Source organism: Lactuca virosa, chromosome 2 (genome assembly GCF_052849685.1).
Source record: "Lactuca virosa cultivar CGN04683 chromosome 2, Lactuca_virosa_CGN04683_v6, whole genome shotgun sequence".
Lineage (NCBI taxonomy): Eukaryota > Viridiplantae > Streptophyta > Magnoliopsida > Asterales > Asteraceae > Lactuca > Lactuca virosa.
Genome location: NC_136427.1, coordinates 220,803,436 through 220,875,524, shown reverse-complemented (window position 1 = coordinate 220,875,524; position 72,089 = coordinate 220,803,436). Strand labels below are relative to the sequence as shown.

At 36.1% G+C, this 72,089-nt stretch overlaps 3 protein-coding genes and 1 long non-coding RNA gene across 4 annotated transcripts in view; 1 reads left to right on the top strand and 3 right to left on the bottom strand.

The window, feature by feature from the left end:
* The first annotated feature begins 28,252 nt into the window (after nucleotides 1–28,252).
* Nucleotides 28,253–30,242, top strand: LOC145156830 (zinc ion binding protein). The gene is made up of 10 exons (XM_079076064.1): nucleotides 28,253–28,334; nucleotides 28,586–28,636; nucleotides 28,724–28,794; nucleotides 28,879–28,957; nucleotides 29,038–29,112; nucleotides 29,180–29,294; nucleotides 29,393–29,450; nucleotides 29,532–29,603; nucleotides 29,686–29,940; nucleotides 30,049–30,242. Exons 2-10 carry the CDS (start codon nucleotides 28,610–28,612, stop codon nucleotides 30,122–30,124), a joined length of 828 nt encoding a protein of 275 aa, XP_078932190.1. The 5' UTR covers nucleotides 28,253–28,334; nucleotides 28,586–28,609; the 3' UTR covers nucleotides 30,125–30,242.
* Nucleotides 30,243–30,407: 165 nt separating this feature from the next.
* On the bottom strand, nucleotides 30,408–31,727 carry LOC145156829 (putative xyloglucan endotransglucosylase/hydrolase protein 6). Its single transcript, XM_079076063.1, has 4 exons — nucleotides 31,506–31,727; nucleotides 31,332–31,432; nucleotides 31,060–31,256; nucleotides 30,408–30,991 (listed from the first exon to the last, which is right to left on the bottom strand). Exons 1-4 carry the CDS (start codon nucleotides 31,696–31,698, stop codon nucleotides 30,601–30,603), a joined length of 882 nt encoding a protein of 293 aa, XP_078932189.1. The 5' UTR covers nucleotides 31,699–31,727; the 3' UTR covers nucleotides 30,408–30,600.
* An 8,135-nt stretch (nucleotides 31,728–39,862) lies between these two features.
* Nucleotides 39,863–42,419, bottom strand: LOC145158234 (uncharacterized). Its single transcript, XM_079077158.1, has 6 exons — nucleotides 42,184–42,419; nucleotides 41,943–42,069; nucleotides 41,770–41,842; nucleotides 41,435–41,653; nucleotides 40,851–41,311; nucleotides 39,863–40,486 (listed from the first exon to the last, which is right to left on the bottom strand). The coding sequence occupies exons 1-6, from the start codon at nucleotides 42,417–42,419 to the stop codon at nucleotides 39,863–39,865; spliced, it is 1,740 nt and encodes a 579-aa protein (XP_078933284.1).
* Nucleotides 42,420–64,310: 21,891 nt separating this feature from the next.
* The window catches only part of LOC145156828 (uncharacterized), a 9,026-nt gene continuing 1,247 nt past the window's right edge, over nucleotides 64,311–72,089 (bottom strand). Inside the window, exons 2-3 of the long non-coding RNA XR_013736931.1 lie at nucleotides 71,984–72,065; nucleotides 64,311–64,407 (exon numbers count right to left, since the gene is read on the bottom strand). This is a non-coding gene — a long non-coding RNA (uncharacterized LOC145156828). The remainder of the gene's footprint in view (nucleotides 64,408–71,983; nucleotides 72,066–72,089) is intronic.

Here is a 72,089-nt window from a genome sequence, read left to right as displayed (position 1 = left end):
ACCAAACATACCATTGCTTCTAAAATTCTTCTCAAAACAACTCCGTAACTTACTAAACAACCCCCAACTATCAAAATTCTTCACAAATTAGTCCGGAAATTACATCTTAACTCCAAAACTAACTCCTTGCTACATTATTTCACATTTAAGCTAATATTATTTTTATAAATCTTTATCTATTTATTTATCTACTAAACGGGGTGTTACAACTCTTCCCCACTTAAATTAGATTTTGTCCTCGAAATCATTCCTTACCATTCTTTACACTCCAAACCACTCAAATAACAGGGCCACAATCCTGTGCACACCCTAGTCTTCCCCAGGGTAATCGTGACCATCCTTCGCAAGGCCCTAAATTCTACAGATGAACGAATTCCTGGCAACAAGATCACATCTACTCCGTCTAAAATCTATTGTCTTGAGATAGTCTGATTCCCTGACAGACCACTCATACATAATCATTATCGTTGAATCCGGTCCGTTTATCCCACAACTGTCTACTTAACTTCTGATTACTCGCGGTTCCCACTATAAAACAGGGTCACAGACCCAAATATCCTTGCATATCACTTATACTTGGCCAAGGCTCAGCTAATCCTATTGTGAGTGACAAATACTAACACTGCCCAAACGCAGAAACTGCCTGAACACTGAACTACCTGAAGCAGTATGCTGCCACATGGCTGCTTTCCAACATCTACCGAGACCTACCTGGTCTCAATTTTTTTTTTCGCCAATCATCTGAAATACCGGGTTCCGGGCCAACTGTGGAGCCAAAGGACTCCCACTTAGTCGCCTCACACGACTTCTGAACGAAATCCTTCTCTGGACTAGTTGCCACTAGTTATCATGCCCCTGTGGCTCTAACAACCTTCTGATCTAACCGATCGGGTCCATGCGTCGAATCCTGACATCATCAAATCCAAGACTAAAAGTGATTGCTACCTGACCAATGGTAGCCTTATCTCACACGTCCTTAAGCAGTTTATTGCTTCCCTGATCTCATAATTGTAGTGACGCTCCTACAGTCTTATCACTGGCCCAACCAGATCTAATCCATTTCGGTAAATCCGAAATCCAATCCGTGGATTTCCATATCCTCACTGCTGCACCCGAACTGGTGGGTACTACTATTCCTTCCGCGTCCTAACAACGCACTCATGCTATCTACCAACCTAGTGAATGCTATGGATACACCCGCAGTCTTACGACACTCTATCACTATTTGACCGCTAGTGAATGCTACGGCTACCCCCGCAGTCTTACAACACTTCCCATGCTAACTGACCACTAGTGAATGCTACGGCTACCCCCGTAGTCTTACAACACTTCCCATGCTAACTGACCACTAGTGAATGCTACGGCTACCCCCGTAGTCTTACAACACTTTCCATACTATCCGACTACTAGTGAATGCTACGGCTACCCCCATAGTCTTACAACACTTTCCATACTAACTGACCACTAGTGAATTCTACGGCTACCCCCGTAGTCTTACAACACTTTCCATACTATCCGACTATTAGTGAATGCTACGTCTACCCCCGTAGTCTTACAACACTTTCCAAACCGGGTCGAACACGCACTCGACCTAACACACCACTGAACTTGAGTCCTAACCAGAACTCTAACCTGGTTCCCGAAACCTGCTATCACGTGACCCCACTTATAAGTACCGCACCCATGCCCGTGATCAAAGCGTCACAGTAAACCACGAAATCATCTACACCCTCTAGCAGGGTGAGAATCGGTGCCTCGCACAACCGCTGTCTAAGAGTCTCGAAGGCTGCCTGCTGCTCCGTCCCCCAGCGAAAGGCCACCGATTTCTTGGTCAGTCGGGTCAAAGGAACCGTAATCTCGGAGAAGTCTCGTATAAATCTCCGGTAATAACCTGCTAGACCCAGGAAACTCTGAATCTCGGTTGGAGACCTCGGAATCTCCTACTGCATCACGGCCTCTATCTTGGACGGATCGACCAGAATACCCTTCTGGTTGACAAGGTACCTAAGAGATTGCACCTCGCGCAACCAGACTCACATTTGGAGAACTTTACAAAAAGTCTATCCCCTACTTAGATTCGACTAAGTCTTCACTGTACGCGAGAACTGAAGGATTCCCAATCCTTCTCGCTTTCTAGTATCCCACTGATGACAACATGTGCTTACCAATGATAACGATTAATCACCGGTTAAACCTTAAGGTCGCCCATTCTCGGAAATCTTGATGAGTACTCTTGAAATCTGGTCCAGTCTGACACCTTAATCTATTTCCTATGCGAAAATACCATTCTCTTGAACATCCGATGACCAACCACTTATACATCTAACACTCGCAGTTGACACTACCCTCTTCATGTTACCAGTTCTGTCCTAGCAACGGTAGTGCCTTGAACTCCAAAGTTTATCTATAGACAATTGTCGACCACACCTGAACAATGATAGAACCCCTGAATGCACACTTCACTGGAGAACTATCGCTCTAATCCTGACTCAATATTCTCTGAATAATACTCCAGCACAGATCCCCACAAAGATCCGGGATGAGAACGGTACACGCGAAATCCACTTTGCAATATACATCCCTCTGTAGGTTCATCAAGGACTCCCGGCATGCAGATTGGCCTATGACAATCCTTGATAACCCAGACAGTAGCAGAAACCGACCTAATATCTGACTTGTCCAAACTCACTCAAAATTCTGAAGCGGTATAGATTCCCAATATCTACTTGAAGTGGCAAAAGATGACATACCCGCGAACATCTAACGAAATCCTGATCTTGATGACAGGGACCAACTATATGATCTTCCTTCCCGAAGGATTTTAAGGGTCCACAGACCTTGGGTTCCAAATGAACCCCTAACTCCCCCCGCGACAATTCGGGCCCGAAATGCCTCGAGGCGACTACCGAGGGCTCTCAAAGTCCTTTCCCTGAGTGAACAAAAGTCCACTAATGTTCATTCCCATAATTCTGCAAGTAATCTCCGAGGAGATGAACTTTTGCGATCGCGCATCGACTGGTTCAGACTCTGCTCCTGAGCTGGAACCCGAATCTGAGTTTCGTTCTTGGGTGCTTGACACCATACCGAACTGACATTCCAAAGATCCGAATATAACCAAGAATCCTTATCACCCTTTGCTGACATGACCAAACCTGGTACCTTGTAGTAGCTTAAACCCTTGGTGCGACAAACTCCCTTGTGCACTTTCCCGTACGTGCAGCACTGACTCCGGCCCTGCTGGCCCTTCACCCGATGATCAGAAGTCATGGATCTCTACCCGGGACCCTCTACTATACGCACTTGGCACGGCCCTCTCTTCCCAGAGTGCTCCAAATCGATCTCACATCTTCAAACTCTTGGAAATCATATCCGTCAGGGTCTGACACCCTGTCACGCTCACTAGCTCACTTGCCAATGGCTAAGCTGCAACAAATAGAACATCCTCTGTCCCCAAACCGGGTCACAAACTCTTCCCTGAAGCTTCTCAGATTCTCCAAGACTCTCACCGATTCGAGTATGGATCTAGTTCTTTCAGTAGTACGGGCCCAATACTACCTTCCACACCTATCTATACTTTCCTCAGCAATCCTCCCAAATTCTCCAAGTCACTTCCTCAAACTGGCACACCCAAGTCTCACTGAACCTCACTACTAACCCACTGAAACGTATCCTAGGCTTTCCTAGGTTCCCGAACTCACCCAGTCCTCAACTGCTGAAAGATTCCCAGTAATGTCAACTAGCTACCTCATGAATATAGCTAGCTCACATTACTAAGAGTCCCACAAAGAACAAAGCATGCAACATTCAGACAATGGAAAATCTAGCCGTCATATTCCAGTCAAACCAGTCTATCCTCTACTCAGGAATCTATACATGCAAATCAAAGGCTCATACAATCAGGCATAACCTAAACAGGCTATCCTATCACTAACGGTACGGTATTATCAATCAACTCATCAAGCACGTATAGTAGGCATATAAGGCATCTTCCTAGATCCTTAGCCCTAAGCTAGCATGCAGTTCTCATAATCATATCATATCATAACATAACATGTATGGGTATCTTGGGGAAAACTTACTTGAGCTCGGCTGATTGCACGCATCACACACTTTGTTCTTTTCAAAGTTCTGTTCTCTTCTCAAATTCTTATCAAACTCCTTTTTAATAAATGATTTTTTTTTGAAAATTTTCATACCAAGTCCTTAGTTTGAGTCCAGACACACCTGAGAGTGTGCCCGAATCCCTCAAACCAAGGCTCTGATACCAACTTGTAACATCCCAAAATTCAGAGGCCAAAAATTTCATTTTTTAAATAAGTTATTATAAAACCATAAGTATAAATACGTCAGTAATAACATTCCATGTCAAAGCCAAAGTGTCAATAATCAAAGCATGTTATCATCAATTAATATCAGAGTGTAATCCCAAATATCTCATGTGCGGAAAACATAGTGTGATGCGCTGCGACCAAACCGGATCCTTTCCTTTGAAACGAAGTACCTGAAACCAAAACTGTAAACCGTAAGCACGAAGCTTAGTGAGTTTCCCCATCATACCACATACCATACAACATACGTACTGTCGGGCAATTCTGGGGTGCCCGACCTACCTATGTCAAGCCATTCTGGGGTGTTGACCTACTCATGTCAAGCCATTCTGGGGTGCTGACCAACCCTCCGGTCTATCTCAACCGGCAACGGGGACTATTTCACCCCCTACCACTACAACATAGTAATTATCGTGTACATACTACTAAGCATACATGGGTACTAGCTACCCCCTTCGGTATCTTTCAACCGGTATCCGGGGACTATTTCACCCCCCTACTACTACCACATAATAACATATCATGAACATACTGCTAGGGATGCATGGGTACTAACTACCCCTTCGGTATCTTGCAACCGGTAACCGGGGACTATTTCACCCCTACTACTACTAACACATAACGTCATATCATGCTAACACATAAACATATCAGGTAGTAACAAACTTTGATGATTACCACAAAGACAATCATCTACCAAACAACCCTACTAGTGGGCCGGCATTGTGGCCTTAGACCCACTTCTACTAGAAGGTAACTCACCTCACGCTACTGAAGTCCCGTAGACATAACCCCCAGTTGCTGGATGACAGATTCCCGAACTGTCAATATCAAAACATCACCCAATTAATAATTGGGTTCCAACACATAACCATAAATACATACTTGGGGGTAAATACTACTTTACCCCTAACTTAGCTTTATTCAAGCCCAAGGCCCAATCCAAAGGCCCAAAAGTCAACTATGAGTCAAAGCCCAACATAAGGCCCAATATTTCAAATTGGGCCCAAACCTTTACAAGGTCTTACCGTAAGGACCAACCATTTAGTCCAGTCCAACATTCAACATTCTGATGGCCCAATATCACATAATCATAATGGCCCAAACTATGGCCCAATTTTCCAAATTGGGCCCAACTCCTCATATGGGCCTTACCTCAAAGCCCATTAATTATTCTAGTCCATTTGCTTGATTTTGGATGGCCCATTAATAATCCAATCATCAAGGCCCAACAATAAACCCAAGTGAAATTAGGGTTTCTCATAAAATGACGATTAGGGTTAAGTGTTTCTCACTTAACCCATTAAGGACTTAATTCATTAAGTCCATAATTCTTCTAATTAAATCATATGGTGTGATTGGGCTTAATACACAATTCCATTCCAATGGCCCAAATGTGGGTCCCGATAAGTCCAAGCCCATAAATCCAATATCAGGGTTTTCTAAACCCTAATTAGGGTTTCCAACCCCATCTTAGCCCAATAGGCCCAATAGCAATGTCTTTTGATCAATTAAGGTTCATTAGGCCCATTAGGGTTTCACTAGGCCCATTAGTCACATGTTTAAGCTTTTAGGCCATTTAGGGCCTCATTGGGCCCACTAGGGTTTATTAGGCCCATTAAGGTTTTAGTCCCTTGTCCAAACATCCAAACGAGTTACAAACCAAACAAGGCACACCGCCACCCGACGCGGCGGCCGGTGGCGGCAGGAGGCGGTAGCCACCACCCTACGGTGGTGGTTTTGAGTTTCTTTTCATTAATCCATTTCTAATTACATTTTACAAGGCTGAATCTCAAGTAAACACACACCCACTCACAAGATAAACACACACATGGTGGCAGCCACCACCTCACGGTGGTGGAAGTGGCTTCCTTGTGATTTCCGGCTAAACAAAGCACCCACTTCAAAAGTAGAACACACTCCAGCCATCCACCTGGTGGCTCAGGGCGGCGGTAATGGCACCGAAAAAACAGCAGCAGCGGCGTTGACGGCGGCAACCACCATGGTTGGCCGCCATGGTGGCTCTTCACGGGCTTTCACTGGCCAAACAAGCCTTTACAATCGAACAGCAACCACAACCCACCCCCAACTTGCGACCCATGAGCTGAAGCACACCAAAACAACCTCTTCGTGTTGGCGGGTGACAACTGGAACGGTGGGAGAAGAACTAAGCGACGGTGGCGGCAGCAAGGCGAACGTCCGTTAGCTACAACCGGAGAATAATGGAGAAGAACAACGAGCGGGTACAGCAACGCTGAGAGTCACCGCGTCCAGCGCTATTCCGATCGTTCACAGCCCGCACAAGCCGTTCACAGCTCAAAATCCGGTCTCGGTGGTCCTTGTCGCTCACAACGTCGCCGGCAGTGGATGGCAACCTGGTCGGATCGGAAAAGAACGAGGAGAGGGAGATGGCGGCTAGGGAGTCACAAGGTGGTGGCGGCTACTTCATCCGAGAGTAGGGTTAGGGTTTCGGGGGTGGTAACTTTATATACCCGGGTCTCAAAAGTTAATCCCACAATGACACTAACGGCCCCTCACTTCCAGATTTATTTTCAAACCTAGTCCATAATTTACCAATTCGACCCTACCCTCTTAAATCCCTTTTAAATCAAGCCTAAAACTTACACTTTAGCCCCTGGCCCATATAATCTTCTCAATTTTAACCCAATAATTACCAAACATACCCTTGCTTCTAAAATTCTTCTCAAAACAACTCCGTAACTTACTAAACAACCCCCAACTATCAAAATTCTTCACAAATTAGTCCGGAAATTACATCTTAACTCCAAAACTAACTCCTTGCTACATTATGTCACATTTAAGCTATTATTATTTTTATAAATCTTTATCTATCTATTTATCTACTAAACGGGGCGTTACAATGTGGCTTCTCCAGGAGCTAACACGTGCCCCCATTCCAGTATGATAAGTGTCCAGCCCTTATTGGCTAATGCGTTTTTTTTCCAACCAGTTAGTTTTTCGACTATAACTTATATATATATATATATATATATATATATATATATATATATATATATATATATATATATATATATATATATATATATATATATATATATATAAGTGGGATCATGTAGGAACTCAAAAAATGGTAGGGACCGTGAGGACAATTTTTGACCTTAAGATTGAAAAAATAAATGGTCATGATTTGATTTTATTTATCGTCAAAATCTCGCGAGATGATATAGCATTTTCGTAATTAATTGCGAGATTTTGATAATTTCCGGGGAAGGTTAATTGTTTTCAGGGTATATGTGACAAAGGCAAAAAGATTAAAAGAAAAAAGAAAAAAGAAAAGGAAAAAGGAAAATTCGGCCATGTGGCATCTCCAGGAGCTAACACGTGCCCCCACTCCAGTATGATAAATGTCCAGCCCTTATTGGCTGATGCGTTTTTTTCCAGCCAGCTAGTTTTTCGACTATAACTTTTTTTTCTTTGAAAAAAAAATCTGAAAAAACAAAGTTTTTCAAATTTAATTTTCTACAAAATGAGCACAATCATAAAAATTTGACAAAAAAATATTTTTTTTACTTTTTATATTTATAAAAGAACCTAGAAAAACAAATTCTACAAAAATTATAAAAATTTAAGGAATACTTCTACTCACAATTCTATCGACTTTATAAAAAGAAGTTTTAAAAAATAAAGTGTTTTAGATACCAAACTTGATTTTAAAAGATAAAAAGTTTTTTAAAAAAATGTTGAACATAATATGATGGAAATAGAGATGATTCTAAATTTTTATGATTCAAAAATATTATGATTCAATATGTTTATGATCCTTAACTTGTTATGATCTAAAAATATTTTGATTCAAATATTTAATGATCCTTAATTATTATATTTCTTATGATTCAAAAATTATAATGATCCAAATGTTGTATTGAACAAAAACCTTATTTAATTCAATATATTACGATCTAAATTAAAATGATCCAAATTAAAAAGACCCAAAAATGTATGATGCAAAATATCGTTATGATTCAAAATATTATGATTCAAAATTTTATAATCAAATAATAATATGATTCAAAAAAATATATATATGGAAAATATTATGATCCTTAATATTCTTCTTATTTAAAATTTTATAATTGTTAAACATTAAAAACTCAAACCGATATTTAGTTCCAAAAAAATCAAAAAATAAAAACAGAAGAAAAAAGAACAAACACTACTATCGTCAAGTATGTAGTAAAGATATTACAAAAAAAAAGTAAATTACATGAATGGTCCCAATGGTTTGCGGTAATTTGCATATTTTGTCCCAAAATTATTTTTTTAACTCGGAAGGTCCCTATAGTTTGTTTTTGTTGCGCGTTTGGTCCCTGTCTTACCTAAAAATACTATTTTGTCATTGATTTTTTAATTTATTTAAATAATGTGTGGTAGGTAAGGTAAGGTAATGTGAAGTGGAAGTAGGATTAGGTGTGTGTTTATCTAAATAAATTAAAAAATTAAAGGCAAAATAGTCTTTTTAGATAAGACAGACACCAAGAATGCAACAAAAAGAAACTGTAGAGACCATCCGAGTTAAAAAAATAAGTTAGGGACCAAACGTGCAAATTACCTCAAACCATAGGGACCATTTGTGTAATTTACTAAAAAAACGAAAAAATAGAAATATATATATATACATATATATATTTTTAATACGAAAAAAAATAAAATAAAGTAATTAAAAAAATATAAAAAACGAAAAAAATATGAAAACATTAAAACCAACCATATATCTATTTAAGAAAAAAAATTGAATTGTTTTTAACGAAAAAAAAACAAAATAAATGAAAAAGAAAAGGAATACTCATTTAAATGATGTTCCATGGACATTCGTTGTGCATAATTATTCCCTCGAGTCCGTATTTCGTTTCATGCACGTGCGCCGCGTGCGAACGCGACACGACCAAGTAAATGGGTTTGATGTTTGTGCCTTTGACGAAATGATTGGTGGAGAATAGTCCCCACGGTTCCTACTAATTTTTGGGTTCCTACCGGATCCAGACCCTATATATATATATATATATATATATATATATATATATATATATATATATATATATATATATATATATATATATATATATATATATATATATCTTTACTATTATATAAACCATATTCATCATTTCTTGAATATTAAGAGGTACAAAACATAATACAACATTTACAATCATTTTATGCTTGATGTTTACTATGCATAAAACTTGTAACGCTTGCAACTTATAAAGTTTCCTTCTAATTAAATAAAAAATCAATGTATACGTTTCATTAATTGAGAAAAATTCTCATTTCTTTGTAACATCACATTTTCTCTCAATTCAATATTCATAAACCTTAAACGTCCTCATTTCTCTACACCATCATCGCATTCAACCGCCATCTCCAGCATCTCTCTTCTATCGCATCGATTTTCAGGCAACGAACACCCACCAGAATCCATACATGCCTCTTTCTAACCTGACTTACGATCCAACCCCGGGCCACTCCACCACTCATAAACCCTAAACGATCCAATAACCATAAACCCTACACGGAGAGCTGTCGTCACTGATTTCACCCTCATTTCTCTGACGCCATCATCGCTCCCTCCACACCCACAAGACAGAAAGAGAGTGCGTTTTTACTCATTACCCTTGCCTCCTTTGCTCCCATTGGTAATCATAATTTCTATCACACACTCTGAATGTGTTTTTTATCTCAATTCATTCAAAAAATTTATGTATATATACGCTTCCAATCGCATTGCGCTTGAAAACTGAACAACTGAAACCACGCATACATGTTGATGGTGTGCATGAAGTTAGGATCTAAATCAGTGGTTTTTCATCTCGATCAGGACGAAAAAACCTGGTTAGTCGTTCTTCTGTTTTTTCGTTCGTTATGTGTTTAAATATCACATCAATCGTAAATATTGATTCATAATTTTGATCGATATCCACATTTGGAATTCTTCGATTTCGATAGTTTCTTTTTGTCCCCAATAATGAAATCTCGACGCCCTTTTACTGGGGTTTTTGATTCTAGGATGTAAATTGTTTTTTGGGTTTCTTTTGATACCCACATTCGTAACTGAATCCTGACTATTAACTAATCTGTTTGAAGGGTTTTGCTTTGATTTCGTGATGAATGTTTAAGCATCGTTCTCGATGTTTTTTAGATGTGGATCTAATATTAATACTTTGTGTGAACGAATAAAAATGCAGTAAATTAGAACATCTGGGAAAATTTCATTAATGGAAGAAGTTACTGCCCTAATTTTAAAAGAATACCTACATTTTGAAATCCAAGGGTCAAAACAAGTACTTTTGGACGTTGAAATTGATATGGAATTCTCTCATATATTTAGTAAAATTTTGTGAACTGCATTAAGCTTATAAGAATCATCATGCGTAGTAAGAAAGTTTGTGTCAAGTTCATAACAAAATTTCACATTAATATTTGCAGGACTTGTTCTTCTTGCCTTCCGAGTGATGTTACCATTGAAGTTGGAGACATTTCATTCCATCTTCACAAGGTAGGTCGTCACTTGATTTATTAGTATCAATATCATATACACAGTTTGTGCCTTTTAATGTATCTATTTGTGTATTTTTGTATGTATATGTGTATATGTATGTAAATGTTTTTGTTTATTTATCTATGTGTGTATGTGTATTTTTTATGACCATTTGTGTGTATATATGTATATTTGACTATCTATGTCACTATGTATATGTGTATTTTTCTATGACTATTGTATGCCACTTTTTTTTCATAGATGCGAAAATTATTGGTGGGAATCCTCAAATGGCTTTCATGATGTAAAAATTTTCATGGTGACACATATTTATATCCATATGACATGATTATTGTTTTCTGTAATCTTAATTGTTGGTTTATATATGTAGGGGTAGAATGAAGGTGAATGACAGTTTTAATGCAACCCAATAGTTCACTCATGATATATTTCTTAAACATGTCTTTCATTTTGACAAAGGATACTTTAAAGTATGATTATGCTAATGTTTGATAATGTATTTTGTTTAGGGCTTGTGGTTGATTCCTCCTTTAGACTTTCATTAGGCGGGTAAGGTATATATTGACAGATTACTAATAATTTCAAATGTTAACAAAAACTTATTAGTTTTTTTGCTTCTTTGTGACCCTTTCTAGGTTCTTCCATTCAACAGTAAACCATGTGATGTGACAAAAGATTTTTGAAGTTTCTTCCCAAAAAACCATTTTACATGTCATTCCCACTTCTTCCTCGACACGATTATAAGCCCTGCTCTTACTATTCAAAAGCTAACAGCTTAGCTGCTTCGGTGCTGATGTGAGATGGTATGAATGATTATTTGATGTGATAATGTAAAATTATTAGAATGACTATTAGATATAAATTCAAATCATATTCATCTTTAACTGTATATAATTCTTCCTTTTAAACTACTAATTTTATGGTTTTTTAGTAATTCTTCCTTTAGTAATTTGATGTGATAATGTATCATTTTTTTTGTCTTGCTACTGACTCTTCTCATGTTTGACTGGTTCCTGAGTTGTATACAAATATTTTTGTACATTTGTATCTATAGGTCTGTCGATTTTCAGTATTTGAGTGTATCTGCAAGTAGTTGGATGGCTATCTGTCTGTGTAGATGTGTATGTATGTTTTTATTTGTATCTGTGTGTGTATGTGTATGTTTATCTGTATATTTATTTGATTGTTTATGTGTATATACCTAATTATGCATGTGAATGAATTTGTGTGTGATTTAGTAAGATTATTAAACAAACTGTACCTTGATTTATTGTTGAAAATTTGAAATTGTCGAAGTTGCTTTTGCCGATGTCCTTTGTTTTTTGAGTTTACCAAGAAAATACTAGAATATTTGTACAACCCACTATTAGATGAATTAACGTGTCAATATGATTACAGGAACCGAGTGTCAATTGGGGAAAATGTCACTTTTGGTTGCTATTGGTCTTCTTTATGATGCAAGTGTGCATGGTTTTACCAGCCTGATGAACATAGCCGATATATATACTGCTTGGAATCAGAGTGAACATGTGGTTATAAGTATGTTGGGTAATTACATCTTCTCATCTACATTTAAACCTTATTTGATTAAAAATCCCAATAAGAATTAAAAGGTACATTATAAACAAAAATAAATGTTTAATCATTTATGGTGTCATCTTTGTAAAAGTTGATTGTAAACCATGGCAAGGATGCTATTGGATGCTCAAAACTTTTCTTCTTGATAAGAACTTGCTTAAATTAGTGTCAACTTTAGTTTTTCTTTAAGATAACCGGTGGTCGAGATTATAAGTTGTTATTGCTCATTTCTCTTTTTCATTTATTCATTTTAACAGAGATTTTGCCGATGATAGGTAGAGAAAATACTTTGTTATTTCCGACAAACAATAATGTTGGGAAACACAAGAGTTTCTATCAGGGGTTTACCGGACCTAGGATATGGACGACCGTAGTTGATAATTTGATAAAGAACAATCGTTAGATGTGAACGCAGAGACCTCATTTGTTACTAGAATTTCATATTTTTTAGAATGAATGTTGATTATTGTGTCTCTGTGTGTGTTTATTATTCGGGAATGGCGATTGTATTATTCGTTAAGTGAGGTTTTTAGGTCTGTAAATCACAATATATTTTAACTATTTTGGAATTGATGACATGATTACACTTGTGATTTGTAAATGATAAGAATCCAAATTAGTATGTATTTTGGTGGCTGTACCGTAAGTATCTTTAGAACTTCATTTTATTTTATATTATAAAAATATATATAACTTGGTGGCTGTATATTAGTAGCTTCCATATTGATGTGTATGTTTTAACCGACAACAAGTTTTTCATATATATTTTTTTAATAGTTTTTGGCTTTAGTATCTCTAAAATAATTTGTATGTTTAGCAAACAATGTGTGCCGAGTATCAAATAAATTATGTCATCCATTCAAAGTGAAAACTTGAATATAAGGTAAAAGAAATTTTTATTATATGTTTTATAGTTACGTAATAACTATATGTTAATATTGAATTATAATACATACAATTATTTTGTCTTATTTCAGCTAATTTACTATTTTAGCTAACAAGTTCTAGCCTATCATCTTTAGTCATTTTTTAAATGTACGAAACGTTTAAATAACAATTTAACACTTTTAAGTTTGAACTTTTTGATTTATTATATTAGTATAATAACTGAAGCTATAAATATACCATAAATGTTTTTGGAAAAAAAGATAGTCTATATTTTTCATGGTAACAAAATTTTAGAAAAATATTCTTTCAGTAGACAAAATAATACCTTTTGATAAAAATTTCAGTTTTTTTAATTAAAAATTTGAGATTTAACATTACATAGCGATGTCAAAAGGGTCATGACATAAAAATACAATTGACATGAGGTTACATACTCTTCAACAAAATTTTGATTTTATTCCAAAATAGCAATACATTTTTATTTTTATACCCAAAATATTTTTACACCGAAATAGAATGCCGAAAGCAAAGTTTTCAGTGAAAGATAAAAATTTACTGTCCACTAAAAGAAAACAAAGCAGCTTCCGATCAATACTCACCACTCTCTGGTAAAACAAAAAAGAAGACTAATGGTTGCTTGTAAATAATTCGTCAAATGAAACAAATCGTCACGGTAACATTGCACACCCCTAATTATATAAGATCGTCGGTTTCCCAATACAAATTGTTATTTTGATAATTTTTTTTTCGCGTCCCGTGCAGCTACCCACCTAGATAGATGCTATTCACCGAAAGGAACTATTTGACAAAAAACATTCCGGAAAAAGGCTAATAGGAACCATCCGAAAGGAAAACGAAACTAATCGCAGCATGGAATCTACCCGCTGAAAGAAATTATCTAGCGTTGCCGCATCGTGTGGGTACCCCACTAGTATATATATATATATATATATATATATATATATATATATATATATATATATATATATATATATATATATATATATATAGGTTCAAATGTTTCTAGCAACTATTGTGTGCATGTATGCACGAATGAGAATTGAGGAAATAATAAATAATTAAATAAACAATTTAAGGGTATAATTATAATCTTTACTATATTTATTTATGGTAGATAATTAAAATGCTTATTGACATATATATAAAATAATTAATTTAAAATTATTTGTCAGTAATTAAGGGAATGAAGCCTATAATTAGGGTAACACAATCATATTTATAACCTACATCACCGTCTTCATGCCGCCTCCTCCATCTCCACCGGCCGCTGTCTGCTTTTTTAACTCCACGCACATTGCCAGACCACCATCATCACCATCCGGATTCCGCCATCTTCCATTCCATTCTTGCTTAACTGCAGTGCATATTTCAAGATGGAAATCGGAGATGAAAAAGACACATGAATGATGAATATATATTCATCGTTTACAGAGTCTTCAATTTAAAGGATTTTATTGTTCGATTTTCGTATACCAGATATATTATGCCGACTAGATGGTGCTGTTGCGGAACAGAGTATTCAATTTCCCCGTCTCCCTATCTTTGGGGACTTTCATCAAACACATTGAGCGCGCTTCAAATCTCAATCGTCAATGCCTCCCACTTCGACACCGTAAATCCTCTACAGAAACAACAAGTCCAGCTCTATATCGACGCTCTTCTCGATTGGAACCACGTTAAACTTGTCACCGTCTTTATAATTCTCGGCTTAACCTAAGTATTCAGATTAAGCTTTTATCCAAAGTGGTAATTGATAATTTTCTCTTTTTGGATTACTGGTTTGTAGAAGATGAATCTTACTGCGGTTAAAGAGGCAAGTGATGTTATGGATAGACACATTGAGAATTCGCTTTCCATTATACCCCCAATTCAGAGCTCATATATTTTGCATTGTGAATCTTCATTTGAAAACCTCAATCATGTAGACGTGGGAAGTGACGTGGGACTTCCTGGATTAATATTAGCCATTGCTTGCCCTGGTAAACTACCTCTCAACTCTTGTTGAACTTCTTGGTAATGATGTTTATTTTTTTTTGGTAATGATGCAATGGAAGAAATTTAAAACATTGAGTTTCAAGGCACCCACTGTTAGGACGAAGAAGAAAGAAAATGCGAACTTTTTTTTTTTAATCTCTTGAATATATAAATTTGTTAAAAGTGATTTGATTTGAGGATTATATTCTATTAGAATAAATTACAATTCGTTAGTGTCAACTACATTCTAACCGTCCATTACAATTGAAGTTTTTTTTTATGCAGCCTTATTATTCATTGTTCAGGCCTGCACGAAAAAAAACAACAATATTCTTGCCAGAATAAAATCTATGTATTCTGTCAGAATATTTTTTGTGTATTCTGTCATATTCTATGTATTCTACAAGAATATATAAAGTGATAGTTAATTTCAAGTAACATGTTTTTAACCATATTAGTTTTTGTTGTATTTGTGATAGGAACGGCTGGAAGAATACGTTGAAGACCTAATAGGAATAACTTTGAAGAATACATAAAGTTTGATCATACTCACAATTTAAGAATGTTGTTATTTTTAAGATTTTTATTTATTTTTGTTGATATTCTTTTAGAATATATATAATTATATTAAAATGTATAAGGCTTTTAGTCTGTAAGAATATTTATGAATTTGTATTTAAGTTTGGTTATATAAGAATATATGTTAGAATGTTGTTATTTTTCAACCTCGGATTCAAGAATGTTGTTATTCTTCAATAATATTCTAATAGAATAAAATTCTGAAAGAACATCATTCTAACAAAAAAATATTCTGACAGAATAAAATCGGTTATGTATACAAATTACTTTAGAATTAAAATTGAATTAATTAAAAAAATCCAGATTTTTAATATTAGGAGAATTAATTATCCTTAAAAATCCGAAAATTTCCTTTTATAAATGTAGTTAATTGTCCAAAATACTCTTTTGCTAAAATTTGTGTGATTATATGATACATGTTATCCCATTGTAATATCATACACCCTCAAATCATATCCATTGATTAATTCCATCCGTTGGTCCAGATCTGTGCATTCTGGCACACAATAGTTAGTAAAAACAAAATAACCTAAGCATACACATATATATATATATATATATATATATATATATATATATATATATATATATATATATATATATATATATATATATATATATATGGGGATAGTTCAAATAAAAATAATAAATATTGTGAGAATGTAAAAACATTATTTTTATGTTATTATTCTGCAATGAATTTTGTATCTACAGCTTTATGTCATTATTCAACAATAAATAAATGAATAGTCACATGTTAAAACTAAATTTAGAATTGACTACAAAAATGCTCATACATAAATTTATAATAGAATGATAACATTGTAATGAATATATGAATAATCAAACGTTAATATTCATATTAGAATTACTTTAACAATACAAATATACAACATTTGTTACAAAATAATAACATAAACATAGTGTTTTTACGTTCCACACTATTCACCGTTTTTATTTAAACTTACATATATATATATATATATATATATATATATATCAGGGTTGTAAAAAACGCTCAACGTTAGCTAGTCGGTGGCCTGAAGCTAAGGGATTAATTGAATAGGCGGGGATTAATCAGATGATTAATTTGGGACCATTAATTGTTAAATTGTTGAATTTTATAAAATTAAATATGAATAATATCATTTCAAAGTTTGTAAATACCAGTAATATCATAACAAAATAGATATATATGATTGATACAACACTAATCATACCTTAAATATTTTCTTTTGAGATAGAACATCTTCAAAGTGTTAAAGTTTCATCGTTTTCTACTACTGCACTCATTATGTATGTTGGGATTAATCGTTAGGTGTCTTCTAGTCAGTTAATTAGCGCCTATGGTTTAATCGGAGATTAATCCAAACCTAGTCGGGACTTTTACAGCACTGATATATATATATATATATATATATATATATATATATATATATATATATATATATATATATATATATATATATATATATATATATACATACCAATTTATAACCATATAAATATCCTTTTTATTCTACTATCAAAATCACATCATCTTCCATCCTTTTCTATTTATTTCATTTAGTTTACAACAAAAATGAATCTCAATTACCCAACCCTAAAATATGGCAGAAGAAAATAGTGTGTTTATAGTTCAACCACGGTAACTAGAAACATTTTCGCTTTCGATGCATCAATTCTGGTTTATCGTCACCAACTTGATTCCCTTATTCAATCTCCTCTACAATTTTAATACCAAAATGTTTAACAATACTAGTTGATGTAAGTGCTAAATGTTAACTGCAGTATGTTCAACAACTTTATCATATTTATCGATCAACTTTCACCAAATCAACAACATCATAGAGCCCTCCAACCCCAAAGCTAAATCCTTACCCTACGACCCTTGTTGAATCTCAGGATTATCGGGTCTCGATGAAGGTCTCGAACCCTATTATGATAAGGAGATTCGAAGCTTCGTACCGGAAATACAACACAACCAGTCAAGAGTTCTCCGGGATCGGGTCCTGGGAGAACCCTCTGATAGTTAAATTAGTCGACGTTTGTTATTCGATTTCGATTCGTTTGGGAGAGAGAGAGAGAGAAAAAAAAAAAGAGATATCCGCTTACATCGAGGTGTATGTTTGTGTAGTGTATATATAGTCGACGATATTTTTACCTTGGGGAAGAAGGTAGAGGTTTTGGTGCACTTTTCGTGGGACAGTGTGCGTGTCAGACCATTGTTTGTTGGGAAGGAGCCGAAACTTGTACCTTTTGTCTTGGGAAGGAGCATCCTGGTTGGACGAAGCCGAACCACTTGTGTTAAGGATGAACCGAGTTGGCCGAGGCCGAACCACTTGTTATGAGGATGAACCTGGTTGGCCAAGGCCGAACCACTTAGCCGAGGCCGAACCACTTGTGCTGAGGATGAACCTGGTTGGTCGGCGATGAACCACTAGTGCTGAGGATGAACCTAGTTGACCGAAGCTGAACCTTATTAGCAGAACCATGTTCGCCTATATCCGAAAAAAGGTATGATCATGGATATATGTTATCAAGTCCCCTAAGTCTAAAGTAGGAGCGACTCAATGTTCGGTCCTGCTTTGGACTTATACCAGCCGCATATGCAATAAAATGTCTTCATGCACACATGAACGAGATTAAAGTTATGGTATACTCTGTTCATGACTTTTTGTGATCATAATGTATCGAATATAACCAGTTGTGTCGTAAAACTAATCATTGATCGCATCACCTTGAGAAGGGAACTGCCCATTAAGTCCCCCAAGTCAGAAGTAGGAACAAGTCGACATTTGGTCCTGCTTCGGACTTATACTATCCCGAATTATAGCAAAAAATGGTGTACAAACCAAAGTGACCCATTTTAGACGAACCATTGTGTGAAAATCATGGTAGTTTGTATTTGGTCTAACCATGGTGTAAGAACCGTGGTGACCTATTCTTAGCCAAAACAAGGTGTGACAACCATGGTGACTTTATTATGTCGAACCATGGCACCAAGCCGATGATGACTTGTTATGTCGAACCACGGTGATTAGCCATGGTGGATTTGTAGGTGGAACCATCGCATCGGCCGATGGAGCCACTAAATGGTGTCGAACCATGGTGATGAACCATGGTGGCTTTATTACGTTGAACCATGGCACTAAGCCAATGGTGACTCGCTATGCCAAACCATGGTGATTAGCCATGGTGGCTTTATAGGTCGAACCTTGGCGTCAGCCGACGGTGACACTAAATGATACCGGACCATGGTGGCTTTATTATGTCTAACCATGACACTAAGCTGATGGTGACTCGTTATGCCAAACCATGGTGATTAGCCATGGTGGCTTTATAGGTCAAACCATGGCATCGACCGATGGTGACACTAAATGATGTCGGATCATGGTGATGAACCATGGTGGCTTTATAGGTCGAACCATGGCATAGGCCGATGGTGACACTTGATTTATCGTATAATGTATATAAACTATGACATTAAAACAACAAAAAGTGGTTTGTTTATGAGGAGTATGTGGTGCATTTGGTACTTTATCATTGTGCATTCACATTCGTCCTTATTAGCGATGTACTAAAAATATGAGAATCGTTCCTTACGATCCATATAACGTATGGCTTGAAGTGTGAAGTATTTTGCCCGGTTCACATAAGAGCGAAGCAATAAGGAGCTTGCGTCTTTTAAAACTGAAGTGTCATTGAACTTAAAAGTTGAATTCGCTATGTATACTTTTTTCTTGATGACTTGAGAAGTTTACCTTGAAAAGTTAAAGACCATAAGAGTATACTCCGAGTGAGTTTATTTAGAAGTAGTTTGGCTCGTCTCATGGAAGGACGGAGCGCCAGTCTTGCCAAAAAGAGAATCGAGGAGTTGGTGCCACCGATATGATGTAGTAATTTCCTAGGGTCAAAATTTTTCTTGCGTTGCACTATTTCAAAGATCTGACTCGCGTTCAGGGAGTGTTGCTTTTGATGCTTTTTTTTCTCTTTTTTGCTCTTTTTTTATATATCGTAGTTGTGAATTGATTATGACCCCATGCAGGTATTTTATCGAGCAACTTATGCCATTTTTCTAGATCATTTATAGAAGTGTCATAGCTAGATACATTTACGGTAAGTAAAGTGGATTATTTGTTGATTCAACGTGACTCGAATGGAGTGCGTCCGCGCGGTATAATTTGTCAAAATAAATCTCGTTCATTCTATGCCAATCGTGTTAATAGTGAATCTAGTTGTGTCCGTTGTGACTTGTGATCATGAAATCCCATGAAGCATGCAATTTTAAGTATGATTGTTGATCGTATGAGTGAACATATTTCCATAAGCATGTATCGAGAATGACATGGGTAATCTTATAAGCAGATATATGTGGACAAATTCTAAAAGTTGGGTTTTGTTTTTGTGATTGCAATAAGTACGTAACTAGCTGATAATCAATAGATAATCGTGTCACTAAAGTCGATTATCAAATGGAAACATGGGAGATATTATTAAAAAAGGGGAGTTATTATTAAAAATCTGAGCAGTCCTTGTGGTTATTATTCACTCATAAACTTCTTAATTTTGTTAGTGGGTATTTTACGAACAAATTAATGGGAGGTAGGTATTTGGATTTTCCAACATCTGGGGTTTAAAATAACTTGAAAGCAGATCACGAGGAAAACTAGCGATATCCCGGAGGCAACCAAATAAAGCTATCACTTAGGTTTAACAATATATATATATATATATATATATATATATATATATATATATATATATATATATATATATATATGGGTTTTAGGTGCCCAATATCAGGTGACGCTATTTGCTAAGGTGATACGTCGATTCAGAGAAAATGAACTGAACCACGGTTGAAGATACCAATCCTAACCATGGTTGATGATACCGAACTGATCCATGACTGACTATACTGCACCGAACCACTTTAATAATACCGAGCCGAGCCACGATTGGCCAAACCAAACCATTTTAATAATACCGAGCTGAGACACGATTGACCGAACCGAACCACTTTAATAATATCGAGTCGAACCCCGATTGACCGAACCTAACCACTTTAATAATACTGAGCCGAGCCACGATTGACCATACCGAACCAAACCACTTTAAAAGATGTAAAGGATGAGAGGTTGAACCTTCTGTTGGTTGTGATGTAATCAGAGGCTTCAAGTAATCGGTTATAGGTATGCCCTCTATGTAATTGATGATCATTGGTTGTACAACCGGTGGTGCAAAGTTATTTGGTTCATTAAGGCGTTTATCGAACACCTTATGTGCATCTATCATCTCCCTTCTTGTTAGATTCACCCTTAGTGTGTTGTTGGATGTTTGAAATTTTCGGTTGCAACTGATGGGGTCGATAGATCGACAATATTAGAAGGAGATGGCGGTAGGGAAGAGGTGAGGTCTGATTGATGGAGATAAAGCAGCAGGAGTAATGTGTGGTGTCGTACATAAGTTGCAACATGTAGGGTGATGGTGGTGGTGAAAAGCTCCGTTTCTGTTGAGAGAAAAATAAAGGAGGTCGTGGTATCGATCAGGGAGGGACGAAGAAGAGTTGGAAGATACGAAGAATATGTGCTTGATTTCCATCGAGCAAAATGTATCGTGGCAACAGTTGTGGGTGATAGCTGACGATGATGACGAACTGATTCGTCTGAGTTGCTTCATCAAAAGAGTCGGAGTCCACCGAAAAGGTTGAAGATTGTGGTGCACGGTGGTGATTTGGTTCCAATTACTGACGACAGATGGAGAAACGGAGCCGGGCGACGCAGTTGGAAGTGCTTCATCAGAGTTGGAATCGACTTGTGGTGGTTCGTGGGGGAGTCAACGCTACTTCTACTTTTGGTTGGTCCGGTACCGTAGGTGTTGGTGATTTGTTTCACTAATTGTATTTAAGTGTAATGGGTTGACTTGTTGACCAAAAATCAGTCTTGATGAATATTAAACAAGTAAGGAAGGTGAGGAGTGCACACTTGTTTAAGTTTATTCAAGATTAAAAGTAGACTATCATTTAGGGGCTAAGCCCCTGAACGAACGGGGGTCCGGGGGTAGTGCCCCTGGAAGCGGGGTCCAAGGGGAAGCTAAGGAATTTGATTTATGAAATTCCACGCTGGCCAAAACTGATATCTACCATTTCTATCAGGTGTGATAGTGTTGCAACATTGGCTAAGGCTTATAGTCAAGTGTATAATGGGAAGTCTAGACATTTAGGTGTTAGACATAACATGATTCGTGAGCTCATCATGACCGGTGTGATATATTTGGAGTTTGTGAGAACTCAGTAGGACGGGGGTCCGGGGGCAGCGCCCTTGGGAGCGGGGTCTAAGGGGTGGCTAAGGAATTTGATTTATGAAATTCCACTCTGGCCAAAACCGATATCTACCATTTCTATCAGGTGTGATAGTGTTGCAACATTGGCTAAGGCTTATAGTCAAGTGTATAATGGGAAGTCTAGACATTTAGGTGTTAGACATAACATGATTCATGAGCTTATCATGACTGGTGTGATATCTGTGGAGTTTGTGAGAACTTAGTTGAACTTAGCCGATCATTTAATCCAAAGGGTTAACTAGAGATATTGTGCACAAGGCGGCTGTAGGGATGGGTTAAAAGTCCACCTAAAATATTTTATATTAAGATACCCAATTCCCATCTAATGCAATATTAGATGCTAAATTCAATGTGGAAAGCTTGATATTTGAAGATTAGAACACATTATTATCATCATCCTAAGGTATGTGTTCAGTACTGCAAGTTAAGGAGGTTGAAATTTAATTTCTTAATAGTTCTTTGAAAAATTGCATTTTCAGGTGCAAGAACAAAAGAACTACATGTATAAGCATGAAGTTTAGCTGCTTCAAGAAGTTGGGACTTGACTTTGATATGCTTATTGAAGGATGGGACACAAGCTAGTAAAATATAGTGTCAAGTTAGAACTTTGAGAATGTAAACTGTTGTGTATATTATCTTCATGTATTCACTTAGATTACACTTAAATGGGGGAGGTTTGTTGGTGATTTGTTTCACTAATTGTATTTAAGTGTAACGGGTTGACTTGTTGACCAAAAATCAATCTTGATGAATATTAAACAAGTAAGGAAGGTGTGGAGTGCACTCTTGTTTATGTTTATTCAAGATTAAAAGTAGGATGTCATTTAGGGGCGAAGCCCCTGAACGAACAAGGGTCCGGGGGCAGCGCCCCTGGGAGCAGGGTCCAAGGGGCGGCAGCCCCTGGCGGGGTCCAAGGGGCAGAGCCCCTAGTTGGGGTCGAATTTTTAATATTTGACCCGTTTTTGGTTTGCATTAATCCATATAGAAAACCCGAATTTATGACAATTTTTTACTGTTGGAAAACAGTTTTATGACAGTTTTGACAGTTTTCAGACAAGGGAGATATTTAACCAATTTTTGGTCAGTTTTTTGGTACTCACAAAATTGATACATTACATTCTCTTAACTAAATCTCTTCTGAGTCTTATACAATCAAAGATTAGGGAGTACCACCCAAATAATTTGATTTGAAAGCGGAATCACAATTCTCAAAATATCCAAGTGCCTTTATTACGCCGAAAATCTAACAGTAAGAACAAAAATAGTCATTGCTTTGTAATAAAACTTGGTCATTAATTTGTGAGCCATGTCCATACCGAACCACTCCCCCAGAATCCGAGAAGAAAAAGTAAGAGGTTGGCATGGGTCAGTAAGGATGAAGGATGAAGGACGAAGGACGAAGGTAAATGGCACTTCAATCCTGTTGCAACTTGATGAGTAGGTTTGACAAGATACATGTACTTTGACTTCCGTTACAGCTAAGCAAAACGTTTCCGTTTCTGATAGTTGTCAAAAATCATATTTTCCTTTCCAGGTTTATTGTTATTAAAACCCATTTAGATTATTTCCAAACATGCACCGTGTACAACCCGGTGTTGCATACCATGTTGCAAGATTCTTGGTGATATACGCATTTTAAAGAATCACCCGATGAATAAATTTAAATTAATCTAGGGATTTTAAAGTTCCAATGACCTTTGTAAACACATTAACAACTACTATTTGTTTCGAGTATGTATTTTTTGGATCCACTCGTCGACATAGACTTTGAAGTCCTTAAAATAAGTGATAAGCATATGTATTTGTTCAAGAAAAAAATATTATAGAAGCAGTGAATATGGATAACCTCGTTTAGCTTTGGATAAAGTTGAACCTTGTAAAGCAGTGAAATCATAGCTATTTTCTCGAGGTCCCACAGATGGTGCCACTTGTTGAATCTCAGGATTATCGGGTCTCGATGAAGGTCTCGAACCTGATGATGATAAGGAGATCTGAAGCTTCGTACCTGAAATACAACATAACCAATCAAGAGTTCTCCAGGATCGGTCCTAGGAGAACCCTCCGATTGTTAAATTAGTCAATGTTTGTTATTCGATTTTGTTTTGTATGAGAGAGAGAGAGAAAAAGATATTTGTTTACCCCGATGTGTATGTTTATGTGGTGTATATATAGTCGAAGATATTTTTACCTTGGGGAAGAAGGTAGAGGTTCTGGTGCACTTGTCTTAGGACGGAGCGTGTGCCAGACCATTGTTTGTTGGGAAGGAGCAAAAACTTATACCTTTGGTCTTGAGAAGGAGAATCATGGTTGGCCGACGCCGAACCACTTGTGTTGAGGATGAACCTTGTTGGCCGAGGCTGAACCACTTGTGCTAAGGATGAACCTGGTTGGTCGAGGCCGAACCTGGTTAGTCGAGGTCGAACTGCTTGTGTTGAGGATTAACCTGGTTAGCTGAGGCCAAACCTGGTTGACCGACGTCGAACCACTTGTGCTGAGGATGAACCTGGTTGGCCGAGGCCGAACCTAATTAGTAGAACCATGTTTGCCCGTATTCGGAAAAAAGTCCGATCAGGGATATATGTTATTAACCCTCAAACCCAAGGGAAGAGTTATTGTTAACACAATATTGGATTGACATTTTGGAGGATGAACAACTAGGAAATACACAATCGATTGATCATTTCTGACTACGCATTACTAAAAGGTTTCATGAAGAAATTGATGTTGGTGATGACTATTGTATTAAACACCATCTAAATTCAATGTTTCGAGAAATCGCGAAGAGTGTTTCGAAGATGAACGGGTTATACAACAACCTAAAACCCAAATGAGAATCGGTCAAGGTGATGAAGAAATTCTTCAAGAGGCATATCATTTGTATCGTGGGGAAAACGGAAAGTCATTCAAGTTTAATGACATTTGGAAAGTGTTATCTTGTAGTCCAAAATGGAAAGAATTTGAAGCCAACATCATACTTGGAGGAGCAGGCATTTGAAAAAAAAATGCTAAAAAAGAAAAGGCGCACGAGGAAAACAAACTGTATAGAAGATCTGCAATATTTATGCAAAGTACCGATCATTTTTCGGGACACATCCTCCAGCTTGCTTTGATAATGAGGAAGGAGATCACGAAAAAATATATTTCCCCTAGATTGTTTTATGTTTGTTTTTTAATTATATAATTTTTTTTGAAAAAGATAGTTATGTAATTTTCTATTTTGAAGTAATTAAATATTAGAATTTTTATTCATTTTGTGTTAGTAATTAATTTTTTATTTAATTTAAATTATTTATTAACATTTAATTTTTAAATTAAAATAATTTTATAGTAAAAAATAAAAGAAAGTAAAATGTGACTATTTTCTAGGTTTTGAAAAGTGAAGGAAAGATGACGTAGCGCTGAGGTGACATAGAAAAAAGTAAAATGTGAAATATGGGTATACATTTAGGTCTAATGCAACCAACATCATAATTAAGTATAGAAAGTAATGGACTATTTAATAGTTACTGATTAAATCAGACATAGTACATGTGTAATGTCCCAAAAATACAGAGTAAAAATTTCATTTTAAATAAGTTAAAGTCATTCATTCATTGTTCTAAAAGACGTTCAGAGTCAAAGTATTCTCAAAACATCAGAGTAATTTGTAAACATTCAGTGCGAAATAAACTCCAGGAGATGCAGTGCGATCAAGCCGGACCCTTCCTTTTGAAAACGGAAGTACCTAAAACCATAAACATAAAATGTAAGTACAAAGCTTAGTGAGTTCTCCAAAGTACCACATACCAAACATACAAATATGGTCCCCGCCTTGTGGTATATTTCAACCCAATAAACAAATATGGGCCCCGTCCTGGGGTATGTTTCAACCCGATAACATGATACTTGTAATGCTGAGGGCCAGATCTCGGTCTTACATACAAGTGTCATGGGCTACCCCCATGGTCTTTCCTTGTAATGTCAAGGGCCAAATCCCCGGTCTTACATACAGGTGTCATATGCTACCCCCATGGTATTTCCTTGTAATGCCGAGGGCCAAATCCCGGTCTTATATATAGGTGTCATGGGCTACCCCCATGGTCTTTCATACAAGTATCGCAAAGACAACTAGCATCCTACAATACAAATCCTAATGGGTCAACATTGGTGTCTTTGACCGACAGGTATAGTGAGGAGACTCACCTGAACTACTCAACAGAATCCCAACAGCTACCTCAGCATCAGAACAGCCAACCCAAACTTCCTAAAACCAAACCGAAACCAATCCTTAGTCAAATACTTCATTCTCCCCAAGTTTGACCAAAAGTCAAACTGGTCAAAAAGTTAATAGTCAAAGTCCACAAGGTCAACGGTCAACTTATTCAAAGTGAACGTCACGTCGTGACCATTCATTGGTCACGTCGTGAGAATGCAACGACAAACAATTATGATTCTAGACACCGTCACTTCGTGACACATCCTATGTCACGTTGTGACTTCTAGTCAGAAGGCCAAAATCTTTATTAAGTGCTTAATCTCTTCAGACCAAGGCTCATAACCTCAGATATAGTTCCTAAATAGGTGCATAATGGATAAAGTTTCCAACATTATCCATTAGGATGGTCCAAACAACCAAGATCTAGTCTTTAAGTCTTAAAGGGACCAAGAATGCATCTTTCTCAGCTAAATCCATTAAGTCCAAGTCTCCAACCTTCATATCTGAATCAACATAATGTTAAGATGGATAAAGTTTCCAACTTTATCCATAATAATGTCTCAAGCTTCCAATATCTAAACTTTAATACACCAAAATGGCTTAAATGACCAAAATAACTTGCATGGCTGGAAGGGAAGGCAAAAGATCAAAACTTTCCTAGTCCATGAGGTCCAAGAAAACATTCTAAACTTGATCAAAAGGTGTTGGAGTCCAGATCTAAAACATATAATGTTCTTGGGTCCTTAGAGAGTAATAAAGTTGCAAACTTTATTCCCAACTCTCATTCAAAACTCATTGAAATGGACCAAAACACCAAAATACACTTAGATCCAAAGATGAAATGCAATAAAGCTTGGAACTTTATAACTTACAAAGGTATAGAAGGTAGATGAAAGTTGAGATCTTCAATTACCAAGCTTCAAGGATCAATATTGCATGAAAACATTGCTCCAAAACCACCAAAAGCTCCAAAAATGAACGAGAGAGGAGAGGGGAGGCTCAAATCTTGAAAATGGAGGCTAGGGTTTATCCCAAGAGGTTCTAGATATGATGGAGGCTAACAAAATACCCTAAAATATTAATTCTTACCTTTAAATACCTTGAAAACCCTAAAAATTTTGTGGGCTTTTGGACTGCACAAATATCATGTCGTGAGAATACATTCTCACCTTGTGAGAACTTCTCACACCGTGAGAATTACTTCTCACCTCGTGAGAATGGGTTTTCGCTCAATTTCACTTCAACTTCAAACAATCATAATTTCTTCGTTTCAACTCCGCTTCGGGCGATCTTTATATCCACGGAAAGGTATTGACGAACCTCATACTTCTATCTAGTTAATTTTGGCTTAACACATGTCAAACTAAAAACCATAATTCATGAAAGAAGTCTAAAAGATCACTTTTCCCATTTTACCCTTTAACTTCAAGACACAAACCAAAGCTTTAATCACTTATCCAACATTATCATCATCCAATAAAGTCTAAACCACATTCCCTTGAAGCCCAAGACCTTTACTTAAACCATTCATTGTCCACAATGCCGAAAGTAAAAAAACTTCTCGAAACAGGATGTTACAACATAACTTTAAATCTGACCAAGTAAGAAGAATATCAAATAAAAAAAAAATCAACTTCTTACATTAAAAAAAAAAATCAACTTCTTACATTAAAAAAAAAAAAAATCAATCAACTCGTGAGGCTTAGGAGTTGTGTTTTGTGCCAAAAGATATATGGGCCTGGGCCTTAAAAAGTCCTACCGAAAAAAAATAAAATAAAATAAAAAATTGGCGAACCGAAGAGCTGCTCTTAATTCCGGTTACTGATTGTAGAGTGTAGACTTCGTCCGGCGACTCTTCCAAATCCTACGTCACAGCAAAGAAATCGAGGTAATTCTTTTGGTTTTATAGTCTGAAATGTTAGCACTGAGAATGCACACCACCTGTTTGATATGAAGCTCGCTTATTTAAACGGATTGAAAACCCTTTCAAATTATGCATCATTTGCTCTCCTACTTTCCAATATATCCATTCGACGCAATTCATCTTTCCAATTCCTTGAAAACGCTTAGCTTTATGTAAATTTAACATAATTCCAAATTTTGCCTACATCGAAATTCAAGATTTTATATAAAATGCAGAATTTGTCAACAGTCTTGACCTCAATGAATATTGGCGTGGTTCACTCCGAGGTGAGTTCGTAATCGTATCAGTTAAACAAATCCAACATTATGAAAGAAGCACATCTCCTTACTCCAGTCTCTCAATTCTTTTCTCAGATTGAAGAAATTGGATGGGAACATCTGGTGAGATTAGCAGAAGATCTATCATTGGTTACCTTTCGTGTCATGTAAGATCCTTAAACCTTCATAAAACCATCATGAACTTCTGAAAAATGCTTCAATCATCCACCACTGTTACTGTTTTTCTTCAGTGACAAGAAGGAAAGAGTTCACATCTTAGAAATCTCATTCGACAAATCTTATCCAAACACCCCACCATCAGTCTCAGCTGTTAGTTATCCAATATCTATAATCCTCTTATATTCTCAAACAATCTTTATTCCATAACTAATAATTTAATCCTTCATCAGGATGTACCTTACATATTCAATCTGCAATGGTCAAAAAATTCAAGACTCAAAGATGTTGTAAACCAATTCAAACAGGTATATTACCATGAATCTCTGTACGCTAGATTTATAATATCCTTCCTAAACGATTTGATCCACTCAGCATCTTGAGAGTCTTCAACAATTTTGGTCAACGGTTGAAGATATTGACCAGTCTCTTTGTCTTTCTGATTCATCAAATTTGCATCGTGCCATGTCACTCCGCCATATAAATATTGGTAACTTGCGAAAATAGCAAATTACTTTACTCTTTTTAACATTTTAGGCTATATACTTTATTATTGGATAAAAAAATATAAGTTTTTTTCTTTTTCAGGAAATGATTGCTCTATCATAGTATTAATACATGCAAATGAGCCAAGATCTTTACCAGAGTAAAATTTACTTACATTGAGCATATTGCATAGTCATAACCTTAACTTATGCTGACATCAGCATGTTGTATGTTGTGACAGGTGTCGTTTTATGGGGTCGAATGAAAATGTAAATTCACTAAGGGACAAATGGCGGAAGAATTGCAAGAAATGGTTTTTTTTTTCCTCAACATTCTTTATAAAACGTGTAAAAATTCTGATTATTTTTATATCTATTGTGTGTATATTATTTTAGGAAAAAGGAAAAAACATTTGGTGAAAATTTATCAAATTTGTTGGAGATTCAACTTCCAAAACCACAAGGTGTTGAGAAAAACGACCAACAAATTGAATGTGGGATTTGTTATTCACAATTCCTTCCAATAGATGATGAATTTGGAGCTAATAGTGGGGGCAAAACAGACTATTCATGTGAAAATAGCATATGCAACAAGTCTTTTCATAGTGTTTGCCTTGGAGATTGGTTACGTTCCATTACAACAACAAGACAGTATGTAATCTATACTCATTTATAGTTATACCCATTTTGCCCCTCTCCTAATAACATGAAACATGATCATTCACTTTAATTTGTTTCCTTTTTGTGATTATATTGCAGATCATTTAATGTCCTTTTTGGGAATTGCCCGTATTGCTCGGAACCCGTTGCAGTCAAAATTGGCACAAGAAAATAAATTGTTTTGATTTATTTATTAGGGAAAAATGTAACAAAAATGTAAGTACATTGCGATAATAGTTAAAAAAAATTATGAAGTATATTGTGATTATCAGTAAAGAAACGTAAGTATAAAATATACATGCATTGCCAATATTGGTAGATAGGGTAAAGTATGTTGATATTCTACACAATGTCCTAATTATTACCCAAAAAGATTTTAATTAGAGATTGTATATACCTTAAAACTTTTTCAAGATGATTTAGTTATGAGAGACAAAATAAGCATAAAGTGATAGGAATGGGGAAAAGTAAAAGCTTTTTATTCACGTAAAATAAGTATATAATATAGTACGCATATCAATTATCACATTACTATACCCTTTCACAATTATGGCCAAACCATTATTTGTGTCTTTCAAAGTCCCGCCATTAAAATTCCACTTTACTTACACCCTCCCATCAACTATTCAATTCCATTGTTGGAAACGGAATCTAAATTCCGGCCTTACATTCCGGTGGGGTAATTGGATTCCGTTGTTTATCCGTGCAATAATCATAAACCATGTGGTTTAACCGGACCCACCGGTACTGACGCCCAGCCACCGGGTCCAGGTGTTGATAGGCGGCGCCCTCCCACCAGTTGGATGGGTTAGCAGCGCACCAGCCCGGACCCGGGACAGTACAACCCTCAATGTCAAAGTCTTTGTAGTACGTGTAAAAGGGCGATTTCGTCCAATCTATTTTTTCGAGCCCACCTCTTGTCGCCCAATCATCGGCTTCCCATAATGTTGAGTACACTCCCATTGGTTGAATTTTTGGGAATGGAATTCCTTTGTCTTCATTATTCTTATATACCCTTATAGGGACTTCATCCACATAAAACCTATGTACATGAAATCATAATTTAATTATTCGATTATTTAAAGTATTTATAAAACTTATGCAACTTACACCACATGGTAATGGTTCCATAGAATGGAATAAGTATGAAAGTCAACAGCCGGGTCAAACCATAGGTTAATCCTTTGTTCTCTATCACCTTTTCCATGAGTATAAACATTGGTTTGAACCGAGTAGGGTTGACCGGTTCGGTTCCCCAAAAACTCAAAATCAAGCTCATCGCGTATTTGATCAGTATCTGAATTCATCTGCCATGAAAACCTTGTTTTTTTATATAAAAAAGAAAATCAATATTATATATTAATAAGTAACAATAATCTTACATAAAATGCAGTGACAGTGCCGGCAGAATCTCCTGGAATGAGCTTAATCTTCATGCTTACACGTCCAAATAAGTATTTGTTTTTCGAAGCAAATCCACAACCTGTCAGATGTACACTTTATCATTTTAAACAATATTACAGAGTAGTAGAATTTGGTCAAAAGAAATTACAAACCAGAGTTTTGGTCAAGGAGAAGTTGGATTGCCTTTCCGCCATCGAGTTGCTTGATGTGTGAATCGGACCATGTTACATGAAAATCCTGCAAGAACATGGCTGGTTTTGAATATGCCATCGGAAGTGCAACAAATTTAATTAGGAAAATAGTGAAGACAAGGGTATTAGAGAATATTGTGTATGTGAATGTCATTTTGAGAGTGTGGTTATGTTGGATATAGGAGTGGGATATATAAATAGGCATGGAGTGAGCTTTTATAGGGACTAATATTGCTAACTCTTAGAAGGAGAGGGGTCTTTATGTAAATTTGGCAATCCATCGAAACACATGAGATGAGAATGGTTATAGATTTTTCAGTAATTATTCGTGCTCTTGAAAGTTGAAAATGGTACATCTTTTACTTTTGTTCTTTTGATTACTTATAATTGAAATAAAGACACTGTAATCAAACGAGGTTGTACATTACTTTCTTCCCATTCATGTTACTATATGATGCATTGCTTTCATGTTATAAATAAATTCACTTTTAGGTTTTGAAATTTAAATTTTGTAATAAATAAACGTAATTGTCCTTCCTTTTTATTAATTGTTCCACTCAATATATATTTCTATGTTTTAATTAAAAGTTGAACTTGGTTCTACTAACATTACACGAGCCGAATAATCATAGAACCCTACATGTTGCAGCATATCTGTTTTGTAATTGTATTTTTCTTTCTCGTAATGACGTAACTTTATCTAAAATATATATGACATGTTTTTGCAGAGTTACCTTTCTATATATTACAGTATTAGAAAATCATAATGTTGAGATACATAAAAGAAACGCATTTGATTATGAGCTTCTGAGAGTTTCAAACTGTAAGATTTTATAGAAAGTCGAACTATAGAAAAGTTTGTTAGAAAGTACGGGGTTAAATTTTTAATACAGAACAAAAAGCTTATAATCTAAAAATTATTTCAAATATCGATCAAAGAAGAAGTCCTTCTTTTTACAACAAATTTGCTTGGTTGTCCTTCAAAAATCATATATTTTTATTTCAGATACCATTTTTGCTAATCATGACCCTTGTTTTTGTTTCCTCCTAATAATGGACCAGTAAATCATGAGGGGTAAAGTGAATGATCTCTTCTTGTTTTGTACTTTTTCCCTCCCACAATTAAATATTTCTTATGAAAGGGTTTTAATATTTATTATTTCGGATTATCTCACAAGCTGTAATGTTTTATATTTTTTTATGAAAGGTATATCATTTTTTATTGCAAATGGTAACATAAACATACATAACTCTTTTTTTTTTTTTATCTTCTACCCCAAACAACAATAAAACTTCACAACAACAAACTTCACAACTGCATGTTGTGAATGGGTGATAATTAGTTTCCCAAATAAATGCTGTCGTTGACCATTTGCAATATCTATTTAATTCGGGATTCATCATTATGCAAAATTTATGTAGAGATTACCATGAATTCTGTTGAGTTTTTGACAATATTAGAGTGATTGAAAAAAGTATTTACAATTTTAGTGTGCTTTGCAAAATATTTACCAAAATACTATTCCTTTAGATTGAAAACTAATGTTATTGTTTAAAGAAAAACACTTTTCTTTTTTCACAATCCCATGAACGAGCGTCAACAGAAGGGAAAAAAAACGAGAACTCAAACTAGGGCTCCATTCCGTCGCTCCATTGTCGCTCCTCTACCCCATCGCCAGCTACCTGCAGTCTTCTCCACCCGTCGTCGGCCACCTGCGGCCTCCTCCACCGTCGCCGGAAACCTACGGCCTCCTCCACCCGTCGCTCCGGCATCAGCTACGCGGTGGTGGACGGTGACAGAATTTTTTCACTGTTGAGTCGGTGGTGATTGGGTGAAGGTTCAGGTGAGGGATTGTTGCCTAATTCTTTGAAGATTATATCTTCTTGTATTAAGACTGTGTCTACTAATACTAGCACTGCTGTTTGTTCCACCGGTGCTTCGCGGCTTCGATTGCAGCTTTCGAAGACGATGAGAGATCAAGTGTTTGTTTTTCTGATCGACATTATATACTTTACTATATGTGTTAATTAATTGTCTGTTGAGTAATTTTGGTTGTACGATTAGAATAATCATGCTGGAATCATATTAACTGGAATACCTCTTTGCATCGACATGTTTGTTAATTACAACTCTGTGCAATCATGAGTTGATTTGTGAATTTACAAGTCCATGTGACGGTGTTCATGCATAACAGGGCAGTAGAATGCTATTGGAGTCTGGACAGCATTTGTTTATAAGTAATTAATATTAATCCATGAATGTATGATGCAAAGCTAAATAGAAATATGCACCATGGGAGCTGATGTATGACAATATGAAAATTTTCATTTTATGTCCAGTAAGTGTCTGCAGAGTATCTTTGGTTGTATGAATAAAATAAATATGCTGGACAAGATCATAAGAAATAGCTCTTAGCAAGTGTCATGTTTGTTTATTACAAATAAGCTCATTTAAGAACTTAAAAAAGTTCATATGATATTATTTGTGCTTAATCGGACACTCGATTGCTCTAGTATGTCTTCAAGTTTTATAAGTACATAATTTTATACAAAGATAAATGGACTTCTACATCATTAGGACACTAGATTGCTCTAGTATGTCTTCAAGTTTTATAAGTACATAATTCTATACAAAGATAAATGGACTTGTACATCATGTATGTTGATATATGATTCCTTTTTTGGTTGTACACTTTTATGATTGAAGTAAGTATATTGGATCAGATTAAATGACTATCATTATGTTTGTTAATTACAACTCTCTATAATTCATGTCATGTTGTATAAGAAAAAATGATATTAAAAAAAACAAAAATAAAAAAAGATAAAAATAAATGTTATTTAAAAAGAACAGTAAAAAAACTGAAATAAAAACTATTACTTAAAAAACAAAAAAAATCGTAAAAAGGTGAAATAAAAGTGAAAGAGAGAAAATTCAGATATTAAAAATAAAGAAACATTAAAGAAAACTGAAAAGTAAAGAAAAAATAAAAAGAAATACTATTTTCTTAAATAATTTTAAAACAACACTAGAATGATAAATATTTTTTTCAATCACCCTATTATTGTCAAAAACTCGAATTCTGTTTGTGAGTTGAGAATGAGTGTTAAATTTTAGACCATTTATATTTAATCTCTATTCGAACCAATATCATATGGAGTTATCTCATTTCTTTTGTTTCTAAATAATATGTTATTTGAAATAACCAATGATAAAGGTGTTTGAATTCTCAAAACTTTCATCTATAATGTCATTCATGAAGCATTCACGTATTCACATATTGATGGTTTACATCGAGATCAGATTGCTAACATCTTTAATTTGTAATGTGGTTTTGTAAAGATAAACAAGAAGCTTAAAAAGATCCCAAAATAGGAAACAATATGTAGAGGAATCTAAAATTTTCGGTTAATCCTTATTATTGCATGAGAAGACAAACATGCAGCTGATAAGATGTAATTTCTCTATCGTCAATGACCGTAATCTTTAGGGATGAGCATATGGACCGGGAACCGGCCGGAACCGGTACCGGAACCGGAACCGGCACCGGAACCGGGACCCGATGGAACCGGTCGGGCTGGGACCGGGACGTTATTTTTGTGGATTTTTGGAACCGGGAACCGGTAGGAACCGGAACCGATATAACCGGAACCGGTAGAACCGGCAAAAACCGGAACCGTATGATGCTATTTTTCAAGGACCGGTTCCAACATTTGAAGACACGACAAGAACCGGTAGGAACCGGGAACCGGTAGAACCGCCAGGTCGGTTCGGTTCTTGATTTTGGCCGAAGCCGGTTCACGGGTCGGGTCTGGTTCCGGCCGGTTCGATCCTTTTGCTCATCCCTAGTAATCTTTTCTCATCCGATAGAATAATCTATATAAATAACATCAAAACACTCATCTGGAAGACCAATAAATATTTTATGGATTTGAAATGTGTAGGATAAAATGTTAAAGACACCATCTATATTAGCCGCTTATAATTTTCAAAATTTTATATTGTAGTCAAGGGCGGAGACAATACAGGGGCATGCAGGTGTGCAGCCCCTGCCAACTTTTCTCACGATTCTTTTAAATCTTTAGTCATAATATAAATTCTATCACCTTAGCCAGCCAACCCATATAGCCCGAACTTTTTTTAAAAAAAAAAAAAATTAATTTTACTTATTACATAAAAATCTAGTTACGTCAATTACACAAATAAATAGATAACTAAAAGTTAAGTTATTTATTCATCTACTTTTTATATTTGTTAAAATTATTGCTATATTCAATTATTTTCAAAGATACGTGTCGATATTTGTAAATATTAAATTATTATTATATTAAAATATACATATGAAATTAACGTAAATTACTTGTCTGTGTGATAATTGTGGTTATTGAAATTCGTTTTGATTTCAGATTGTGGTTGAAAATAAAAGAGATCAATTTTTATTTAAAATCTGATATTGAAGCTAAAATCTATAAACTATTTTTTGTTAACTACCAATGATATATATTGTTTTAAGGCAATCATGTTCAAAACTTTTATGAGTTCATCCTAATTAAACTAAATAGTGGATACCTTATTTTTTTTTAGATTTAACTTCAAAACACAAAAATATCACTTGGCTGAATATAAATAATTGTTTATGTTTTTAATCGATTATACTCAAATGATTGTTTTCTAAATTTGTCTCAATTTAATACGTTATTTGGAAAATAAAATTAAAGTCTTATACTGATGCAAGCCCCCGTCATTACCAAATTCCAGCTCCGCTACTGATTGTCGTCAGTGGGAGGTGGAGAAGCTTATGTTTTCACTTCCAACTAGCTAACCTTCCTCTTGATGTTTTCACTACCTGTATAGTAATAATCGGATGGCTATTTGTAATGTAACAATTCACTCTTTAGTATGTATTTTTGATAATTCAACTTTTATGAATATTAATTTACATACACACACACACACACACACATATATATATATATATATATATATATATATATATAGAGAGAGAGAGAGAGAGAGAGAGAGAGCTAGGTTCAAATATTCTAACTAATTATTGTGCGGATATCGTATGCTATGAGAATTACTAAGAGAATAAGTTGTTTAGCAATGCGAATACGCGGATCTGACTTCTTTCTTAATGATTGAATACTCACCTAAAGTAAGGAGTTCTTTGGAAGTTCTTAATTACCGGGGTATATCAGGAAGTGGGAAACATGTTCTAGTACATCTAAAATTGAACCATTTAATAGGTTGTCTATAGATCTTGCTGCTTAATTTAAGTGTACAACAATATTCTTGGTCGTCGTCAGCTAAATGTCCATTTAGGAATATATATCACAATGACTTGTCACCTATAATATGTCCAAATTGTCAACATCCTTTGTGTTTAAGTGGATCACAATACCGGTGATTGACCAGATCTAGACATGCAGGCGTGTGCTGATAAACGATATTGGATTGTTTGACAACTTTGATCCCAAATATTTTTGTTTTTGTTAAATTTGTTCATAGTTTTCCTCTATGCACAAATTTAGGGGGAGAATTAAAAAAAATTCAAAAATCAAACAAAAATCAGAAAAATTAAAAAAATCCAAAAATACTGTTATTTATGTTTTATTTCTTGTTCAGAAAAATCAAAAATCCAAAAATATTTTGTTTCTGTTTTAAGTTTTCTTTTAGTTTTGTTTTGTCTTGAAAAGTGAATTCAGGTGTAGATGAGACTCATGGAGACTATATTGAAGATTTTCTGAGCCAAGGCTTCATCCGTGATCATCGAAGAATTATAATTCGAAGGAGCAAGAAATGAAGACTATTCTTCAAACATTCAATCTTTCAACCCCAGAAGCAAGGTGAAGTTGTTCTTGAAGATTATGTGACGGATTGCATTGAAACCTCCTCAATCAGTCTCCTGCTATCTTGAACCTGCTGAAGTGATCCAGAAGATTATTTCTCTCCGCTGTTCTCTCTGAAGATTCTCAAGCTGAAAGCGCTATCTTTCAAGAATCAGTACATCAAGCCTCCTCACCCAATGTGCGTTCAGAGTCAAATCTTGAAGAAATGCCCAACTGCTGAAGATGAAGTCATTCGTTGAAGATTCATCAAGTTCATCTTGAAGTTGTGAAGAATTTGAAGATAAATGCTGAAGCGAAGCTCCCGATGAAGATTAACAAGAAAAGCCAGCTACTTTTTAGGGGGAGTTTGTTGGGTCAGTTAGAAAAGAAAGCTATAAACCAAGGGGGAGATTGTTGGGTCAAAATATGGTTTATACTTTGCTTTTCTAAGAAAATGTACTTTTCCGTAATTTTGTAGCTGTGTACGGCCGTACACGTGTGTACGGCCGCACACCCTGTGTACGGCCGTACACAGGGTGTGCGGTTGTACACACGTGTACGGCTGGAGGTCCATATAAATAGATGTAATGTGTAGAGGAGTGTACGGCTAGAAGAAAGTGTAAGGAGCTTAAGTGTGTGCATTCTAAGGTGTGAGAGAAACTAGAGAGAAGAAAGTGTGTGTGAATCTTGTGTATTGTTCATCATTCCAATCTTGAATACATCATAGATTCATCTTCTTCTTCTCCTTCTATTCTATTAGATCTGAAATCATCCGTTTGATTGGGATTCCGCACCATCAAACGGATCTGATTGATACACAAGCAGATTTGGGGACTTACACATTTTCATGCATTCTCGCTAATTATTATTTTTTTTTGTTCTCACATATCGTTTTTCACTAATTTTCATTCTGACAGAATACGGCCCAATAAACATTCTGACAAACATTCTGACAGAAATTAGAATAATAATAATAAGTGTATAATAACCTTATAGACGATTTAATTAGTGAGAATGTGTGTTAATGACAATAGTTATGTAAGATTGAACGTATTTATATTATCAAACAACATATTTTCTTTATCATTCTCATAGCATACGATATCCGCACAATAATTAGTTAGAATAGAATAACTTAAGCATATATATATATATATATATATATATATATATATATATATATATATATATATATATATTATAAACAACTATAATATGACTTCAAACAAACAAATACATGAACTCAGAAAAGATTTCATTAAGTCAAAAATATTCACATTACACAACAATTTTTCTTCATACATAACAACGTATGTTTTAAAATGTTGTAATGTACAATCCTCTAAAACATAAATTGTTGTGTATAAACCACTTCTCTAAATCAAATATTATTTGTCTACTTGTAGGATTGAGTAAACCATATCAAGAAATAAGCCTTATCATATATGTAACTATAATTGTATGACATTGTCCACCAAATCGCTCCTTCCTCAAATTGAATACTACCACCATGATAAAAACTTGCATAAAATGGTCGACACATACACTCAAAACCAATGAAAGAAGTCGACATTCAAATGCTAGAAAAAGAAATATAGTGAAAAAAAAACCATCTGCTGAAAACTTGTAAACAATTGTGTTCCCAAATATTCAGATATAGTGAAAATAACCCATGAAACTTGATTCATATTTATTTCCAAAAAATTTTGATGTTATGTATTTCCAAAAAATTTTGATGTTACGTACATTTAATAAGTTAGGTGAAAACATCATGAGACGTTTACTAACAATATATTTTCAATTGATAACATCATTAATATATAAAATAGTAAATCTATATACTTAACAACTAGTTTATAACACTTAACAACTAGTTTATAACCGATGGAACTACAGTTGCAAAAATTAATTACATTTTCATACTAAAAAGTCAAAATTATTAATCAAATAATGTAAATAAATTATTAATCAATAACTAATTTATATAGTTATGTAAAATTAAAATCGTTGATTCAAATAAGTATGTGAAATTAGTTTTCAATATATATTATATAGTTTTTATTTGTGAATAAAATAAAAAAAATTACGATATAATACAATGAAATATTAAATTTATTATAAAAATAAAACAACATCAATAAGTGAAGTAAATTAAAATTGGTATATAAATCAGAAAATTAAGTTGTTAAAATAAACATATATTATAAAAAATAAAGAATTATAAAAGAAAAATTAACAAAGTCTTATTAACAATAATAATAAAATATGTTATGAGAAATAATATTTTACAAACAATTTACAAATTTCTAAAAACTTCTTTATAAACAACATTAGAAGTTTTATTTGTAAGTTTACCATACTTATCTAAAATTAACAATTTTAATATTTCTCTACTTTGAAATCTAGATAGGGCAACATACAATTGACCATGTGTAAAAACCGGATCTTTCAAAAACAAACCAACCTTAGAGGACATTCCTTGGCTCTTGTTAATTGTCATTGCAAAACAAACAGCTAATGAAAATTGTATTCTTTGGAATCTGAATGATATTTTTTTCAGATGGTGTTAAGGTCATTCTTGGAATAAAGGTCTGATTTCCAATAGTACTTCCTGATATAATAACTGCCTCAATAACACGTTTGCCCAAAGATATCACATGTAGTCTAGTACCATTACATAAGCCCTTTTTTTTATCAATGTTTCTCAGTAACATAACTGGAACCCCAACTTTCAAAACTAACTTATGATTAGGGAAACCTGAAACTTTAAGACCATTTAAAACATCAGGTGAGTATAAATTGGTATCAAAGTGATCATGGACAAACTCAGATTGACATAATTTATCTGAAGTTAGATATTCAACTTCATATCCTGGAAATAATGTTAGCAAACAATCATTTATTTTTCCGACAACTTCATTTTTAGGAGCAAGTATTGCTCTTTCTTGAAAATATTCTGGAATGTTAGAATCTTCAAGAATTGAAGGATATACAAAATTGATTAATGAACCAATAGGATCATAAGGATCATTAATTAGAAGATCCTCCGGAATATCAATAATCACTTCGTCATCGTTAGAACTACCAAGTTTCCCTTCTCCTATATCCAAAATCTATTTTGCAAAATCCATTGTTTGTTGAATAATAGATGTATCACTTCCGACAGTTAACCTCATATTCTTGGTTAGTTTATAGACTTTGCATTATTTCCATAAATATGATGAACTTAAGGAAGCATTGACAATGTCTTGTCTACTACCACTTGGGATAATAGGCATAATTTTTCTAAAATCTCCTCCAAAAACAATCACTTTCCCTCCAAATGGTAAAGTTGAGTTTCTAGGATTATAACACTTGAATACATCTTTCAAAGTTCGATCTAAAGCTTCAAATGCATGCTTGTGAATCATGGGTGCTTCATCCCAAATGGTTAATGATGTTTTTTGTAATAAACTGGCGAGTTCACTATCTGGTTACCTTAGTAAGAACCAAAGGAATTATAGACCGTGAATGTGCCGTCTTGCCACCGGTTAATAATAAAGAAGCAATCCCATTTGAAGCAACATTTAAAACAATTTGGGCATTACATCTAACTGCGGCATATAATGTCTTCCAAAGATAGGTTTTAACTGTTCCACCATAACCGTAGACAAAGAAAACACATCCTTCATTATTGTTTATTGCAGTCATCATATTATCAAAAATGTTTTGTTGCTCAGATGTTAATGCAATAGAAAGCCGATCAGACTCGTTCTTTAAATTTGGTATGTCATAATCTAGCTCCTCACTGATAAGACGATTGTTTGAAGAGGATACAGAATCATCAGCGGGCAAAGGTATCCTTGTAAATTTTTTGAGACTTGAATTGTTACGAAGTAAAATTTGTTCAATCTCGAACAAATTCATGTTCTTAGTTTGATCTTCATTAAGTGATAAACCTGAAATAAAATTGGTATAATAATTACAAAAAAAAAAAGCAAATTTGTTCTTGAAATAAATTAATATTGTATATTGATTTAAATATGTATTTTAAAATAAATAAGTAAAGAATATTATAATACCTGGAGATTTTAATCTTTGTTGTTGGGTGTACAGAATTCCATATGACAAGTATCCCCATGTATTTTCCCACACAACATCCGTGCTAGACAAGCTGTGAGATAATAACATGGTAGCGAATAAGAACCGTAAGTAATAATCGGATCCAGACTGACTTGTTTCCTTAATATCTTCGATGTATTCTTTATCATCATCTAAAAGGCCAAGAGCATAACATGCATCTATAAATGAATGACATATTTCACCATTAACCATGCAGATTTTTTTAAATGATTTTAGTCCTTTCACTTTGTTTAAAAGAATTCTTAAGAAATATGCTTCGCCAAGATTAGGTGACACTGAATGAATTCTGCCAATCGAATATCCAACCTCCTTGGCTTCCAAGTTTTTGAATCAAGCTTCCAAACAAACTTTGATGGAAATTCAACATAAGTTAGTTTTTTGCTTATTTGTAAACTTTATTGCACTCCATCCAAGATATGAACATCGAAGAAGCAACTGAAGGCTTACTCTGTTTGGTTTCTCAACTAGCTTCCACGTATTATTTTTGTTTATTGATTCAATCTCAGAATCCATTGATTTATCCCACTCTGTTTGAACTCTAGCTTCTTCAAAAGTTGCAGGTTCTCGGTTGTTGCTAATAGAAGTTCTTCATAGTCTTGATCAATAAGCAATACATGGTCATTTTGTGCTCTTCTTGGAAACCCAGATAATTCAGTCATTTTGGAGTCGTCTTGGAAGCATAAATTGCCTTTGAGATTGTCTTAGGCACGTCGTCTGATTAATAGTTGTTTCTTGATCAGTTGGATCAGTTATTTGTCTAGAATCCATCTCGTCGTGGGCTATTGTGTCCTCTGTTCGTATTGCTTCGTCTTTTTGAGTATTCCATAATATTGTGAATGAGCCTAGAGCATCTATTTCACTATTTGTCGATATATTCAATGTCCAACCTTTTGTCTCATCAAAAGTGACATCCCAACTTATCATAATTCTTTGGTTTGTTAGGTTAAATAGACGATAAGATTTCGAACCTCGTTCTTTTCCTAGATATACTAGTGTTCTCGATCTTGCATCTAGCTTCTTTAGATTGACGGGTTCAACTTTTGCATAGGCGAGACAACCAAATATATGTAAGTCTTCAAGATTTGGTTTCTTACCCTTGAGTTTTTCATAAGGCGTTTGATCAACAAGTACTCGAGTATGGAGATGTATGTGTTGGATTAGTGTTTAAGTCCATAAGTATAATTGGTATATACTTGACCTGACCCGGCATGGTCCATTTGGGTTGTATGGCATCGGGACATTTGGATAGACCTTTTGTGAGAAGAGGATATTTGTGACATATTAATATATTATAAGTTCTAATATATTAATATGAAATCATATTATTTAATTAGTATTGATCAAGAATTTATTTTGAATTAATTTAGTGATCAAAAAGAGACTAATTAAATATATGGGGATTGATTGTGTAAATCATTCATTTTTATATATGTGGGCTTATGATCCATGATTCCTTATGTTGGGTTTAACCCATGTGGTGACCCATGGATACTCCATGGAGGTTAAAACCCATGGAGTATAAGGAATGGGTAAAGTCATGGGTTACATGGTGTAACCCTAATGTGCACACTATATAAAGACCTCATTGGTTGGTGAAATTGGCACTAGTGCAGACACAAGAGGGCAAGCCGATTTCTATGAGTCAAGTATCCTCTATCATGGTTATTCCAAGATGTTCATGATGTTGTATGAACCATTTGAGGTGTCACACTTGGGGCGCTAGGCTCTTAAGCTTCATGGAATCAAGCTACAACAAAGAGGTATGTATTCTATCTAGTTTGGTTATCCTATTACATATGATTGTATGCTAGTTAGGGTAATACCTTGGAAAATTGATATTTGCATGTATAATAGAGAAAACATAGATCCAATGTGACATCCCCATTTTCACGGCCAGAAAAGACCGATTTTGTTTATGCTTTGTTTAAAAATCAGAGCAACATTTTAAATAAAAGTGTTGCGGAATTTGTTCCCAAAATAAAATATGATAAAGATTTATCAAAGCATTTCCGTAGAAATGTATTTCGTTAAAAACCTCGGGATGTCATGTTCGATACAGATCAAAAGCATAAACAGTACAATATAAGCCTTACTACATTTATTCATATCTACAGGACTATATCCGTAATCTCTCATCCCAAACATCATATCTATGCTCGTGCACCACTACCTGTAATACAAGAAACTGAGTGGGTCAGGCTTGGGAGCCTGGTGAGCACATAGGGTTTTCAACCCACAATAAATAAGTTTATTAATTTCATCAACCAACAATAACCCGATTACCCGTTCCCGTTATCCTCACTTTACGTCCCTAAACACCTATCATAAGGGACCTAGCCTAAGGATCATCATCGGGATGGACACTACTGCTAAGGGGGTTCCTCAGCAATAAATGTCCTAAAGGCAACCATGAGGGGGATGGAGTACACCGGTGAATACATCGTTCACAAACACCTACATGTTGCGAGCCTGCTAGCGTTCCACTGGACTGTCTAGAAGAGTCCGTGGTTGTCATCCATACTCCGCTAGATGACAGAATCAACAACAACAACATCGAGGCCTCTCATCATTTTATCACACATCATCTATTACATCTACCCGTGTTTTACCCCAACATTTTGTAGATATAAAATACATATACAATTTAAATCATTTAAAACATGTATAAAAATCTTTCATCATCATAGACAACAAGTATTCAGATAATATGCACACATAACACGTAATTTATATTAAATACTTCATATCTATGTGTAAGATGAAAGTGACTATGCACTCACTTGAAAAGATGGTGACTCTGCACTCGGACAACGCTTCGTTACTCTTAAAACAATTTTCCTCGACAAAACAGCGGGTTTTTATTAAAACCCGGGCTTCGCTGGAGCAGCGTTTCCGACCCGAAACCTTTTCTTCTCGGAGCCGTCGGGCGCTCCGGGGCTTCCTTCTCGTGCTAGGGAGGTTCCCTAGACTTGGGAGGGGTTTAGGGAGGCTAGAGAGAAGTTAGAGAGAGAAAGAAAGGCTTATGGTGTGAAGAATATATGAAGAGTTCACCCTTTATTTATAGGGATTTTATAGTAAAGTAGCCCCTAAGTTTCGTCCGTATCTTCTGCGTACGAGCTCCGTTTTCTACGTTCTTTATATCCACGCGTTGGTATTTACGAGTACTACAACTTTCATTTAGACTCCATCGGCTAATTCTCCTTCTATCTCAGATTTACAAAAACTGTATCGCATTTATCGCGCACGAAGAGTAGCGACTAAGCTTCGTCCATATCTTTCGCATACGAGCTCCGTTTCCGACGTTATTTATATCCACGCGTTGGTATTTACGAGTACTACATCTTTCATTTAGACCCCGTTGGCTAATACTCATTCTATCTCGGATTTACAAAACTGTATCGAATTCGTCGCGCTCGAAAAGTAGAGACTAAGCTTCGTCCATAACTTTCGCATACGAGCTCCGTTTTTGATGTTATTTATATCCACGCGTTGGTAAAAAGAAAATCTACAACTTTCCTTTTTACTCCATCGGCTAATTCTCGACCGATCTTAAATTTAATAGTAGGAGGTGATTACACTGTTAAATGTCCGCGTAAAATTCATAACTTTTACATACGGACTCCGTTTTCGTCTGTCTTTTTGTCGTTGAGTTCCTATTAATGAGATCTTCAACTCTCATTTAGGTCGCGTAAGCCAAAAACCGCTCGAACTAAAATTCGAGTTTCGGGTCGTGCACTGATATGCCAAATCTTAGAAAAATCATAACTTCCTCATACGAAGTCAGATTTGGGCGTTCTTTATATCCCCGGAATCCTTGTTTCGACCACCACCACTTTATGTAAATATATCGGGTTTATCTCAAACTTTAATTTTGACGCTTATTTTTATTTTTTATTAATTTTACCTTTATAATTAAGTATAAAGCACACAAATTCACATAATTCACATAATACTCAAATAATTCATTTTTATTACTTCAAAAAGAGTTACAATAGTTGACCTAGACTATTACATCATCTATTAATGCTTAGCCCCGAAACCCGAGCGTTACAATTCTTTCCCCCTTAGGATGATTCCATCCCGGAATCATGCATCAGCAAACAGATGTGGATAGCGACTCATCATGTCACTCTCTGTTTACCAAGTGAGATTCGGCCCATTCGAATGTTTCCATCAGACTAGCACTAAGTCGACCATCTTGCGTCGTAACTTCTTAGTCTTACGGTCAACAATTGCATCGGGCTCTTCGATGAGCCTCTTATTTTCATCCATCCTTAACTCTGAGATTGGAATTATGTCGGGAACTTCTCCCGTGAACTTCCTCAAATAACACACATGAAAGGTGTTATGAATACCATCTAGTTCTTCGGGTAATTCGAGCTTGTAAGCTTGGTTCCCAACCCTCTGAAGAACTTTGAACGATCCAATAAACCTTGGACTCAGCTTCCCTCATTTTCCGAATCTTATAAGTCCTTTCCACGGCGAGACTTTAAGCAAAACGGAATCTCCAACTTCAAAAGTCATCAGTCGTCTTTTCTTGTCAGCATAGCTCTTCTGACGATCCTGAGCTGCTAACATCCTTTCCCTGATCACCTTTAACTTTTCAGTAGTCTCATGGACTATCTCAGGGCCCATAAACTGCTTCTCTCCAGTCTCAAGCCAACAAGATGGCGTACGACACTTCTGTCCGTACAAAGCTTGATAAGGTGCCATCTTGATGCTCGAGTGGAAACTATTGTTGTAGGAAAACTCTACCATAGGTAAGCGCTCGTCCCAGTTCCATTGGAACTGTGCATGCTCTCAGCATATCTTCTAGTGTTTGAATCGTTCTTTCGCTTTGGCTATCAGTCTGTGGATGGTAAGCCGTACTCAAACACAACTTCGTACCTAATTCCTCTTGTAGACTTCTCCAAAACCTTGACGTGAAACAACTATCACGATCTGATACAATCGTCAGAGGAACACCGTGAAGTCTTACCACTTCCTTCACGTAAGCATTTGCAAGCTTATCCATAGACCACCTCTCGTTGGCTGCTATAAAGTGTGCACTCTTAGTGAAACGATCCACGACCACCCAAATCATGTCGTGACCGTTCTTCGTCCTGGGCAGTTTAGTCACAAAATCCATGGTGATGTCTTCCCATTTACCCATGGGTACAGGTAAAGGTTCTAAACTCCCATACGGTTTCTGATGTTGTGCCTTAACTCTCGCACATGTCACACACTCGGCCACATACTTCGCAACGTCGAGTTTCATCGTCGGCCACCAGTAGTAGGGTTTTAGGTCCCTATACATTTTTGTGCTACCAGGATGAATCGAGCAAATGGTCTTGTGAGCTTCTTCCATCAGAAGATCTCTTATCCCTCCCGTCTTAGGTACCCAAATCCTATCTTGGAATACCTTCAATCCTTGACTGTTTGTACCGAACACTAACGTTTTGCCCAAACGTTCTTCTTTTCGGTCATTCTTCTCTGAAGCTTCTTCTTGAGCTTTCCTGATACTTTCCACAATCGTCGAGACAACTTCTATTCTCAACGCTCTTGGCCTTTTTCTCTCAAGGTTGACTTTTCGACTGAGAGCATCAGCAACAACATTTGCTTTACCGGGTTGGTAAAGTATCTCACAGTCGTAGTCCTTGAGTAACTCTAGCCAGCGTCGTTGCCTCATGTTCAACTCCTTCTGATTAAAGAGATACTGGAGACTCTTATGATCAGTGAAAAGTTTGCACTTCGTTCCATAGAGGTAATGCCTCCATATCTTTGTTGGATTAATGTCTAATTCCATAACTATAATTGGTAAGACTTGACCCGACCCGGCATGGTCCATTTGGGTTGCATGGCATCATGCATTTGGATAGACTATAATGAGAGAAATAACACTTAAGGTTGGTTAATATATTATAAGTTCTAATATATTAATAAGGTTATTTAATTAGTATTGATCAAGAATTAATTTGGAATTAATTAAGTGATCAAAAGGAGACTAATTAAATATATGGGTTGATTGTGTAAATCATTCATTCTTATATATGTGGGCTTGTGATCCAAGATTCTTTATGTTGGACTAAGTCCATGGGGTGACCCATGGATACTCCATGGAGGTTAAAATCCATGGAGCATAAGGAATGGGTAAAGTTATGAGTTACATGGTGTAACCCTAATAGCCACCATATAAAAGAATCTCATGGCTCAAGAAATCGTGCACTAATGTGTGAATATGAGGGCTAGACGATTTCAAGGAGTGTTCCATTTCTCTCAAGTCATTCCATGTGCATTTGGTGTTGTGTGAACCATTTGAGGTGTCACACTTGGGGCACTAGGCACTCAAGCTTCATGGAGACAAGCTACATCAAACAAAGGTATGTATTCTATCCATTTGATTACCCAAGTATCAAGTATTGTATGCTAGATAGGGTAATACCTTGGAAAGTTCATAATTAGATGTATAATAGAGAAAACATAGATCCAAGGTATTTAGGGTTGCATGTACACTTAGGAGTGTTAGAATGCTCAAAACCCATCAGTGGTATCAGAGCCAAGGCTTGTTTTCTTGTTATACTTGCAAAATTAGCTGAAAAATCGAATTTTGGAACCCCTGACAGCATATATTCGACTGTTTTGGCTAGAAATGGAGTAGGAACATTACCCTTAGATGTTTTTGGACTTATAAACTTGTTTTTGATGTGGTAATGTTCATGCTAATCCAATTTCAAAGATAATTGTCAATAGATTCATGTTTTGTATTAGTTTAAAAGTTATGCTAATTACTTGAAAAAAAAATTGATGTGAATTATCTTTGTTCATATGAGTTTATTGGATTAATAGAAAAGTTAATTGATTATGTGTTTTCAATCCATTTTAATGTAAGAGTTGATTCTAAAGTGTGTTTTTGTAACTTGTCCTCAAGTTATATGAAAAGTCACATTTAAGTTTCATAAAACTCATAAAAAGTTGGCAATGGTTACAAAAATGAAGAGTCTTGTCCTCATTAAATGGTTTTATGACTCCATAACTTGTCCTCAAGTTATGGAGGTTCAAGAGTCACTTCATTAAATGATAAAATGTGTAACCTTAATTAGTTCCATAAGTTACAAAAATAAAGAAAAGTTACATTCTTTTATTAGTTTAAAGTCTTCCATAACTTGTCCTCAAGTTATGGAACTTGAAGAGTTTTTTTTTTAATTAAAACTACTTTAAACACATAAGTTATGGAATTAATTAGTTTTGAATATTTTCAAAACTTGCCCTCAAGTTTTGGAATTTGTAAAGTTTTCCCCATGAATACTTTAATTCCAAGTTAGCCCTTAGAATTTTAAAAGTTAAAATTCAACCCTTATACTTTATAGTATTATAAGTTAATAATAAATATATGTATAAAAGCAAGTCAGTCTTACCATTAGTAGGCCTCATTCACGAAGCCGGTCTATAAGGGGGGTATAAGGTTACTGCCTATAAAATGGCAGTTTAATGGGTGTCCACTCTCACCCACCGCTTCCTTGACTGGTGGAGGGTCGTTAGCCGAACGGCTAGGACAAGGACTATAATTCTCCCTTCATTAAAAGTATTAATGATAAATACTAAGTAACTAAACACTTATAAATTCCCAATCTTAGTTACTTAGGAAAATGTGAATAAGGTGCTAATCCATGAAATTACACTTTGCACTTTGTTTAAACCGTTAGTGGAGCGTGTGTGGTTAACCGGCACACTAACCTGGATTTAACAAAGTAGGCAAAGGGTAACTTAATATTTATCATAGTATCGGTGGAGCTCGTGTGGTTAACCGGCACATCGATTGAGGGATAAATATTAAGGGTACCAAGTATATTTGCATGGTTACTTCACACCTTGTTTTGTGATCCTCGGCATCCCAGTCACAAAACCTGAAGGGCACACTCGAGATTGAAACATGCCATTGAAAAGTTCAATGAATCTCAAAAGATCTAGGAGTTTCAAATCCAATTAAAAACCTAATTACATTATTTCGTTTTTCATGGTGGAAATTGGTAAATCGTCATTTACCTACCTTCAACTATTTTATAACTCGGATTACGGCATCCCTCTTCCAGTTATAAATAGGTTGTTGGATCCTAGCCTTAATATTTCATATTGGGTGTTATATTAAGGACTTTAGATCAACTATCTTGAATATCTCCCAAAAGATGTCTAGTTCAGACATCTATGATCTTCCCAAATCTCTTGGAACTTTACTTCCTCCACTTCCTCCAATTATTCTCCCTAACCCACAAGTTCAAGGTCACTCAAGCCCTAATGGCAAGCAAGATCTATGTGTGATCACATCTTAGAGATGAAGTCACATATTGACAAGCTGGGAGAGTTGGGTGTCAAAGTCTTGAGAAAGTTGGATGTTCAATCACTTTCTAAGTAACATAGTGAGTTCCTTTGGGACTACTATGAAACAGACTATGACATGAACCTTAATGATCATATCTATTTGCTTGGTGCTGCTGAATCAGCAATGATTTGGAACGATAGTAAAGCAAATTTGATTAGAAGATCAACTTCCCAAAAACTTTATGGACAGTGACAATGGTGACACTGGAAATCCAGAAAAAGCATTCTCTTCCCAATGGAAAGGGATTGGCCATAGTCAACCCGGTTGACCAAATGGTAAAGAGAAAGTCTAATTCTGAGATAGTCCCATTACCAAAGGGTCCATATGTTTATTTTGCCAAAGGAAGGGGCGTTGATTGCAAAGCTGCCAAATTAACCTAAGGATGTTAAAGTCAATAAGTTTGACTCTACATCAGGTAGAACCCATTATCTAACTCTGTTAAGTTCTATTCTGAGATCCTCATTACATGATGTAACTGGGTCACATGTTGATGTTTTAAGAATCAAAGAATAGAGAGAAATCTTAAAGGAAGTATATGTTGATTCTGATCGCGAAGGTGGATTTCGATCGCATCAGAATTTTGAGCAAGGAATAGATAACAACAATTTTCCATGTGGATTGTAAGGATAAGTTTTTCCGCAAAGTTTTAAAATAAAAGAAAATTGTTTAATTTTATTTATTTGAAGTATCCTTACAATGGCATTTGTGGAAAATTGTTGCTTATATGATTCCACTGACAGCAATATTGGAAAATGGATTTGATTCTTTCACTTGTGGTAGTGTCTAAATTTACCAAATCAGGAAAGTTCCTCATCGCCCAAGTTTCAATTGGACCGAAACTTGGAATCATGCAAGTTGAATAGTATGATGAATGAGACCATTCAAGCATTGGAAAATCAAGACTAATTACTTGTTCACATGGATGTGTGAGTCAAGTGAAGGACTAAAGGATCGAGTACACATTCTTGTGCACTGGTCAAGTCCACCACAAAAGATCGATAAGACTATTCGTCATGATTTACTAAAGCTTAGTAAATATGGTTATACTTACAAGTCTAAGTATAATTCTGAAACATTGGAAAAGATTCAATGTATGGCCGAACGAATGGGAAGAATCAAATTAGGCAGAAAGATAAATGTTTCTCAAATCTGAAAAGATGGGAGAGTACTTTAGTATCATGTTTGTGATCATCTTAATGATTTAGAAATCATATCACAATTAGTCCTCTAAAGGTCATCTTAGTGCATTCTTATGACTAAGAAGAGGAGTCATGAATTGTTGAAATGGTTAGATCAGGAAGATGAGTCATACTTCGTTCCAAAACAATTCTTAGAGTCATACTCCAAGATTGTAACTTGAGTGACATATCTTAAAGAAAGGTTTAAAACACTTGTCAAATGTAAGAGTAAAAGTGTCCTACTCTTGTACATTTGAAATTGGTAAGTTGTGATGTTTTGGATAAAACAAAGACCAACTAAGGCCAATTGTGTGAAGTGTTTGTCTTGATAAAGAATCCGCACTATCTCTTGAATATTTGGCAAGATATTCTTATATGTCAAAAGGATAGTGGGAGTCTTAAAGATCCTAAAAAGAATTTCAAGAACTAATCAAGAATAAAATCTGAGGTTCTTCACTAGCACACGACTTGAGGTTTATAACCTATCGTGTTGACATAGTCTGTGCCCATTCCAGTTAAAGTTGGCTTTGCATAGGAGTTCTGAAAGTTCTCAATTGGTTGCATAACAACTTGGAAGCAATGGCAGGCCCTGTACTGCCAGGTGGCAAGAAGTTAAGATTGCATAAGTTCATTCCATATGAGTTTGGATTTGTCATTATCCTTGTCTTGTGACTATGGTTTTGACGATTCACATGGATAAGAACACATACACCATAAAATCTAAGGGTCATAAGGTTTCTCTCCGATTCATGAAAATGATGGTGAGGAAACACTTCCACCAAGTAGATTTGAAGCAGATGGCAAAAGGTCTAAACAATTGAGACTATGATTACGACATCCCTTTTCATAGTTCTAAAATTGTTTAGACACACATGCATGCTATCTAAGGAAAGGTGTATGATTTTGATAAAGTTTTATCAAAGCATCTCGTATCAGAAATCTGAACTTTGGTAAGGAAGGCAATAAAGTATTGATTTCTAGAAGTCCAGCTGATTTCTGAGTACATGTCAAAGCTAGTGGGAGCATAAGTGTTATGCTAATAATCATCATGTTAGTGGGAGCATGATAATTATTGTTAGTGTTGCAAGTTAGCAATGTTAATTATAGAAAACAAAAGTTTCAATTCGTGAGGCTGCAGGGATTGAAAAAGTTGTTTTGCTATAATTAAGGAAGAGGATATACTTCATTTCAGTTCTAAAGGCTTAGATTGAGACCTTAATCATCTTTAGTCAAGAATATATATATAAATTTCATGTTGGATTGGTTCAACTTAAGGAAATTCTATATATTGCGTTCTCAAAATTCGATTATGATTACGGAATCCCTCTTCATAGTCAAATTTTGAAAACATGGCAAATAAAAATATTGTAGCAAAAGACTGGTCTAGAATCATGTCTTTATGTGAGACATCATGAATCGTGTACCATTTGCTTTGGGTACAGGATCGATTGCATGTGCTATAATATTTGTCATTTCTAAATTTTTCCAAATGCCCAGAGGCATTAAGAAGGGAAAAGGTCTAGAATTGGATATGACTAAAATGATTAAGCAATTGTCGAGGACAATCTGAGGTTTACCAAAGATTGGTTGCTCAGGGACAGTTGGAAGTATAGTGCTAATTTTGGAAGGACCATATTGACATATTCTGAAAAGAGGCATCTCTTATTCAGAAGTGATAGTCAAAATGAGAATATGGAGTTGTCTCCATAGGTGGAAGTTATCTGTGTAAGATTAGAAAACTTAATGCAAGAAGCATGTCCAAAGCAATGTACTTTGAATATGAGACTTAGTTTCCATGGAGTTGATCTCCATTGGAATACCTTATAATGACTGTTGACAAGTCTTTGTGACTTTGTACATATTCATTACAGGAGGGTCAGTGCATCTAAGTTTAAAATCTAAACAGATTTCGATAAATGATAGGAATTTGAAATTCTCACATTTTTCGATAAGGATTTGGGAGTGTGAAATTAGAATCATTGAAATTATGTTCAATTGGTTTATTTCACAAAGTAAGGATCATAGACAAACATAGAGTGCATACTTGGTGTATGGCAAAGCTATTGTTTAAGAAAAACATAGTGTACATGCTTGGAGCATGGGACAACTAGTGTTTTTAACTCAAGTATAAAGTTGATAAAACCGAAACAATGAATAATGAGTAATCAGTATGGTGATAAATAAAAGTGTTTATTTATATTCATAGGGTTTGATACCATATTTGATTCATTTATTCTTGTGTTTCACTTTGCATGTTTTGACTTCCAGAATAACTAAGTCGCTCTTCCTGAATGATTAAGTTATTCAAACCATCCACAGTCGGTCATATGTTGGAAGTAGATATGAATCAAGACTGTCATGGGTTGGTTTGTAGAGGTCCAAGTTGGTGGACAAAGTGGTGCTACAACACTCATGAGTGCTCATAAGTTCTGAGTATTGGATTCAACCCGCGCTCATTTGAATCACTTCATGGATTTTATCACGAGTGATTATGAGACGATAATATCTTATATTCTTCAAACCTAGAGATATGAGTTGTTACTATGAGTTGGTTGTACATTGATTGCACGAAAACGCATTCGGTAACTCGATGTTATAAAACGTGCCTTTGTGTATGATTCAACAAGTAGTAGAACAAGCCATATGAGTCGAAGTTTATCCATTCCTTTTACCTTCGGGATAAAAGCGATATCTGTGGACCCCTCGATGATTTAAAGATGATACATGTGAGTGCTTGGCCAAGCCAGGACTGATTTGATTTGTTCAATCAGTCAGTCATCATGAATCGGAAATCGGGAAACAACAAATGGACAGAGAGAATGATTGATAATCCATGTCTCAGTCCATATGATATCAAGAATGGAGGAATATATGATCCCTTATCTAATGGACAAGTCATTGACAAACGTCAGAGTTCATCGACAAGGTCAGAGTTCGACAGAAGCTTTTGAGAGCTACGATTGCTGATCGGTTCCTGAAGTCATACGCAATAATAGTTTTAGACTTATCCAAGTGGGAGACTGTTGGATTAATGTCTAATTCCATAACTATAATTGGTAAGACTTGACCCGACCCGGCATGGTCCATTTGGGTTGCATGGCATCATGCATTTGGATAGACTATAATGAGAGAAATAACACTTAAGGTTGGTTAATATATTATAAGTTCTAATATATTAATAAGGTTATTTAATTAGTATTGATCAAGAATTAATTTGGAATTAATTAAGTGATCAAAAGGAGACTAATTAAATATATTGGTTGATTGTGTAAATCATTCATTCTTATATATGTGGGCTTGTGATCCACGATTCCTTATGTTGGACTAAGTCCATGGGGTGACCCATGGATACTCCATGGAGGTTAAAATCCATGGAGCATAAGGAATGGGTAAAGTTATGAGTTACATGGTGTAACCCTAATAGCCACCATATAAAAGAATCCCATGGCTCAAGAAATCGTGCACTAATGTGTGAATATGAGGGCTAGACGATTTCAAGGAGTGTTCCATTTCTCTCAAGTCATTCCATGTGCATTTGGTGTTGTGTGAACCATTTGAGGTGTCACACTTGGGGCACTAGGCACTCAAGCTTCATGGAGACAAGCTACATCAAACAAAGGTATGTATTCTATCCATTTGATTACCCAAGTATCAAGTATTGTATGCTAGATAGGGTAATACCTTGGAAAGTTCATAATTGCATGTATAATAGAGAAAACATAGATCCAAGGTATTTAGGGTTGCATGTACACTTAGGAGTGTTAGAATGCTCAAAACCCATCAATCTTTAGAGCAAAAACTACCGCTGCCAACTCCAAATCGTGAGTGGGGTACTTCTTTTCGTGCTCCTTCGATTGTCGAGATGCGTATGCCATCACCTTTTCTCTTTGGGTCAGAACACAACCCAACCCGACTCCAGATGCGTCACTATAGACCGCGAAGTCTTCAACTCCATCGGGTAGAGAAAGAATCGGTGCTTCACATAACTTCTTCTTTAGCTTCTCGAATGCTTCTTCGTGCTTCTCGCTCCATGTATAAGTAGCTCCTTTGTGGGTCAAAGCTGTCAATGGAGCAGCTATCGAATAAAAGCCTTGGATAAACCTTCGGTAATATCCAGCTAATCCAAGAAAGCTTCGAATCTCTGTGGGACTCTTTGGACGTTCCCACTTCATCACAACTTTGATTTTCGCTGGGTCAACCATTATTCCCTCCTGGTTAACCACATGACCCAAGAATTGTACTTCAAAATCACACTTGGAGAACTTTGCATACAACTTCTCCTTCTTCAATACTTCCAACACTTCTCGTAGATGCTTGCCATGCTCCTCTTGGCTTTTCGAGTAGATCAGAATTTCGTCAATGAACACTATCACGGATTTATCGAGGAATGGTTTACAAACCCTGTTCATCAAATCCATGAATACTGCTGGAGCATTGGTTAGTTCAAACGACATAACCAAGAACTCGTAGTGTCCATATTTTGTTCTGAATGCAGTCTTCTCGATATCCTGCTCTCTCACCTTCAGCTGATGATATCCTGACCTAAGATCGATCTTTGAGAAATAGCTCGAACCTTGCAGCTGGTCGAATAGGTCATCAATCCTCGACAATGGGTATTTGTTCTTCGCCGTTGCCTTGTTCAGCTCTTTATAATCTATGCACATCCTCATGCTTCCGTCTTTCTTCTTCACGAATAGCACCGGAGCTCCCCAGGGTGATGAACTAGGTCGAATGAAACTGTTGTCCAACAACTCCTGAAGTTCCGTCATGAGCTCCTTCATCTCCGTCGGTGCTAATCGGTATGGTGCTTTTGCTATCGGTGTTGTTCCTGGTAACAAGTCTATTCTGAACTCTACTTGTCTATCAGGCGGTAATCCAGGAAGATCTTCGGGAAAGACTTCCGGATAATCACACACAACCGGTATATTCTGCACCTCCTTCTTTTCCTTCTTAGCATCGATCAAAAATGCCAAATATGATGCGCATCCTTTGGACAAACATTTCCTGGCTTTCATCAGGGAGATGATTCCAGAATTTACTCTATGTTTGTCCCCATACACCATAAATGACTCTTTTCCAGGTGGGTTCACCCTTACTATCTTCTTTCGGCATTGTATCTCGGCGTCGTTGGCGCTAAGCCAATCCATTCCTAAAACGATATCAAAACCGTTCAACTCTATGGGCAACAGCTCTTTGTGGAATTCGTTTCCATTTAGGTCGATGACGATGTTCCTAATACGATCACTAACAGGTACGAATTTTCCACTGGCAACTTCTACAACCAGGGCATTATCAAGTTTTTCTACGGGCAATGCTAGTTTCCCACCAAACTTATGTGACACAAAGGAGTAGTTTGCTCCAGAATCAAACAGTATATTGGCAGGCAAACCATTTACAAGGAAGGTACCTGAAGCGACATCGGCTGCCTCCTTTGCAGCTTCGAGCGTCATCTGGAAGGCTCTTGCCTTCGGCTTCGGTGGAATGTTGGGTCTTCCTGCCCCGTTCTTCTTCAGGCAGTCCCTCGAAATGTGCCCTTCCTCGTTGCACTCATAACAGACCTTCTTAGTGAACGTGCACTCGTTGGCATAATGCTCGGGCTTTCCACACTTGAAACAGGTGACCCCTCCGTAACATTTTCCTTGGTGCTTCATCTTGCATTTGTCGCACCATTTTGCTTCGGCTCCTCCTCCTCTCGAACCAGACTTCGAGAATTTACTCTTCTTGCTGGACCTCGAGGATCCATCGAATTTCCTTTTCTCACCAACCTCGTCCCTCTCCAGACCCCTTTCCTTCTGCTGGGTCTCCACATTCTTAGCTGCCCAGATGGCGGCTTTCAGAGTGGTTGCTTGCTTGACCATCGGACCAAAGTCCGCTGGTAATCTGAGGGCAAACTTGTTAACCATGGAGAATTTAGTAGGCGCCAAGTAGAAGTTCGAGACGAGAATATTAAGATATGGAAATCTTTATTTACGATAGACGTATAAATCATCCTTATCGCTCCGAAACGTTTACATGTTAGTTATAATATCGTAGTCGTACGTTTAGAATCCTGAACACATAAGGTTTCAAAATCCGGTCGGCAACAGACCATAGATCGGATCATATATTTACAATCATAAATCATTTATCACATAAAAGCATGTTAGGTATTTTCCCTAAATTAGCTAGTGCTTGTGTCTATTTAGGTGTATTACCTAAATTTTATTAGACACACTCTTCACGATCATCGCTTAGCATTCTAAGTTTAAGTCTAGAAATAAATCCATATTCCTAGTTCGCTTAAACTAATGCTCTGATACCAACTGTGACATCCCCATTTTCACGGCCAGAAAAGACCGATTTTGTTTATGATTTGTTTAAAAATCAGAGTAACATTTTAAATAAAAGTGTTGCAGAATTTGTTCCCAAAATAAAATATGATAAAGATTTATCAAAGCATTTCCGTAGAAATGTATTTCGTTAAAAACCTCGGGATGTCATGTTCGATACAGATCAAAAGCATAAACAGTACAATATAAGCCTTACTACATTTATTCATATCTGCAGGCCTATATCCGTAATCTCTCATCCCAAACATCATATCTATGCTCGTGCACCACTACCTGTAATACAAGAAACTGAGTGGGTCAGACTTGGGAGCCTGGTGAGCACATAGGGTTTTCAACCCACAATAAATAAGTTTATTAATTTCATCAACCAACAATAACCCGATTACCCGTTCCTGTTATCCTCACTTTACGTCCCTAAACACCTATCATAAGGGACCTAGCCTAAGGATCATCATCGGGATGGACACTACTGCTAAGGGGGTTCCTCAGCAATAAATGTCCTAAAGGCAACGATGAGGGGCATGGAGTACACTGGTGAACACATCGTTCACAAACATCTACAGGTTGCGAGCCTGCTAGCGTTCCACTGGAATGTCTAGAAGAGTCCGTGGTTGTCATCCATACTCCGCTAGATGACAGAATCAACAACAACAAGATAGAGGCCTCTCATCATTTTATCACACATCGTCTATTAGATCTACCCATGTTTTACCCCAACATTTTGTAGATATAAAATACATATACAGTTTAAATCATTTAAAACATGTATAAAAATCTTTCATCATCATAGACAACAAGTATTCAGACAATATGCACACATAGCACGTAATTTATATTAAATACTTCATATCTATGTGTAAGATGAAAGTGACTATGCACTCACTTGAAAAGATGGTGACTCTGGACTCGGACAGCGCTTTGTTACTCTTAAAACAATTTTCCTCGACAAAACAGTGGGTTTTTATTAAAAACAGGCTTCGCTGGAGCAGCGTTTCCGACCCGAAACCATTTCTTCTCGGAGCCGTCGGGCGCTCCGGGGCTTCCTTCTCGTGCTAGGGAGGTTCTAGACTTGGGAGGGGTTTAGGGAGGCTAGAGAGAAGTTAGAGAGAGAAAGAAAGGCTTATGGTGTGAAGAAAATATGAAGAGTTCACCATTTATTTATAGGGATTTTATAGTAAAGTAGCCCCTAAGTTTCGTCCGTATCTTCCGCGAACGAGCTCCGTTTTCTACGTTCTTTATATCCACGCGTTGGTATTTACGAGTACTACAACTTTCCTTTAGACCCCGTCGGCTAATTCTCCTTCTATCTCAGATTTACAAAAACTGTATCGTATTTATCGCGCACGAAGAGTAGCGACTAAGCTTCGTCCATATCTTTCGCATACGAGCTCCGTTTCCGACGTTATTTATATCCACGCGTTGGTATTTACGAGTACTACAACTTTCATTTAGACCCCGTTGGCTAATTCTCATTCTATCTCGGATTTACATAACTGTATCGAATTTGTCGCGCTCGAAAAGTAGAGACTAAGTTTCGTCGATAACCTTCGCATACGAGCTCCGTTTTTGACGTTATTTATACCCACGCGTTGGTAAAAATAAAATCTACAACTTTCCTTTTTACTCCGTCGGCTAATTCTCGACCGATTTTAAATTTAACAGTAGGAGGTGATTACACTGTTAAATGTCCGCGTAAAATTCATAACTTTTACATACGGACTCCGTTTTCGTCTGTATTTTTGTCGTTGAGTTCCTATTAATGAGATCTTCAACTCTTATTTAGGTCGCGTAAGCCAAAAACCGCTCAAACTAAAATTCGAGTTTCGGGTCGTGCACTGATATGCCAAATCTTAGAAAAATCATAACTTCCTCATACGAAGTCAGATTTTGGCGTTCTTTATATCCCCGGAATCCTTGTTTCGACCACCACCACTTTATGTAAAGATATCGGGTTTATCTCACACTTTAATTTTGACGCTTATTTTTATTCTTTATTAATTATACCTTTATAATTAAGTATAAAGCACATAAATTCACATAATTCACATAATACTCAAATAATTCATTTTTATTACTTCAAAAAGAGTTACAATAGTTGACCTAGACTATTACATCATCTATTAAAGCTTAGCCCCGAAACCCGGGCGTTACATCCAAGGTATTTAGGGTTGCATGTACACCTTAGGAGTGTTAGAATGCTCAAAACCCAACAGTGGTATCAGAGCCTAGGCTTGTTTTCAATTATACGTGCTTATATTTGCTGAAAATCGAAGTTTTTGTTGTTCTGGGCTAGGGACTCGCCGAGTCCACTGATGGACTCGACGAGTCCATGTGTAAAATCAACCAACTCGTCGAGTTGGTTCATGCAATCGACGAGTTGGACCCCCTGAGAGCATATCTTCGAGTTTTAAGGCTGGAATTGGTGTAGAATCATTACCTTAAACTGTTTTGGACTTATAAAACCTGTTTTTGATGTGGTAATGATTATGGTAAACCAATTTCAAAGTTATTATCAAAGTTTCAAGTTTTATATATGTTTATATGATTCTTGAAAATTGTTGATATGGATTGTTCATGCTTATGAGTTTTGGTAGATCGTAGGAATTATGTGCAAATTGTTTGTTAGTGTAATTCTTGATCTTAATGAAATTGTAGGGACTCCATAACTTGTCCTCAAGTTATGGATTACCAAAAGTTTTTTTTTTGTTACCTTGTTTATGAGTTAATTTAGATTAATGGAAAAAATTATGTGTTAGTTGTTTTCAATCCAAATTGATCTAAAATTAGTTCATAAAATGTGTTTTTGTAACTTGTCCTCAAGTTATATGAAAAGTCACATTTATGAATCTTAAAACTCATAAAAGTGCCATAGGTTACACAAATGAAGAGTCCTCTTTTGCATAAATAGTTTTATGAACTTCATAACTTGTCCTCAAGTTATGGATGTTCAAGAGTCTTTTCATTAAAGTTTTTTCTAAAAAACTTTAATTAAACTCATAAGTTATGAAAATCCAAGAGTTTTGAAAAGTTTCAATATTTGCCCTCAAGTTTTGGAATTTGTAAAGTTTTGCCTATGAATGCTTTAATTCCAAATCAAACCCTAGAATTTTAAATGTTTAAAATTCAACCCTTATACTATTATTATAATTTTAATTATATAGATATGTATAAGATAAAGTTAATCTTACCGTTAGTAGGCCTCATTCACGAAGCCGGTCTATAAGGGGGGTATAAGGTTACTGCCTATAAAATGGCAGTTTAATGGGTGTCCACTCTGACCCACCGCTTCCTTGACTGGTGGAGGGTCGTTAGCCGAACGGGTAGGATAAGGACTATAATTCTCCCTTCATTAAAAGTATAATGATAAATACTAAGTAACTAAACACTTATAAATTCCCAATCTTAGTTACTTAGGAAAATGTGAAAAAGGTGCTAACCTATGAAATTGCACTTTGCACCTTTGTTAAGTCGTTAGTGGAGCGTGTGTGGTTAACCGGAACACTAACATGAGACTGACAATGTGTGACAAAGGGTAACTTAATGTTTATCATAGATTGGTGGAGCGCGTGTGGTTAACCGACACATCAATTAGGTGATAAAGTTAAGGGTACCAAGTAAATTTGCATGGTTATTCACACCTTGTTTGTGATCCTCGGCATCCCAGTCACAAACTTGAGAGGGCACAATCGGGATTCAAACATGCCATTAAAAGTTCAATGTATCTCAAAAGATCTAGGAGTTTCAAATCCAATTAAAACTTAATTATATTTCGTTTTCATGGTGGAAATTGGTAAATCGTGATTTACCTACCTTCAACTATTTTATAGCTTGGATTACGGCATCTCTCTTCCGGTTATAAATAGGTTGTTGGATCCTAGCCTTAATATTTCATATTTGGTGTTATATTAAGGACTTTAAATCAACTAAACTTGAATTTCTCCCATTATAGATGTCTAGTTAAGACAACTATGGTCTTCCCAAATCTTTAGGAACAAGCTTTCCTAATGAAGATGATATCCCACATGGCAATCAAGGTGAAAGATTAATCCCTTTGTTGTGCATTAATGGGACTGGAAATCATGCTTCACTTTCTCCAACTCCTCCAATAATTCTCCCTATCCCACAAGTTTCAAGACTTGAAAAGTTCTAAGTCACTCAATCCCTATTGGAAAGCAAAGACTATATGTGCTTACATCTTGGAGGTTAAGTCACATATTGGCAAGCCGGGAGAGTCGGGTGTCGAAGTCTCGAGGTAGCTGGTTGTTGACTTGGTTCTTCAGTCACTCCCTGATGACAGATCACGACATGACCCTTAGTGATCTTATCTATTTGCTTGATGCTGCTAAATCAACAATGATTTCGAGCATTGGTAATGCAAATTAGATTGGAAGATCTACTTCCCAAACCTATTTGGACATTGACAATGGTGACATTGGAAGTCCAGAAAAGCTTTCTCTTCCCAATAGAAAGGGATTGGCCATGGTCAAGTCATTTGACCAATGGTAAAGAGAAAGGCTAAGTCTGAGCTAATCAAGTGTACCATTTCTAAAAGGTCCATATGTTTCTTTTGCCAAAGGAAGGGACATTGGTTGCGAAGCTGCCGAATTTACCAGAAAAGTTCATAAGGATGGTAAAAGTCAAAAAGTTTGACTCTGGTTCAGGTAAAGTCCATTATCTAACTCTATGAAGTCTCTTTTGGAGATTCTTAATACATGATGTAATGTAAATTACATTTTGATGTTTTGGAAGAATCAAAGGAAGCTTAAAGAAAGAGTGTGCTGATTCTGATCGCGAATGGATTTGATTCTTTCATTTGTGGTAGTGTCATAATTTACCAAATAGGGAAAGATTCTCATCACCCAAGTTTCAGTTGGATAGAAACTTGAAATCATGGAAGTTGTATTGTGTGATGAATGAGAATTTTCATCTTTGGGAAATTAAGACTAAGTCCTTGCTCACATGTATATGTGAGTAAAGTGAAGGACTAAAGGATTGGGTACACTTGGTTGTGCGCTGGTCAAGTCGACCACAAGGAATGATAAGATTATTCGTCATGATTTACTAAAGTTTAGTAAATATGGTTATACTTACAAGTTTAAGTGTAATTCTGAAACATTGGAAAAGTTTCAATGTATGGCAGGACGGATGAGAGGAATCAAATAAGGCAGAAAGATAAAAGTTTCTCTAATCTGAAGAGATGGGAGAGTACTTGAGTATCTTGTTTTGTGATTATCTTAGTGATTATGAAACCATATCACAATTGATCCTCTAAGGACACCTTATTGCATTTGTTTGACTAAGGAGAGGAATCATGAATTGTTGAAATGGTTAAATCAAAAGATAAATCATACTTCGTTCCAAAATCAAATCTTAGAGTCATACTCCAAGATTGTAACTTGAGTGACATAATCTTTAGAAAGTTTATAACACTTGTCAAATGTAGAGTAAGATGTTTCCTATTCTTGTACATTTGAAGTTGGTTAGTTATGATGTTTTGGATAAAATAAAGACCAACTAAGACCAATTGTATGAAGTGTTTAACTTGATAAGAATCTGCACTAACTCTTGAATATTTGTTTTGTCAAGGAATGGTTCCTGACAAGAGAATCTTATATGTCAAGAGGTCAGTGGGAGTCTTAAAAGATATTGAGATAGTTTCAAGAACTAATCAAGAGTATTGTTAATCACTAGCCCACGACTTGAGGTTTGTAACCTATCGTGTTGACATATTCTTATTTCTGTGCCTATTCCAGTTAAAAGTTGACTTTGCATATGAGTTCTATGAGTTCTCAATTGGTTGCATAACAACCTGGAAGCAATGGTAGGCCCTTGTGCTGCCGGGTGGCAAGAAATTAAGATTGAACAAGTTCAGTCCATATGAGTTTGAATTTGTCACTAACATTGTCGTGTGATTATGGTTTTGACAAATTCACATGGATAGGAACACATGCACCATAAAAAATCTAAGTGTCATAAGGTTTCTCTCCAATTCATGAAAATGATGGTGAGGAAACGCTTTCACTAAGTAGATTTTAAGTAGATAGCAATTCTGATATTTGCATTCTCATGTCGTTAGTGGAGCGTGTGTTGTTAACCGGCACACTAACTAGTGAGAATGGAAAAAGGTCTAGACAAACATGTGAGCTATCTAAGGAAAGGTGTATGATTTTGATAAAGTCTTATCAAAGCAATCTTGTATCAGAATTCTGAACTTTGGCAAGAAAGTCAATAAAGTATTGATTTCTAGAAGTCCGGTTGATTTCTGAGTACATATCAAAGCTAGTGGGAGCATAAGTGTTGTGCTAGTAAGATAATAATCATTGTGCTAGTGGGAGCATGATTATTATGGTTAGTGTTGCAAGTTAGCAATGTTAATTATAGAAAACAAAAGGTTCAATTCGCTTTGAAAAGTTGGTTTGCTATAATTAAGGGAGAGGATTTATACTTCATTCCAATTCTAAAAGCTTAGTTTGAGAATTTAATCAACTTTAGTCAAGGATATATATGAATGTTATGTTGGAATGGTTCAACATAAGGAAATTCAATATATGTTGCATTCTCAAAAATTGGATTATGATTACGGCATCCCTCTTCATAGTTCGAATTTTGAGAACATGGCAAATAAAAAAAATGTTATAGCATGAATCGGGTCCCATATGCTACGGGTATAGGATCGATTACATATGCTATAATACTTATCCATTCTAAATTTTCCAAATGCCTAGGGCATTAAGAGGGAAAAAGGAATAGAACTGGATTTGACTAAAATGATTAAGCAAATGTCAAGGACAATCTGAGGTTTGCCAAAGATTGTGTCACACCCCGAAACTGATGGCGGAATCATTTCGGGGCGGAGGACGTCATGCGTAGTATCACAACAGTTGTATCATAGTAAGCGAAGTAAACACAACCATTACATTATAATAAGAATATTTACATTGTTTGAAAACATGGTTTATACATAACAGTATATAACAAAAGTAAAAGACGTGACTCCAAAATGCTCCGTCTTCTCCAAAAGTTGGCAAGAGTACCTGTCTATTGTTGCCCTGAGAATAAAAGCAGTTTTAAAATATCAGCATAAGCTGGGGAGTTCATAAACGTTTAGTTCTGGTGAAAGAAATGTTTCTTTGATCCTTTGAAAAGTGTTTCCCAAGAAAATCCTATATTTTCTTATGAAAGATGTTTGATTATCCATTCGTTATTTGCTTAACAGCCTGTTTATGTAAGGTTGAGTTATCCCAGGAAAATCCTATATTTTCCTTAAAAGTTGATAGTTGGTTTTCTGTTCTTGTCTGAGGTGTACAAGTATCTACCATACTTCTATCGTTAGATGTAGTTTCCTTGAAAAACCCTGTTTGCTCTCAGTGAGATGCATTAGTCTTATTACATAAATAGAACTAATAAATAAGTAGTGAACTAGATCCTAAGGGTATTACTAATGCCCTCTAGTAATCAAATCGGTTATTACTTTGAGGTTAGTTCACTTGTTTCATTATTACAAAAGTAAATCTCTGTTATCTAGGTTGCGAGTTTTATAACCATACATTAAACTGGATATGGCACGTAACGGGGGTCAGTATCTTTTTATGACTTTGTCACCCCAGGCATGGCTGCCTAACTGTAGCTAGCAGTTTAGGTGCGGGATAGTCAGTCTCGTATAGATCTATACACAATAGTCACGCTCTCCCTCCAAAAGATTCTGGTTACAAGGGTTAGTCCTACACTCTCGAATCCGGTGGAGTGTTACCAAGGACGTGTCTCCAACTTAAAATAACAAATTTACAAGTAATAATACTGAAAATCCTGTTTATGTTTTGTATGAATCCTTTGCAAAATATCACATTTTATGACAAGATTCACAAGTTCCTTGCTTTAGTTTTGAAAACTGTTTCTACGAGTTGATTTCTTAATCGTTTGGTAAAACTGTTTTCTGTGTTAAAAGCATACTGAACATATAATTATTTTAAACAAAATAATATACTTGAGCACAAGTTTCCTTGTACTTTTGCTTGTATTCCCCCCCCCTGAAAACATGAAAAACTCGGAAAAAGTGTAGGGGTATGAACTCACTGTTTGACGTGGGATTCGAGTGTAAGTTGCTAGGAATTTCTGAGTGTCAAATAAAACCTCGGGCACAAACAGATCGTATTTAGCATGTAAAAGTACATATATACATTAGGTGAGGACATAACACTATTCGTTATGGAAGGAAACCACCTTAGGGACTAGGAAACACTTAAAACTAAGTGTTAGAATCACATGTGTTTGAAGAGGGGAGTTTGCGGCCGTAATCAGGAGTTTACGGCCCATATGTTTACGGTCCATGGGTTTACGGCCCATGTGTTTACGGCCGTAAACACTTGGTGAAAGATGCGATTTTCGGTGTTTCAAGGTCCTTTCTAGCCTTCTGGAAGTGTTCTAAGCCTCGTTTCTAAGCTTAGGAGGGTGTTGTGGCAACTTTGCACCCCATAAATAGAGTTTACGATCAAGGGAGATTGCCTTGACCGTAAACAACCTTCTGGTCACGATTTCTAGATGTTTAACAAGCGATTCTTGTATCCAACAAGCTAGGGGTAGTGTACTTACGTAGAGGAAGCTTGAAATGAGGTTTTTAGCCACCAAGAACTAGTGTGTGTTCTTGGTGTTCTTGGTGAGAGAGAAAATCTAGAAAAGATGAGATTCATGAGATAGGAACATGGATTTACCACTAGAAATGGATTTGAAACAACATTCAAGGTGGAAAAACACTTACGTTTTGAAGATCTTGGAGAGAATTCGAAGTTTATAGAGAGAGAAAGCTTCTGGAGTGTGTAAAGTGAGAAATGAAGGCCACTCATCCCTTATATAGGGTGAGTTTACGGCCAAGGGGTGGGGTGGAGGGTTTACGGCCGTGAACAGGGTTTACGGTCGTAAACAGGGTTTACGGTCGTAAGCTGTGTTTGCGGCCGTAAGGTCCTCTCGAAGGTTTGTTTGGCCCGGATGTTATGCTTTGACTTAGAAAACCTCGTTTTCGAATACGAAACTCGATCGAATTGAGTTTAGAATATTCCTTTAGACCAAAAATAATACTAACGTGAACGGAAATAAATAAATTCGGATTTATTTAGAACGTAAGGTCCTTCCCAAACTAAGAAATTTGACGGAATTAACTAAAAACCTAAATTTTTATAAACGGAAACTGGGTAAGGATAACGGAAAAAGTTTCGGGTTGTTACAGATTGGTTGCTCATGGACAATTGAAAGTATAGAGATAGGACCATATTGACATATTCTGAAAGGAGGCAACTCTTGTTCAGAAGTGATAGTTAAAATGGGAATATGGAATTGTCTCCATAGGTGGAAGTTTTTCTTTGAATCTGTGTAAGTTAGAGAACTTAATGCAAGAAGGGTGTTCAAAGGAATCTACTTTGAATGTGAGACTTCGTTTCCATGGAAGTGCTCTCCATTGGAATGCTTTGTAATGTCTGTTGCCAAGTCTTTATGACTTGTGTGCATATTCATTGCAAGGGGATCATTACATATAAGTATAGAATCTAATAGATTATAGTAAATGGCAAGAGTTTGGTATTCTCACATTTACAATAAGGATTGGGATTGTGAAATGAGCATCATTGAAATATTGTCAATTGATCTGTTTCACAAAGTAAGGATCATAAGACAAACATAGTGTGCATACTTGGAGTATGGCATAGCTATTGTTTAGACAAACATAGTGTGCATGCTTGGAGCATGGCATGACTATTGTTTTTTATTCAAGTATTAAGTTGATAAATCGAAACAGTATACAATGAATAATGAGTAATCAATATGGTGCTTAGATAAAAGGTGTTTTATTTACACTCAAAGTGTTGGGGCCATATAGGATTAGTATTATTATTGTGTTTCACTTTGCATGTTTTGACTTCCAGAATAACTAGGTCATTCTTCCCGAATGACTAAGTTATTCAAACCATCCACAGTCGGTCATATGTTGGAATTAGATATGAATCAAGACTGTCATGAAGCTGGTTTGTAGATGTCCAAGGTAGTGGACATAGCAAGAGTTGCTGCAACATTCATGAGTGCTCATAAGTTCTGAGTATTGGATTAAACCCACGCTCATTTGACTCACTTCATGGATTTTTATCACGAGTGAATCATGAGACGATAATATCTTATATTCTTCAAACCTAGAGATATGAGTTGTTGACTATGAGTTGGTTATACATTGATTGCACGAAAACGTATTGGTAACTCGATGTTATAAAACGTGCCTTTGTGTATGTTTCAACAAGTAGTCAGTACAAGCATATTAGTCAAAGTTTATCCATTTCTTTTACCCTTAAAGGGATAAAAGCGATATCTGTGGGCCCCTCGATGATTTAGTGATGACACCCTAAGTGTTTGGCCAAGCCTGGACTGATTTGATTTGTTCTATTAGTCGGTCGTCATAAATCAAAAATCAGGAAACAACAAATGGACAGAGAGAATGATTATAATCCATGTCTCGGTCCATATGATATCTAGAATGGAGGAATATATGATCACTTATCTAATGGACGCGTCAGTGTTTTGTTCAGAGTTTGACAGCGGCTTTTAAGAGCTACGATTGCTAGTCGGGTTATGAAGTCGTACTTGCAATAATAGTTATTAGACTTATCCAAGTGGGAGACTGTTGGATTAGTGTCTAAGTCCATAACTATAATTGGTATATACTTGACCCGACCCGGCATGGTCCATTTGGGTTGCATGGCATTGGGACATTTGGATAGACCTTTTGTGAGAAGAGGATATTTGTGACATATTAATATATTATAAGTTCTAATATATTAATATGAAATCATATTATTTAATTAGTATTGATCAAGAATTAATTTAGTGATCAAAAAGAGACTAATTAAATATATGGGGATTGATTGTGTAAATCATTCATTCTTATACATGTGGGCTTATGATCCATGATTCCTTATGTTGGGTTTAACCCATGTGGTGACCCATGGATACTCATGGAGGTTAAAACCCATGGAGCATAAGGAATGGGTAAAGTCATGGGTTACATGGTGTAACCCTAATGTGCACACTATATAAAGACCCCATTGGTTGGTGAAATTGGCACTAGTGCATACACAAGAGGGCAAGCCGATTTATATGAGTCAAGTATCCTCTCTCATGGTTATTCCAAGATGTTCATGATGTTGTGTGAACCATTTGAGGTGTCAAACTTGGGGCACTAGGCTCTTAAGCTTCATGGAATCAAGCTACAACAAAGAGGTATGTATTCTATCTAGTTTGGTTATCCTATTACATATGATTGTATGCTAGTTAGGGTAATACCTTGGAAAATTGATATTTGCATGTATAATAGAGAAAACATAGATCCAAGGTATTTAGGGTTGCATGTACACCTTAGGAGTGTTAGAATGCTCAAAACCCAACAATATGTTGATTGATTTACAACTTCTCCTCACAGGCTATTTGGAGCATTCATAGCTTTGAGCATGCTTCTTTTCAGATCCATTAGTGTTCGTGTAACACCTGTTTTCCAATATTGATTGATTTGGGGAGTTAAGGAGTCAAAATTTTGATGATTGGATGCAAATGAGAGTGTTGGATGTGAAAGGAGGTACTCCAGATGCGATAGGATGCGAATGAGAGTGTTGGATGCGAAAGGAAGTACCCCTAATGCGATTGGGTGCGAATAAGAGTATCGAATGTGAAAGGAGGTACCCCGGATGTGATTGGATGCAAATGAGAGTGTTGGATGCGAAATGAAGTACCATGGATGCGATTGGGTGCGAATGAGAGTATTGGATGCGAAAGGAAGTACCCCGAATGCGATTGAATGTGAATGAGAGTCTTTGGGACACAAATATTTAATGAGTTATGTTGGGCGTACCTGGAGTACGTAGGGCGTAGAGCCGCATCATTCAAACCCTAATTTTTAGGGTTTAGACCCTATTTAAAGGACCTTAATTCCTTGAGGTCTTCCTTATCTTCAGCCTCCACGTCCTAAATCAGTCATTTCAAAACCCTAGCCTTATTTATGAGAGTTTAAGGCCTTAGTGTGGTTCTTGTGTGTTCTTGAGGAAAAGGAGTCCATTAGAGAGCATTTGAGGAGATTCAACCTTTGTGGATCTAGAACTTTCATCTCTCTAGCAACCTCTAAAAGGTATAAAGTTCTGAACTTGATTGATACTTCATTACATCTTGCTAGTTCTTGAGTTTTTGTGCCTTTTGGTCCCATAATCTTGGTATATATGAGTTTGGCTTACTCTAGACCAAATGAGCTGTCCTTTCAGACGTTTTTGAGTGTTTGTAGTCATAAAAATGTGATCTTGGTCCCTTTCTCCCATCCATGCAAGATTTATGAAGCTTGGGTTTCGGGTAGTAAGTTAGGGTTTGGATTTTGAGCACTACCTAGCCATGTAAAGTCATAAAGTTGGAAACTTTATGATTAATGTGTAACATCCTATTTCGAGAAGTTATTATTTCGGGGTTTTGGAGAATAAATGGATCAAGTGAACGCCGTGGGCTTCAAGGAATAGGGTTTAGACCCCATTGGATGTGGATAATATTGGTTATGTGATCGAAGCTCTTAGTTTGTCTTTTGAAGTCAAATCGTAAAATGGGAAAAATGATGTTTCAGACTTATTTCGTGAATTAAGAGTTTTAGTTTGGTATGTACTGAGTCAAAATTAATTGGATAGTATAATGGGGCTCTTCAATACCTTGTCGTGCATATAAAGAACGCCGAAAACGGAGTTGAAACGAAGAAGTTATGGATGTTATAAATTAAGCTGGAAAAGGAAGTTTGGTAGTACGTTGGGCATACACTGGGTAGTACGTTGTGCGTACTAAGCTGAAGGGACGCGTTTTTAGGGTGTTAAGCTGGGCGTAACTTTTGGGACGTTGGGTGTACCGCCGCAGTGTTAAAACCCTAATTTCATAGTTTTGTGCCCTATTTAAGGTCTCTAACCCCTTGGGGTCCTTCCTATCATGAGCCTCGACTCTACTGAGCCTCTAACTCGAAAGTGTAACATCTCGATTTCCAGGTATTTTTTATTTATTCCCTTGATATGAGAATTGTTTGCATTTTGGTCCCAAATGACATTTTTGTAAATTTGGGGACTACATGCGTACGTTGGGCGTACGTTGCGTACGATGGGCGTACGTGGCTAGGGTGCAAACCTAAATCTTCAGGGTTTGGAACCTATTTAAACCTTATTAAAGCCTCAAAACCCTTTCATTCATCAGCCTCCAATCTCCAACTCAACCCTAGCTAACGCTAATCTTGGACCTTAGTTTCCTTCCATTCATGAACTAGGATGTCTTAATTGTTGGATTAGGTGTCTAAGCCCATAACTATTTTGGTATGTACTTGGCCCAATTGTGAGCATGGTCCTTTTGGGTTGCCTTGACCATAGCAACTGATAGGATGAATTAAGGAGAAAGAGGATTAATTATGATTTATTAATATATTATGATAATAATATATTAAAGGAGAAATCATATTGTTTAACTAATATTGGTCAAGAATTAATTAAGAATTAATTTTGTGGTCAAAAGAGATTAATTAAACTTAGGGGGACTGGAATTGTAATTATAAGATAATTGCAATTGGGCTATGGATCACCTTGGAACATAGGTTGGACGAATTCTATGGGAAGCCCATAAGGAATTCGTCCAAGGGGTGTTCTAGAAGGAGTCCATGGGCTGCTTAGGGCCTAAGCAGTCAAATTAGGGTTTCCTAGTTGAAAACCCTAATGGCCTACCTATATAAGGAACCCCTAAGGCCCCAAAAACGTGGCTAACTCTTGGAGAAAACCCTAGAATGTTTTTTGAGCCTCCTCCTTCTTCTCCTAAGTCATCTTGTTGCTCATGGTGTTTGTGACTCCATTAGAGGTGCAACACTTGAGGCACTAAGCTTTCAGAAGTCGAGATCTAGAAGGTTTGTGATTGTTATTGCTACATAACAATCAAGGTAATGATTCTAACCCTAATCATATGTCAATTTCATATTTGTATGCTAGTCAATTAAGGTTTATTGCTTTGGTATTCAATGTTGTATGTTTACTTAGAAAAACCTAGATCAAAGCAATTAGGGTTGCATGAACACAATAGGAATGATGTTATGCTTATAACCCATCATTAATGAGTTAAGAAGTTATGGTATTTGGTATTGAGCACTTAATAGCCATGCAAGATCATAAAGTTGAAAACTTTATGGTTAAGGACGTCATTTGAGGGCTAGATCTGGGTTTTTGGACGAAAGTGCTTAATGGAATAAGCACTTATTAGTAAAGATGGTTGGCTGATGCGTACGTTGGGCGTACCAAAGGGTACGTTGCGCGTATGTGGTCAACAGCCCGTATTTTGGTCAAGCTGCTAGTACGCCCCGCGTACAAGTTGCTAGTACGCCCCGCGTACAAGCAGAGTACGCCCAACGTACTCTTGCATGGAAGTGATAAAAAGACTAAGATCACATTTTTATGGTCCTTATCACCTCAAAACGTCTAAAAGGACAACTCTTCAGGTTAGAGTAAGCCATAGTTATGAACACCAAAATTATGGGACCAAAAATGAACATAAACAATAGGCTAGAAAGATCTAAGCAAATAACTCATCAAGTTTAAAACTTTATACCTCCAAAGGATGCTTGAGGGTGAAAAACTTCTGGATCCAAGATGCCTTGAGCTTCCAAGATGATTTCCCTTCCTTCTTCTTCCTTCAAGAACACCAAAATGTACTC

What these genes read in the sequence shown, in the direction of transcription:
- LOC145156830 (XM_079076064.1), top strand. Translation starts at nt 28,610, where the DNA reads ATGAATATTGGCGTGGTTCACTCCGAG. An exon ending in TTGTAAACCAATTCAAACAG is followed by an intron (nt 29,113 to 29,179) that starts GTATATTACCAT and finishes TGATCCACTCAG; the next exon opens with CATCTTGAGAGTCTTCAACA. An exon ending in ACTCCGCCATATAAATATTG is followed by an intron (nt 29,295 to 29,392) that starts GTAACTTGCGAA and finishes TTTCTTTTTCAG; the next exon opens with GAAATGATTGCTCTATCATA.
- LOC145156829 (XM_079076063.1), bottom strand. Translation starts at nt 31,698, where the DNA reads ATGACATTCACATACACAATATTCTCTAATACCCTTGTCTTCACTATT. An exon ending in GCACTGTCACTGCATTTTAT is followed by an intron (nt 31,257 to 31,331) that starts GTAAGATTATTG and finishes TTTTCATGGCAG; the next exon opens with ATGAATTCAGATACTGATCA. An exon ending in TGGAACCATTACCATGTGGT is followed by an intron (nt 30,992 to 31,059) that starts GTAAGTTGCATA and finishes TCATGTACATAG; the next exon opens with GTTTTATGTGGATGAAGTCC.
- LOC145158234 (XM_079077158.1), bottom strand. Translation starts at nt 42,419, where the DNA reads ATGATAAGTTGGGATGTCACTTTTGATGAGACAAAAGGTTGGACATTG. An exon ending in TGCCTAAGACAATCTCAAAG is followed by an intron (nt 42,070 to 42,183) that starts GCAATTTATGCT and finishes AACTTCTATTAG; the next exon opens with CAACAACCGAGAACCTGCAA. An exon ending in TTCCTTTGGTTCTTACTAAG is followed by an intron (nt 40,487 to 40,850) that starts GTAACCAGATAG and finishes TTTGCAAAATAG; the next exon opens with ATTTTGGATATAGGAGAAGG.